Here is a 60,948-nt window from a genome sequence, read left to right on the forward strand (position 1 = left end):
TTCTCAGCAGGCAGCACACTCTCCGGCCTCTCTTTCTCTGCCTCCTCTTCATGCAGATCACGGTGCTTCGAGGCCTGTTCCTGAGGGAGCTGTACATCAGCTAGCTAACATAGCATCCCTCTCTGTTTGAGCCAGGTGTTAAACTAGGCTAAACTAGCAAGCTGCATTCGATGCTAGCTAAGTAAGTGAAAGTGTAAAAATACTACAAAATATAGCTAGCTCTTGCTTCTCCTTCATTTTGAAAATTAATTTGTTCAAATTTGTTCAAAACTGTCCAACTATTGTCTTTCTCTCTCTCTGAGTCAAATACTCACACCATTTTATGCACAGCCATGCTAGCTAGCTGTAGCTTATGCTTTCAGTACTAGATTAATTCTCTGATCCTTTGATTGGGTGGATAACATGTCAGTTCATGCTGCAAGAGCTCTGATAAGTTCTGGAGGAGATCCTCCATCCTGTCATAATTACTCTGCAAGTCTATGGAATGGGGTGAGAACCATGAGCCTCCTAGATTTTATATTGAAGTCTATGTACCCAGAGGAGGACAGAAGCTATCTGTCCTCTGGCTACACCATGGTGCTACCCTACAGAGTGCTGCTGAGGCTACTGTAGACCTTCATTGGATAACTTTTTAAATGTTTCACTATTTTTATTTTTATGAAATTCACTGAGGATGGTCCTTCCTTTTGTCCTCTGAAGAGTCTCCACTGATATCAACCACCCGTAGATTAGCATTGAGTCTCAGCAAGAGCGATAGATTCAACTTATATTAACCTGTCCCTTGGAACATTCGCGATCACCCCTGGCAACAGGAAGTGAGGCATAAATCAAACTGTCATGTCATAATTGAAGCATGAGCCCTCCAATTGGACAGGACCACTTCACACATTAAATAACACATGACCTCAGCTCTGCCAACCTGGGCCCTCACTACGGCGCCATTATGGGCCCCTGTGTATTTGAATGATTGTTTGTCCCCCTGAATGTATCAATAACGCTCCTCGGAGTGAAGAATCATGTTTAGTATTTGACCCTTAGTCTCTGTATCATAGTATGTGCAACGCCAGACGACGATGAAAGAGAGAAGAAGGAGGGGGGTGATGAAGTAGAGAGAACTCCTTTCCTTTGAAAGGCTTCTATTTTACTTACAATGGTGTTCCATTTTAATATAATTTTCCATAAACCTTCTCCTTCCTTTAACTAATTCTAGCCCACGTTTATTGAAATGGTGGTTAATGAAGGTCCTAAGGGAGTAATATGAATGGTTCTAATAGGCTGGAATTATTGCTGGAGAGTAGAATCTTTAAGTGTCCTGACGCTCCTGGGAGCTCTGGAACGACAGCTTTGAAAGCCACTGATTGCATCCCTCCGGGGATTGAGGGCCTTCAATATCCATTAGCCCACAACAGGATTACCACTGGAGTAGGCGCATTACGGAATCATTACGGAGTCACAGCATTCCAACACCAGGGGTGTATTCACTACGCACCAAACGGAAGCCAAAAGAAGCAAACAGAACAAAACCGAGAGGAACCTACCTGAATTGGTCCAATAGATACTCTTGTTTTCATTGCAAAACTGTTTGGAGTAAACGGTTTCTATTGCAAAGCTTTTTGGAACTGTTTGCAACTGTTTGCACAAACAGGCTATTCCAACATGCAAAAGGTATGTTATGTGATGTGTGAAAGTAATGGTAGTAAAAAGGCATATAGTATCTGTTCCCTAGTGATTTTCTGCTCTTATTTCTGTGTACTGGATCGCCCAATAGGACCCACCACAGCAGAATAATACCATGACTGTAGAGTGATGTGATAACCTCTGTGAATCTATTTTTTTTTAACATGAAACTCAATGTAAATGTTTCATCAGGACTGAGTCCAGAGTGTTTAGGGGAAAATGTCCTCAGGTGAAGAGGCTCCTGTCCATCCAGAAAAATCTCTTGCAAACAGTGGTATGGTTATATGAATCTTAAATATTCTGCAAACATCATATAAAAAGGTGTTGACAGGACTGTATGGTAGATCTGAAGTCAAGTAATGATGTAATATGTTATGTGCATAGTGCCTGTCTGTCATAAATCAACGGAACAAAGGTGGGCTTTCGAATGTCTACTGTATACACCCAGTATAGGGAACAGTATTAAACAACTTGAATTGTGGTGTTCTGTCAAATTACCCCTGGTTATGATCACTTGCTCTAGAATACTACACAATGTTAATTTAATACTACACATTATTAAATAGTTTTTCAGTATATGCTTGACCTCTACTGTATTATTGAGGACAAATATACCTCAAATATACCCATAGAAGAAAAACAAAGGCTTCCCCCTTGATACGTGGTGATATTCTACAGTGTAGATATATATCCTCTACAGAGATACAGTTCAGTGTTTTGACCTGACGATGTGAAATCAAGCAGTAACCCAGAAAACAGGAAATTGCTCCATCGCTTAGATCTCATTACCAGAAAACCTTGGCAGTGAGTCCCTCAATTAAACTTGTATAAACTCTACAACTCTGGCAGTAACTCACAGGCCAACGCATCACTTGTTGTTCAGCCTGACTTCTCGCTCAGGGAAAGTTCCCCACTACAGTATGATTTAAAAGCGCCTGCAACATCAACGTTTTCTAAGTACTGGACTTTCCAACAGTCACACATGGGGGTTTACTTTTACATTCCGCTTTGGTCAGATAGCTTACCTACAAACTTGAGCCAGGTTGCTCATACATAGTATGGGCATCTTAGTGATTTCGAAATAATATAAATTCCCCTATGACTGGCTGCCATATGTTACTGTAGCAACTCATTGTAGATTTATGAAATTCGATACAGTTTTAAAACATTTTATTCCCTCCACAGCTGCCTGTCCTTGTCTTGAGTAAATATACGTGTGTGGAAGATAGGGGAACGTGGGTGTGGGAGATTGGAAGTATTGTGGGGCTTAGTAAACTGAGTGTCCTGCCAGTTTGGACTATTTCCAGGTACAGTAACTAATGTGGCCCAGATGAGCTGCTTCTTCCAGGGATGTAGGCCCCATCTGACCTGGTTCAGAGTCTGGAGATTGCTTGGGTGTGGAATGGCTGTGGAGGATTTTTGTGAATCTCATGCATGTGTGTGTGTGTGCGTACAAGCGAGTGGGATTTCGAGTTGGAATTACAAGTCAGAAGTCAGAGAAAGTTTTTTTAGTTCACTGTTGTCGCCTTCCCATATGAACTTGAAATAATTGTCTGTAGCCTTCTCCAGTGACCTTTCATGTTGTTGTTTTGGGCTAACAATGACTAAGTAGCTAGCATTTGGAATGACGTATTTGGAGTAAACTTGACTACCGTAGGCCTACGCTGTCACGTTCTGACCTTAGTTCCTTTGTTTTGTCTTTGTTTTAGTATGGTCAGGGCGTGAGTTGAGGTGGGAAGTCTATGTTTGTTTTTCTGTGTTGTGTTTTGCATTTGGCCCGGTATGGTTCTCAATCAGAGGCAGGTGCCTCTGATTGAGAATCATACTTAAGTAGCCTTTTCCCATCGGTGTTTCGTGGGTGATTGTTTTCTGTTTTCTGTTGTGTGTCTGCACCAGCCAGAACTGTTTTCGGTCGTTCTCTTTGTTAGTTTTGTTATTTCTGTGTTAATTTAATAAATATGGACACATACCACGCTGCACCTTGGTCCTCCTCTTCTTCCACCCACGACGGCCGTTACAGAATCACCCACCACCATAGGACCAAGCAGCGTGGTAACAGGCAGCAGCAGCAGGAGCAGCGCTATAAGGAGGAATGGACGTAGGAGGACATTCTAGACGGCAAGGGTTGCTACACATGGGAGGAGATCCTCCCATGGGAACAGGTGGAGGCAGCCAGGAGAGCGGAGGCAGCAGGTTTTTTAATGTATTTTTATTTCACCTTTATTTAACCAGGTAGGCTATTTGAGAACAAGTTCTCATTTGCAACTGCGACCTGGCCAAGATAAAGTGTAGCAATTCGACACATACAACAACACAGAGTTACACATGGAATAAATAAAACATACAGTCAATAATACAGTAGAACAAAAGAAAACAAAAAGCCTATATACAGTGAGTGCAAATGAGGTAAGTTAAGGAAATAAATAGGCCATGGTGGTGAAGTAATTACAATATAGCAATTAAACACTGAAATGGTAGATCGGCAGAAGATGAATGTACAGGTAGAGATGGGTGCAAAGGAGCAAAATAAATAAATAAATACCAGTATGGGGATGAGGTAGGTAGATAGATGGGCTGTTTACAGATGGGCTATGTACAGGTGCAGTGATCTGTAAGCTGCTCTCACAGCTGGTGCTTAAAGCTAGTGAGGGAGATGTGAGTCTCCAGCTTCAGAGATTTTTGCAATTAGTTCCAGTCATGGGCAGCAGAGAACTGGAAGGAAAGACGACCAAAGGAGGAATTGGCTTTGGGGGTGACCAGTGAGATATACCTGCTGGAGTGCGTGTCCTACGAGTGGGTGCTGCTATGGTGACCAGTGAGCTGAGATAAGGCGGGGCTTTACCTAGCAGAGACTTGTAGATAACCTGTAGCCAGTGGGTTTGGCGATGAGTATGAAGCGAGGGCAAACCAACGAGAGCGTACAGGTCGCAATGGTGGGTAGTGTATGGGGCTTTGGTGACAAAACGGATGGCACTGTGATAGACTGCACCCAGTTTGTTGAGTAGAGTGTTGGAGGCTATTTTATAGATGACATCACCGAAGTAAAGGATCGGTAGAATGGGCAGTTTTACGAGAGTATGTTTGGCAGCATGAGTGAAGGATGCTTTGTTGCGATATAGGTAGCCGATTCTAGATTTAAATTTGGATTGGAGATGCTTAATGTGAGTCTCGAAGGAGAGTTTACAGTCTAACCAGACACCAAGGTATTTGTAGTTGTCCACGTATTCTAAGTCAGAGCCGTCCAGAGTAGTGATGCTGGACGGGCGAGCAGGTGCGGGCAGTGATCAATTGAATAGCATGCATTTAGTTTTACTTGCATTTAAGAGCAGTTGGAGGCCACAGAAGGAGAGTTGTATGGCATTGAAGCTCGTCTGGAGGTTAATTAACACAGTGTCCAAGGAGGGGCCAGAAGTATACAGAATGGTGTCGTCTGCGTAGAGGTGGATCAGAGAATCACCAGCAGCAAGAGCAACATCATTGATGTATAGAGAAAAGAGAGTCGGCCCGAGAATTTAACCCTGTGGCACCCCCATAGAGACTGCCAGAGGTCCGGAAAACAGGCCCTCCGATTTGACACACTGATCTATATCAGAGAAGTAGTTGGTAAACCAGGCGAGGCAATCATTTGAGAAACCAAGGCTGTCGAGTCTGCCAATAAGAATGTTGTGATTGACAGAGTCGAAAGCCTTGGCCAGGTCGATGAATACGGCTGCACAGTGTCTCTTATCGATGGCGGTTATGATGTTGTTTAGAACCTTGAGGGTGGCTGAGGTGCACCCATGACCAGCTCTGAAACCAGATTGCATAGCGGAGAAGGTATGGTGGGATTCGAAATGGTCAGTAATCTCTTTGTTAACTTGGCTTTCAAAGACCTTAGAAAGACAGGGTAGGATAGATATAGGTCTGTAGCAGTTTGGGTCTAGAGAGTCACCCCCTTCGAAGAGGGGGTTGACCGCGGCAGCTTTCCAACCTTTGGGAATCTCAGACGATACGAAAGAGAGGTTGAACAGGCTAGTAATAGGGGCTGCAACAATTTTGGCAGATAATTTTAGAAAGAGAGGGTCCAGATTGTCTAGCCCGGCTGATTTGTAGGGGTCCAGATGTTGCAGCTCTTTCAGAACATCAGCTATCTGGATATGCGTAAAGGAGAAATGGTGGGGGCTTTGGCGGGTTGCTGTGGAGGGTGCCGGGCAGTTGACCGGGGTAGGGGTATACATGTGGAAAGCATGGCCAGCCGTAGAGAAATGCTTATTGAAAATCTCAATTATAGTGGATTTATTGGTGGTGACAGTGTTTCCTAGCCTCAGAGCAGTGGGCAGCTGGGAGGAGGTGCTCTTATTCTCCATGGACTTTACAGGTAAAGGGAGCCAGCGCTTTGGGGGAACACGGCTGGCAAGGAAGCCCGAGAGGCAGCCCCAAAAATGTATTGGGGGGGGGGGCACACGGGGAGTGTGGCTAAGTCAGGTAGGAGACCTGAGCCAACTCTCCGTGCTTACCGTGGAGAGAGGGACCGGGCAGGCACCGTGTTATGCCATGAGGCGCACGGTGTCCCCGGTGCGCAGGCATAGCCCGGTGCGATACATAGCAGCGCCTCGTATCGGCCGGGCTAGAGTGGGCATCGAGCCAGGTGCCATGAAGCTGGCTCAACGCATCTGGTCTCCAGTGCGTCTCCTCGGGCCGGGGTACATGGCACCGGCCCTACGTATGGTGTCCCCGGTTCGCCAGCACAGCCCACTGTGGGCTAATCCACCTCGCCGCACTGGCCTGGCTACGGGGAGCATTCAGCCAGGTAGGGTTGGACAGGCTCGGTGCTCGAGACCTGCAGTGTGCCTCCACGGTCCAGTCTATCCGGTGCCGCCTCTACGCACCAGCCCTCCGGTGGCAGCCCCCCGCACCAGGCTGTCTCTCCGTCTCCTTCCTACAGGTGGTTCCGCCTGTCCAGCACTGCCAGAGCCTTCCTCCTGCCCAGCGCTGCCGTCTGTCCTGAGCTGCCAGAGCCGTCAGTCAGCCAAGAGCTGCCAGAGCCGTCAGTCAGCCAGGAGCTGCCAGAGCCGTCCGTCACGCCGGCGCTGCCAGAATCGCCCTTCACTCGGGAGCTGCCGGAGTCTCCCGTCCGTCCGGTGCTGCCGGAATCTCCCGTCCATTCGGGACCCGGGGCTAGGGTCCCCAGCCCAAGGTCGGCGGCAAGGGTCGCCGTTTTTAAGAGGCCACGGAGGCAGATAAAGAGGCGGAGAAAAACTATGGGGAAGTGGGGTCCACGTCCCCCACCAGAGCCGCCACCGTGGACAGACGCCCACCCAGACCCTCCCCTATAGGTTCAGGTTTTGCGGCCGGAGTCCGCACCTTTGGGGGGGAGGGGGTACTGTCACGTTCTGACCTTAGTTCCTTTGTTTTGTCTTTGTTTTAGTATGGTCAGGGCGTGAGTTGGGGTGGGCAGTCTATGTTCGTTTTTCTGTGCTGTGTTTTGCGTTTGGCATGGTATGGTTCTCAATCAGAGGCAGGTGTCGTTAGTTGTCTCTGATTGAGAATCATACATAGGTAGCCTTTTCCCACCGGTGTTTCGTGGGTGATTGTTTTCTGTGTCTGTGTGTTCCACAAGGAACTGTTTCGGTTTTCGTTTCTGTCTTTCTATTTGTTATTTTGTATTTTCGTGTTCAGTGATTTTGTTCATTAAAATATGACGAACATGTACCACGTTGCATATTGGTCCGATCTCTCATACTTCTCGTCAGAGGAGGACGAATCCCGTTACATACGCATGTATCAATTGAAGAGTCACCTGAAGCTTGAGACAAACGGGAGATGCAATAGAGTTGCTGAGGCAGAGGGCTCGTAGTGAGAATGAATGGCTACTATTCTGAACCATGTGTGGTGAGCTTTCTGTCGCCCAGAGCTGCTGAAGCATCACCCAAGTGGGTTCCATACATAACTCAGGCTGGTTCCCAGAGTAGACCTCTACAAGAGCGTCACCAGACTCTATCTTTATCAACCATATCCCTCACGAGCTTCCTCAAATCAAATGTATATTGTCACATGCTTCGTAAAGAACCAGCGTAGACTAGCAGTGAAATTCTGACTTATGGGCCCTTCACAACAGAGATAGAAAATAAAGTGGTCCCAGTGTTGAGGGTCAGTGTGCCAGATGTGTTGTTGCCTACCCTCACCCCTAGGGGCGTCTCATCAGGAAGTCCAGGATCCAGTTACAGAGGAAGGTGTTCAGTCCCAGGCTCTTTAGCTTACTGATGAATTTGGATGGCACCACGGTGTTGAACACTGAGTTGTAGTCAATGAACAGCATTCTCACATACAGTAAGTGTTCCTCTTGCGCAGGTGAGAGAGGGCAGTGTGGAGCGCAATACAGATTGCGTCATCGGTGGATCTGTTGGAGCGGTATGCAAATTGGAGTGGGTCCAGGGTATCTGGGATGATGGTGTTTATGTGAGTCATGACCAGCCTTTCAAAGAATTTCATGGCTACAGATGTGAGAACTACAGGGCAATAGCAATTTAGACAGGTTACCCCGGCGTTCTTGGGCACAGGGACTATGGTGGTCTGCTTGAAAGATGTAGGTATTACAGACTGGGTCAGGGAGAGTTTAAAAATGTCAGTGAAGACAGTTGCCATGCTCTGAGTACGTGTCCTGGTAATTGGTCTGGCCCTGAGGCAATGTGAATGTTAACCTATTTAAAGGTTTTACTCACATCGGCTATGAAGAGTGTGATCACACAGTCGTCCGGAACAGCTGGTGCTCTCAATCATGGTTCAATGTTGCTCACCTTGAAGTGAGCATAAAATACATTTAGCTTGTCTGGTAGGCTCACGTCACTGGGCACCTTGTGGCTGGTTTCCCTTTGTAAACCGTGACAGTTTTCAAGTACTGCCACATCCGATAAACGCCACAGCCAGTGTAGTAGGATCTGATCTTAGTCCTATATTGATGCTTTGCCTGTTCCATGGCTTGTCAGAGGTTATAGCGGCAGCTCTAGCCTTTAGCTCAGTGAGGATACTTCCTGTAATTCATGTCTTCTGGTTGGGATATGTATGTACGGTCACAGTGGGGATGACATCGTCGATGCACTTATTAATGAAGCCGGTGACTGATATGGTAAGCTCCTCAATGCCATCATATGAATCACGGAACATATTCCAGTCTGTGTTAGCGAAACAGTCCTCTAGTTTAGCATCCGCTTCATCTGAGCACTTCTGTATTGGGCACATCACTAGTACTTCCTGTTTGAGTTTTTGTTTGTAGATATAGTTTTGGTCAGATTTACCAAATGGCACTTAGGTAGAGCGTTGTATGCGTTTCTGTGTGTGGAGTAACCCCCCAATCACACCTATAGCGTCATAGCGCAAAATGGAACGCAGCATCATCTGGATATGTGTGCAACAAAAGTTCAACATTCACCTTCTGCTACCATTTCTGTCAAGCCGTCTATGCATAAAGTTTGATGCATACGTTCGATAAATCCAACGTATGCACCACACACAACCCATTGCAACTGCCTCTGCAACGTTCCATTGGAAATAAATGTACTTCTGGTGTACCAAAATGCAATGACGTTGTCGGTGTGATCGAGGCGTAAAAGTGATCAAGAGTTTTTTTGCCTCTAGTTGCACAAGCCATGAACTGTCCCTCTCCATCTTTGGAGGATTCTGCACTCAAAGAATTGGCTTCTATTGGTTGACCTAGCCAACTATAGCTAGGCTATTCATGATACACTATATATATATATATATATATATATATATATATATATATATATATATATATATATATATATATATATATATATATATACAGTGTTGAGAAAACAAGTATTTGATACACTGCCGATTTTACAGGTTTTCCTATACTTACAAAGCATGTAGAGCGACACTGGGTTTGGCGGATGACAGGAGAATTCTACCTGCCCCAATGCATAGTAATGTAAATTTTGGCATTGGAGAAATTTAAAATGTTTCATATGAGGCGACAGAACAGAATGTCACCTTTAATTTGAGGTTATTTTCATACCCCAGTCAACTTTAAGTGTTCTTATTGTGAAGTGGAAACACTAACAACTAGAGTGGTCTTATACGTTGTGATGTACTGGAACAAATTCAAAACTACAAAGGGTTGGTTTCTGGACAGTAACTCATTGTCAAGGGCTTGATATCGCAGCAATCAGATGGGGGAATCAAACCGACTACCCTGCACTTCAGGGCACACATAGATTTCTGTAATCTTAGTCTGTAAAAGTTCTTAAATTCAATTATTTATGTGATGTTTTTTCTCTTTTTGTCTGGGGCTGTTTTCATGGTTCGGGCTAGGCCCCTTTGTTCCAGTAAAGGGAAATCTTAATGCTACAGCATACAATGACATTATGATTAAGTGCACAAAGCCCCTATGCACAAAGTGAGGTCCGTACAGAAATGGTTTGTCAAGATTGGTGGGGCAGAACTTGACTGGCCTGCACAGAGCCCTGACCTCAACCCCATCGAACACGTTTGGGATGAATTGGAACACCGACTGCAAGCCATGCCTCATCACCAAACATCAGTGATCGACCTCACTAATGCTCTTTTGGCTGAATGGAAGCAAGTCCCCGCAGCAATGTTCTAACTTCTAATGGAAAGCCTTCCCAGAAGAGTGGAGGCTGTTATAGCAGCAAAGGGGGACCCTAGATCCTGAAAAGCCATAAGATGAAGTACAACATTAAACAAAAAAAATTGCCAAGATGAAACCGTAAGGACTGCAGTTTACCATTACTTTCACTATAACAAGGGTGTATGCTCCAAACAGTTGCAAAACGTTCAATATTGTAATTCACCATATTTGGGGACCCGATTTTTCTGTTTCACTTTTGTCTGTCATAAGAACAGTAGCCCATATCTGCAAAAGTAAGGTGTCTGCGGAAAGCTGAGTATCTTGGCTATTGGTGTGACTTACTACCATATATGGGCATACGAGTGTATAAGGGTAGGCCGATGACCTCTTTCATGATGGCAACTACCTACTTTCCGGTTAGCATTGTGAAACATAAAGTAAATAAACACGGAATATGTTGATTCACACTGGTGTCTTATTTGTCTGTCTGTGACCTACCGTTATTGATCAGCAGCCCTTAGAGTCAAAATGTTAATTTGAAGGTTTTCACCAAACATCTTACAAGGTAAGCTTCCATTTTGTCTGTGTTTGAGCTATAGCTACATGGGGGGTATGAAATTAATCCTTATGTTGGTAGGAACAAATCTAGCCTATTACCAATGTTATCTGATGATGTATGACTTAATGGCAACAGCGAATGTCCACCGAGTGACTATATCTTTGCGAATGAAAAATATGATAAACACTTGGTTATGTTTCACTATATTGGATCACTCTAATAGATTGGTATCACTCCACGGCGGAGGGATACATCCGAGGTGAGGATTTACAGATTCACTCCTGTGTACACCTGTGGCACGGCTGGAGTCCGCCCCTATATAGATGGGTTTTTGAATGTCCGTGACACACGTTATTTCATTTTCTCTGTGGACGTCCGTATGGTTTGAAGTACAAACTTTCTGAAGTTCGCTTGGTAAGTGTAATATCTTGCGTGGAAGTATACTCACTGGCTGTTTGCAGCCTGGAGCAGCTGGCCACATGGCCAGGCCTCCTCTTGAGTGCATCACTCACTGAGCACGGTTGATCTGTATGTTCCACCCGTGGTTTGACGTACTTGTGTTTTGTTAGCGTTACACTGCGACTCCGTGTGCATCCATTAGTATAGTGGCTCTTGCTGCCACAAACTGTAATTTACCTTACACAACTTGCCGACTTGCTTGTTCTATGTGTGTGTGTTGTGAATTTCTTTAACATGCTGCTCTCTGCGACAGGCTCGGGTTCTCTTCTAATTACCCTGCTGGGTTCTTTTCTTGTTCTTTCCCCTGCAGAGTGTATGAGTATGATGGTGGGCTTTCCACTATGTTGAGACATTAACTTTGAAGTTCCTTAAGGGAGTTACTCCATCATATGACTGTTTTTACTGCTTGAATATTAAACCGGCTAGGTAATATTGCAGTTGGCCAAAAACAAATAAATCAAATCTATTACCTAGTTGCTGTTTTTTTGTCTGCCTGTTATTCACACCCGGGTCTTCCCTGGTTTTTTTGCAGAGGTACTGGGTAATTTATTCCTCACCGGGTACCTATTCCTCCAAACAGGTCACGACATAAGCTCTCCCAGGGCATCGGACCCCTGCTCCGTGGCCTTGTTGGCTTGGCTGAGCTTTTGGCTTCCCTTTGTGACAAGTGTGACAGTGGCATCCCCCTGGGGATCCACATACCTCGTGTATGCACTGCCTGGGTTTGAGCCACGTGGAGAGGGCTTTTCAAATACAAGATGAAATAGTTGTGATACTTTCAAGAAGAACAAAAATTAATTTTACATTTGAGCACCACTGCAAAAGCTTTGCTATTCACCATCTTGTTGTTTGTTGTTTACTTGAAAAGATCTAGGGATCAAAACTTGCAGCCCCCCCTCCCCCTTCCAATGCATTGTGGCTGTGAAATTCTAGAAAAGTGGACAGCGAATGGTACTAGAAGAAAGCAGACATGAGTATAACATCCTGGCATTTACTACACTCGATTTTCCAAAATTCACATACTAATAAACTTTATATTTTTGGATACTGAGGATGCATTATGTGGGCTATTGGTTCATTTTGGTAGTGCATCCACATATGTAATAGACAGCTGATTATCAAAGCTGAAATTAGTATGACATCCGGGCATTTAAAGTATACTCGATTTTCAAAATGTCACACTCAAATGACCTGCTATTTCTGATACAAGTATGGGAATTTTGACACAGCCGGTGTGTCTGCACAGTGAGGGAATACACTGGAGCAAACTGCCATTGGAAGGGACTGGAGTAGAATGGATCTGGGGGAATTCATGCAGAGCACAGAGCATGCCACAGCACTCATGTCACAGCTCTTCCACAGAAATAGTGCCTGGTTTTAATTTTGGGTACGGTTACAACCAGAGCGATATACAGTACCAGTCAAAGGTTTGGACACACCTACTCATTCAAGGATTTCTTTATTTTTACTATTTTCTACATTGCAGAATAATGAAGGCATCAAAACTATAAAATATCACATATGGAATCATGTAGTAACCAAAAAAGTGTTAAACAAATCTAAATACATTTGAGATTCTTCAAATAGCCACCCTTTGCCTTTGACAGCTTTGCACACACTTGGCATTCTCTCAACCAGCTTCACGAGGTAGCACCTGGAATGCATTACAATTAACAGGTGTGCCTTGTTAAAAGTTCATTTGTGGAATTTCTTTCCTTCTTAATGTGTTTGAGCCAATCAGTTTTACCTATTTGGTAAAAGACCAAGTCCATATTATGCCAAGAACAGCTCAAATAAGCAAACAGAAATGACAGTCCATCATTACTTTAAGACATGAAGGTCAGTCAATGCGCAACATTTCAAGAACTTTGACATTTTCTTCAAAGTGCAGTCGCAAAAACCATCAAGCGCTATGATGAAACTGGCTTTCATGAGGACTTACCTCTGCATAGGATAAGTTCATTAGTTACCAGCCTCAGAAATAGCAGCCCAAATAAATGCTTCAGAGTTCAAGTAACAGACACATCTCAACATGAACTGTTCAGAGGAGACTGCATGAATCAGGCCTTCATTGTCAAATTGCTGCAAAAGAAACCACTTCTTAAGGACACCAATAATATTAAGAGACTTGCTTGGGCCAAGAAACACAAACAATAGACATTAGCCCCGTGGAAATCTGTACTTTGGTCTGATGAGTCCAAATGAGAGATTTTGGGTTCCAATCGCTGTGTCTTTGTGAGACTCAGAGTAGGTGAATGGAAGATCTCTGCATGTGTGGTTCCCACCGTGAAGCAAGGAGGAGGAGGAGGTGTGATGGTGTGGGGGTGCTTTGTTGGTGACACTGTCTATGATATATTTAGAATTCAAGGAACAGTTAACCCAGCATGGCTACCACAGAATTCTGCAGCGATATGCCATCCTTATAGTTTGTGCTTAGTGGGACTATCATCTGTTTTTCAACAGGACAATGACCCAACACACCTCCAGGCTATGTAGTGGCTATTTGACCAAGAAGGAGAGTGATGGAGTGCTGCATCAGATGACCTGGCCTCCACAATCACCCAACCTCAACCCAATTGAGATGGTTTGGGATGTTGGACCGCAGCCAACAAGTGCTCAGTATATGTGGAAACTCCTTCCAGACCGTTGGAAAAGCATTCCAGGTACTGTATTTAAAACCAAAGCCATTTTACCAAGACTTGCTACTATTAACCCTATCATTTGAAATGCCCCACCATATTAGCCAAGGCTTATGGCAGCTGTATGGCACTAGGACAGCTATGCTAGAGGGGTTTTGGGGGGCACAGTAGACATTAACAAATGCAGTAATGCACCCCTCCTCTCTCCACAACGCTGCATGGCTCCCATAAAAAAAAACAATGTGCAGTGCAGATGCCAACACAACTTTATAATAACTCTGGGAATGTCTTTGATCCAGGAGGGGCAATAAAGTGACAGTTTCGGCTGACATTTAGCTAACCAAAGACACACAAACAAGCCCCTCGCATGGTGCAATTAGTGCTAGTTTTAGGTGCTGGCTTGTGTCATCGCAAACTTGAACCCCCTTCAAAATAATCTGTGTCCGTGTGTGGGCTAGTCCTCTCGACATCTCTTGTGAATATTTTGTTGGGTAGTTTGCCTTGTGAACTATGTTAAAACACTTAATAGGCTGACATTCGTTGCTGACATTCCATTTGCCATCATCACCGCTATGAGCTCAATGTGACACATACGGTATGGGTGTCATCATACAGTAGTGACTAACCAAAAGCCAAGGTAATGAACTGTCACTCGAGTCCAAAGCCTACTGATCCCCTATGTTCCAGTGTTAAGTACACACTGAATATGGCACCCAGCACTGACACTAAACACTCAGAGCAGAAGAATCTGAGGACCACAGCTGAGCTACAGCATACACTTCCCTTCCACAGCAGCACGGATGACTTAAACAATACAAGTCAGATGTTCCTCCACTCAGTCATCTGGACAGCCAGCGCTAAGTGACATGTGACACGTAAGATATGCACCTCACTGAGTAACACATCAGTAAAAGTTATCTAAAGTGTTGTTCTTAAGTTTACAGTATGCTAGCATATACACTGAGTAGAAAAAACATTACGAACACCTTCCTAATATTTAGTTGCACCCATTTTTGCCCTAGAGAACAGCTTCAATTCGTTGGAGCATGGACTCTTCAAGGTGTTGAAAGCGTTCCACAGGGATGCTGGCCCATGTTGACTCAAATGCTTCCCATTGTTGTATCAAGTTGACTGGATGTCTGTTGGGTGGTGGACTATTCTTGATACACACAGGAAACTTTTGAGCATGAAAAACCCAGCAGTGTTGCAGTTCTTGACACACTCAAACCGGTGCGCCTGGTACCTTCTATACAAGTGTCTTACATCATTTAAAAGCTTAACTTATTGTTAATCCAACCTCGTTGTCAGATTTCAAAAAGGCTTTACGGCGATAGCATACCATGCGATTATCTGAGGGCGGCTTCACAAAAATCACAAATATCGATAAAATAAATCACATACCTTTGAAGATCTTCCTCTGTTTGCAATCCCAAGGGTCCCAGCTACACAATGAATGTTCATTTTGTTCGATAACATCCTTCTTTATATCCAAAAAGTTTGTTTAGTTGGTGCCATTGATTTCAGTAATCCAGTCCTTCAACATGCATACAAAGGAATCTAAAAAAGCTACCGGTAAACTTCGTTCAAACAAGTCAAACAATGTTTCTAATAATCCTCAGGTACCCTAATATGTAAATAAATGATAATATTTCAGACGGAAAGAATGGTGTTCAGTAGAAAAGTAAAATAATGAAGAGCGAACCAAAAGTCTACCTGTCCTGATGAGAACAACTACTTGTTAGTTTTTCAAAGAAACAAGCCTGCAACCCTTTCTAAAGACTGTTGACATCTAGTGGAAGCCATAGAAACTGCAATCTGGGGCCTATTTTCTTTGTATATCCCATAGGATAGCATTGAAAAGGCCTGTGACCTCCATTTTTTTCTGGATTTCAGGATACTGCCCCTAGCCCTAAGAGGTTTTTAAGTCTTGCTCATTCACCTTCTGAATGGCACACATACACAATCCATGTCTCAATAGATTGAAGACTTGAAATTCCTTCTTTAACCTGTCTCCTCCCCTTCATCTGCAGTGATTTGAAGTGGATTTAGCAAGCGACATCAATAAGGGATCAGAGTTTTCACCTGGATTCACCTGGTCAGTCTGTCATGGAAAGAGCAGGTGCTGACATGTACTGTAGCCCTATGTGTTTCCTCTATCAGGCACTATGCCAAGTTCTCATCTGGCTCCTCTCACTTCTAGCAGAGTTGATCAATCTTTAATCAACTGGACAAGGCTGTTACCCATTCAGTGGGAGAGAACAGAACAGCCATCATGGGGCTTTTATTAATTGTTGGTTGTAGAGGCTAGTCCTCCTCACCTAAGGAACCATCAATACATCAACAATGTACAGGGAGGGGAGGTAGGGTTGTTGTTTTCATTTAGAGGCATTAAGTGTAAACACGGTAATGGCAGTTGTTTAAGAATGTGGAAGTTAATTAATGCCTTTTTATTGGCCCGTACCATACGCCTGGCCCTGAGCGAAGCTCAGAAACCTCAGAGGCTCCTGGTGCTTGAGAGCGTGCACAGACCTAGCTGGCATAAGTGGTTATTGAGGCCCATCACTAACACACCGCGTCACTATTGGCCTGATGTGGTGGGGAGAAACCCAGAGACTTTTCCACAATAAACTGCTGTGAGTGAAATAGCGCAGTCCATCCTTGCCCAGCGGGCTCAGACAGACACTCCACAGGCCAGCTTCCCATCCCAGTGGAAAACAAAACAGGAATGTGTTATTTAAAGAGGGCTGCTGTGCTGTGAAGAAACCTCTGGTCTCTCACTGGGGTTGGTTTCTATGGAGGAACTCCGGTGAAGTACCTACAAAGTTGCATCAGAAGACATTTAAGAGTCACTCCAACAACCTTGTTGTCCACTGATTCCATTGTTTTTGCTCCATCCTCCTCTTACTGTACTTAACTTGGCCTTTACATTGGAGTATTATCCCATCCTTCCATTTACATTAGTTAGGCTTGATAGTAGATTTGATTATATGAATGAGTATAAACACGTATGTATTCTTCCCTAGCTTGAGCTGAAAGCTTTTGTGTTTGTCTTGTGGTTTTATAAATAAATCAAATCTAGTAAAATTGTGTCTTGCTTCCCACAAGACATTCACCAGACCTCACGCAAGCAAGATCAAAATAAACATACAAGCTCCTTGTGGATGTTGACAGAGTGGCAGTTGAAGAATGCCTGTTCACGCCACATGGCCCCTCATTTCCTGAACAGTCACAGGCCATATTTCCTCACCCTGGCTGTTTACAGCTCAGGCACAACTATTTTAACACCCCGCCATTGATCAACAAGAAATGAATCTCCAAAGACGGTCACAAGCAACTATTCATAGGAACGCTGCCATTCCATTCTAGCCTTTCCTTTCCCAAAATATGTTGTTTTTTTTACTCTCAGGATGATAGGACACTCTCCAGATGACACAAACCCTTAGGCAATTTTTTTTTTTTACATCAGGCCATATTGTGATTCATACCGTTATGAAGTGGTTTGTATTCATTGATGCCATTGTCATTTGAATAAATCTGTCATAATGGTCCTGTGTTAGACCATAGATTGGAGCTGGGCCATAGCTTTGCCTGTAGTTCTTCCATGAAATGAAATGGTGCACCAATATTGCATTTTAAAAGTTTGTTATATTTAATGAAGTGGCATTTAATATAGACCACATGGATAATTCAATAATTCTGATATTAATAAAGACTTGCTTAAGTGCCCAAATTCAGCCTTTTGACATGTCACTCTGTGTCATTTTTTTACCCACTTAACATTTACCAACTTAACAAGTTTTCACCACCATAATAAAGCTCTTGTTATTTTGTTTCTTTGACAGTCATTTCTGAACATTAGTACTTGTGCCATGTTATTAGTGATTCATTTTAAGGTAAAAAACAAACAAAACAAACCTGTCTCATTTTTAAGGTCAACCCTGTTACGTGAACTTGTTTTAACATGGTGAAACTAATTCCTTTTTATTTTTTTCAAACGAATCATTGAACATCTTATAGTCAAATCATAGTGTAAAAGCGGGTGAGCTGTTTCAACTCTTCTTGGCCATGTTCTGTTTTTTTGTGATGTCAAACAGAGTGGGTTGGGCCTGTTACCCACAGATAGACAGGTTAGAAATGTTAAACAAATGTGTGTGAAGCCTGAATTCAATTGCTCCTCCCTGTTGCACACAACCAGCTTCCATTCCCTCTGTCACAAAGGGATTTATGGTGAAATCAGCATCCCTGCTCCTTTATTTTCTTTTGCACTTAATAGGCACTTACTATAGTATTTTTTTTAAATTGAACCTCTTGAGAACATTTTTATTAAGTTGAACATGTGCCCTTCATGACAATGTTACAATTAGGGGAAATCAAGTTTATTTTCACCAAGTTACACCACCCAAAAGGGACTAATTTTGTGGAACAACCCCCCCTCTAATGAAGGAACCAGGATGAGGAGGACACTGATGAAGTAAACATACACCTTTAGTATCCGTGGCAAAATAGTTTCAGGTTGACAGGTCCCATCCGGTGTGTCGTCAGACAGCAGCGAACCCAGACACCTTTCCCATTTGGTAAAGGTCCCTCTCCTCCAGTGCACCAGTTTTGTTGTCAAAAAGTTTCTGCAGATGCCTTTTTAGATACCGCTCAGTGTGATGTCAAAGTCTGCAGCTGACGGTCTGATGAGTTTCCTGGCCCTGCAGGTTGGAGATCAATGTTTTGGCCGTCAACATCCCCAAGTTCAGTGTCCTCCCGTCTCTATGGCATGTGTTTTAATCAAACAGCACCACAGAGCACTAGCCAATAGGTTAGGAGCTACCAACTCCTGCACACATGTAGACACACTATGTTGCACATACTGTGTTTCAAGCATGTTTGACAGCTCAGATAAATCAATGATAGATAAAGCCTTATGTCAGAAATGAGAGTAGTGTACACTGACTACCCACTACTAATACCCCAACAACCAAGTCCACACACTTCTGCACTCACACACACACTATCCTACTGCCTGGGAATGCAGCTACCCCATGAGAATCGTTGAAGTCAGACTCCGGTTTCTGTTGATCGTAAAATCCTCCAGCGTGGAGATTTATGGTGCAGAGGTCCTTTTTATAATGTACGACATGCATGACTTACAGTCCTCTCTCTACCCTGCCTGACGAACAGAAACTCTAAACAGATTATCTGTGTGTGTGTGTGTGTGTGTGTGTGTGTGTGTGTGTGTGTGTGTGTGTGTGTGTGTGTGTGTGTGTGTGTGTGTGTGAAAATGGGAACGTGAAAAGGTAGGTCTGCCAAAAGCACCAGACAACAGTTACTGAGGGAACAGTATATAGTGTTCTGACCTAAGCCCCATCGCTCTGAGGAAATATCCATTTCATTTTCAGCCCTATCCACTAGATGTCAAACATACGAGGTATAACGAGCAGTTCCAATAGCCTGCTATCTATTCACTAATGGATAAGGAAATTATCATTGGACGTTTTGAAGTCTCCTAGGCTGTATTATATGTAATAATTAGACACTCTTAGATTTCTGATTGATAGGGATGTGCATCTTTCCAATTCAAGACTATTCGATACGTATTTAGATACTGTACATGGGCACCGATACGATACAGAAATGATACGTTATAGTTTTAAACGATTTGTTAAGATTCCGTTTGATTAGAGAATAAATTGCTGCGATTCGGTTCGATGCAATACAATTCTATGCACTAAAATCTGTTGCATAAACACATTCAAATCAAATCAAACTTTATTTGTCACACGTGCTGAATACAACAAGTATTTACCATGGAATGCTTACTTACAAGCCCTTAACCAACAGTGCAGTTCAAGAAGAGTTAAGAAAATATTTACCAAGTAGACTAAAATTAAAAGTAATAATAAAAAGTAACACAATAAGAATAACAATAAAGAGGCTATATACTGGGGGCACCAGTACCAAGTCAGTGTGCAGGGGTACAGGTTAGTTGAGGTAATTTGTACATGTATGTGGGGGTAAAGTGATTATGCAAAGATAATAAACAACGAGTAGCAGCAGTGTACAAAAGGGAGGGAGGGCAGGGTGGGTCAATGTAAATTGTCCAGTGGCGATTTTATTAATTGTTCAGCAGTCTTATGGCTTGGGGGTAAAAGCTGTTGAGGAGCCTTTTGGTCCTAGACTTGGCGCTCCGGTACCGCAGTAGCAGAGAAAACAGTCTATAACTTCGGTGACTGGAGTCTCTGACAATTTTATGGGCTTTCCCCTGACACCACCTATTGTATAGGTCCTGAATGGCAGGGAGCTTGGCCACAGTGTGCTGGGCCGTTCGCACTACCCTCTGTAGCGCCTTACAGTCAGATGCCGAGCAGTTTCCATACCAGGCGGTGATTCAACCGGTCAGGAAGCTCTCGATGGTGCAGCTATAGAACCTTTTGAGGACCTGGGGAACCATGCCAAATCTTATTTTCCATTCTAGATTAACATCTGCTGCTGATGAAGCTCATGAGTTGGGTCTTTCTGAGCTGGATCTGTCTTTCAAGGGTTTTTCTTTATTTTTACTATTTTATTTGTCTTGAAATGATCAAAAAATGACAATTTACACTAAAGCAAAACTACCTAAACTATTGCTGCGGATTTGGGCTCCCAAATGGCGCAGCGGTCTGAGGCACTGTATCTCTGTGCTAGAGGCGTCACTACAGACCGTGGTTTGATTCCAGGCTGTATCACAACCGGCTGTAATTGGGAGTCCAGTAGGGCGTCACACAATTAGCCCAGTGTCATCCGGGTTAGGGTTTGGCCGGGGTAGGCCGTCATTGTAAATAAGAATTTGTTCTTAACTGACTTGCCTAGTTAAATAAAGGTTTAATAAAAAATAGAGGTTGAACCTGAACAATCACAATAAAATAAATTGTATTCCCCCGTTAAGCAGGTATAGCCAGATGTAAGTTGTCTCCGGTAACTTACTTTTATTCCAGTAAAACAGTGCATAGATAACAACAGAGCATAGATAACAATAGCCTAACAAATTACATAGTTTGTCACTCAACTAATAAAGCATAATATCATACAGGCTATTTTAGCATTTGAATGCTGACAATGCCGCACAGATGTGCAAGATCAGGAACAGGACGCCTACCTTGCGTTGGTCAGCACGTGAAGCTGGGCACAGTGCGCATTTTGACTAGGCCACTGATATTGCCTGGGGTTGTTCGGCATGCAAAATGACTTGTAGATCAATGACTGTAAACACAGTTGCATGCAGTTCGACACTGAAGGAGAGGATATATCAGTTGTCACAAAAGACGAGCAGTGTTTCTGGAAGATAGAAATAATATGAGCTAAACATTTGACTGAATCTGTGATTCCTAACGTTTGAATCGATTTTCTGACCAAAGCATGCTGCATTTGGATCGGTTTGGGGTCTGTGGACCTATGCACTTGAATCTTAAACATGTTAATCTGGGACTGATGCATATTGGTGAATCGCTGCATCCCTACTGATTGCATATACATTTTCCTCTGAGTATGGGGGACTTGGTAAAAGCTGAGTGTAAATGTGAGGGTTCGGTTGTTAGATCAATCTTTATTCACTTACTGCCCATTTCAGCTTGTACAACCATCATCAGACAAACATGTAGACCGGCTGTATGATATTTCCTAATGCTAGAAGTAAAATAGAAGTTCTCAAACAGGCTTTCCTTTTCCATTCATGCTCAATGTTCCTCACAGACAGTCCCAAAGCTCCTCTCACTGATCGTCTGATTTGGCAGCTGCTGCAGCAGTCTGTGCGAGTTGTGGAATGCATTGGTCCAATCAGCCTATCCTCTTGCCCCAACCCCTGGCCCGGATCTGATGTTAGCTGTTTATACTCAGTGGGTGCCCAGTCAGTCAAGGCTTCTGGGACGGGGGCCACAGGCCACAGAGGAGCTCAGAGAGTGATTTCACAGAGAGACAGAGACAGACAGAGACCCAGGCCAAGACCTCAGCCAACAAACCACCAGACCAGACCTCCTCTAGGAGAGGAGTGCTCCTCATTCTACCTCCTCCTCAGTCTCCTCTCTGTTTCTGACCAACCAGGCACGTGTCAAACAACACTATTTGTTGTTTACAAGTATGATGTTTCACTTCATTCCACTTGAAAAGATCAGAGTCTTACCCTTCAATTAAACGCCTATTACCCATTGGTTACAGAGTAGTTTATCTTCTTAGGCTGACAAGAAAAAAGCAGTGTTGAAGTATTGTGTTCATGCTGTCTGAATGGTCACTTACTGTAAGCAGAGACATTTCACCCTGCAGGCCAATAACAGACAATAACACAGAATGCGTAAGCAAGTGATGACTCGCCAAAGAGTATTGTGCCTAAATCAGAAATATTTCTCAGTCAAACATAATTTGTGTGTTTAAAGGACATCCTTGGCATTATGTCGTCAGCTGTGCATGTGCAACATAAACTTTTTATTGTCCCATTCCACAAGAAAAATTCATGCCAAATTGATACTGCTGGCAAAGACGTCAATATGTAGCCCAAACTCAATCATCAGAGACGGCCACAGACAGACCTTAACCAATCTCATTTCATTCTCTCATTAAGAGAGGGAGTAGCTGACAAAAACATTGTTTTGTAACTGTGCGATGTTGGTGCAATGGGGCGCAAGGAGGCAGCTTCAGGGTGGAAAAAGAAGGAAAGTTGCCAGGTAATGCATTGCACACCTCATTTGCATCTAAATCACTATTTTAAATATTCACGCTGAGGACGGTGATACGGCATTGGCCAGATGAGAGGAGACACTGCTTGCGTCCCAAATGGCAACTTATTCCCTGTATAGAGCCCTGGTCAAAAGTAGTGCACTATATTGGGAATAGGGTACCATTTGGGATGCATCCATACTGTACCACCACTGACTTCATCAGAACCTTGTCCAAATATATTTAGCGAATGCATTGTGTATTTCTTCAGGGTCATGTTTAGGATCATATTTTTGCATTGTGTATATTTAAGTGCCATAGTCAGTTTTTTTCTGTCACAGTAGAGACTCAGACGGATGGAATTTAAAGCACACTACTTATCTTTGAAGAAAAAGGTTTCCAGTGTTTTGGTTTTGTGCGTTGAAATTATAGGGTGTGTGATGGAAATTGCACTATTTCAAAAGATTGTCTGGTCTGCTCAGAAGAATGTGATGGGAAGTTAATCATCCTTCTAGAATAGTCCTGTGGTTTTAACTACTGGCTGAGTCATGTTGCTAAATCCGGTATTCATTTATTTTGAGTATTTCTGGAGGGTTTGGATGGTCGAGAGAACATTAAAATTAGAGTTGGTCCAAATTATACAATGAAATAACTTTAGCAACTATTGTACATACCAGAGACGGCCTTCACAAGCTAGTATATGGAAATGGCTGCAAACCATAACTGTGGAGGTTATCGGCTCCAGGACAAAGCTTGGTAAACCCTGGGCTAGGTCATACTCCTCCCGATCCACTCAGTGCCATAGGGTCAAAACAAAAGGTGAAAGCATACATCAACCTTGCACTTCATGTCAATGGAATGGTTTTGGGGAAGACAAAGCAGTCGACATTGTTTATTCACCAGCACATCTCAAGCTAATCCTCTACCTTCATTGCTTCCTGTCATACAGACAGACCATTATCGATCTACCAATAATATCTATGATCTGATATTTAGGTTTAGCCAGGGGCTAATCGGAGCTGTGACCTTTGCATGTGTGTCAACAGTAGAAATCATCTACTAATGATGGACTGTGTTTTCTTTCTCGCTTTCCTCCATCGGGCACGTCTTGTCTGGGTCTTTAATCTGGATCGTGTTTATTTTTCCTGAGTGTCCAATTATTGCCTTCACCTGAACTGACAGGAAAGGGTCAAAGACCAATCAGGAAGCCCCCCTCCCCTCCTGCGGCCAATCCAAACAAAGTGTCAGCCATGTGAGGGACTGTGTGACCTGCCTCCAAATGTCAACGTGAATGGAATGTAGAAATGAGTCTATCCCCAAAGCCCTCAATTACAACAGATGGATTTACCCCCAACTACATGCAATGTGTATGTACACAACAACGAGTTCAATACATGCTCACAATCATACATGTGAAGAATACATCTCCAGTAGCAGTCTTATGGCATGAGCAGCAATGTGAAAGTGATACATAAAGATTACACTGTGTCACCAAGGTGTGAGACACTGAGGTGTGACAGAATAACAACATCAATCTGTCTGCACCGCTTCCACTGAGCTTCAAGCCCACCCACACAGCCCAATATGTCCTTGCTGACATCCTTACAAGTCATGCCCTGCCCTGTGTCCTTACAATGGTGGAAACGTAGTCCCAACCCTCGTTTGCTATGGTAGTTATAACATCTCAGGGACCAGGCAGTGTGAGCAGGTCCATGGGGTCCATGCATGTGATAAGGTGCCTTGTCAGGAGTCGAAACTAGTGATGGGAAGTTCGGCTCTTTTTTACTGACCCCGATCATTTAGACTCGCTCAATCAAAAGAACAAATCTTTCGACTCATTTTGTGAATTTTTTATTAACTTATATTTATTCAGGGGAACCCAAATTGAGACCAGTGTCTCATTTACAATGGTGTCCTGACGACAATGTGATTCAGTAATGCCCAGAGCATGCACGACCCCCTACCGGTGAACGATGAACTGAAAACTCAAGAGTCATGATTCTACAAGCCTCTCGTTCACCATGGAGTGCTTTATTGGTGCTATAATTTGTGACTGAGACGTGTGCTTTAAACAATGTACATTTGTTGATTGCTTGGCATACAAATAAGAATTTCTTGATACATTTGAAACGAGGTCAAGTTGTGCAGGTTGGAATGTATTGTCATGAATCTTGCACTTGAGGCATCTGCAGTGGTCAATAGCTGGAACAGCCAAAGTCATAAAAACAGATTTTAGAGCTAACCCTAACCTTAACCACACTGTTAACCCTAATGCCTAATCCTAACCTTAAATTAAGGCCAATTAGCATTTTATTTTTTAAATGAATTGTTACAATACAGCCAATTTTGACTTTGCAGCTGGCCCATCTAGCAGAAATAACTCAGTTTTGCCTCCAGAGCAAGATTATTTTAAATTTTGTTGTATTTTTTATAATTTAACCTTCATTTAACTAGGCAAGTCAGTCAAGAACAAATTCTTATTTACAATGACGGCCTACCCTGGCCAAACCCGGACGACACTGGGCCAATTGTGCACCGCCGTATGGGACTCCCAATCACGGATGGCTGTGATACAGCCTAGATCATGACAATAACTGTCAACCTGCTCTAGGCAGTTGTGGCCGCAACCGGACTAGATAGTCATCAATTCTTGGCGAAATGCATTGCTTGGTTCGTGAACTGCAGCCCCCCAAACAATTCGTTCTCGAGTTTGAGTTTGTTGAGCAGAGGCTGTGTATGTTTTAGTTCTATAAAGCTCATCATAACATTCAATAATAATTTAATTGCATGTATCAATCCTGCTGTAGGACTCAATGCGGCCAGCAGGTCGAACCACTAAAAACAAATCCCTAATGAACTGAGAAAAACCAATTATGACTCTGGAGTCGGTAAAAAAAGTTGTTCAAAAAGAACGAATCTGCACATCACTAGTTGATACGCTCACTCATTCTGACAATACCTTGACATTCCCGTTCCACCATCCACCTCAATCCACCTCCATCCACTCTATTACTCAAACCAGGGTGGGGGGGGACATCCATCAAGTTCAGCACAGGTGATAGAGCCCCCAACTTCCCCCAGGACCTTGGACCCCAACCCTACTAACCCCTCCATCACAACCCCCTATTCCCCCCTTTCCTCCGGGGCCTGTTTTAGGGCTGCCATGGGGTCCTGTCTGGCTGGACCGGATATGCATTCCAGGACCCAGGGACGGCCTAGTACCATCTGTCATCCAGCTAACAGGGGGACTGGCTGGGCTGGGCCACCATTGTGTCTGAGGCCTGGAGCTTCCACCCTCCACAGCTAGGCCCAGGTCTGGCTGCGTCCCAAATTGCACCCTATTCCCAATTTAGTGCACTACTTTTGATCAGGACCCATCCATAGGGCTCTGGTCTAAAGGAGTGCACTATATAGAGAATAAGGTGCCATTTGGGACGTAGTACAGATTTGGCATGCCAAGGTCACAGAGCCCTGGCTGCTGGTGACATTGACTGCCATTTGGTGGGTTTTCCAACTGACCTGCAATTTCCTCATGACAAATTAAAGCCCCTGATCACAGGCTGCAAATGCTTTTAATTTCCATTCAGCCAAAAACTATAATGCATGTGAAACAACACAGCATGTGAAAAAATGGTGTGTGCTTACAAAGAAAGTATACAGAGGAAGTATGCCATGTCATTCTAATAATTTCATTGATTTTCTCTATTATTTGCTGGTTAGGCAAAGAGTTCTGGTTAAATGCAGAATCCTTCCATGAGCTTACATGAGCTTACATTTCCAGACAAGGTGTGTTTATAGCGTCAATCTGATTCTAATGTATCAACACATCATTTACTCTGCTCTGCAGATTTATAAAACAGAGGCATGCAATTCACTTTCCTTGAGCTACGTCTGATTTCAGGAAACCAACATAAATGACTGACTTAGCTAGCCCTGAAGGTCAGAGCCAGCCAGACAGACATCTGCAACAGCATCAGAAAACCCATTGGCACATTTGCTCCTTTACTATTTAGTACGGGGGTGTCAAGGGTACCATTTGGTAGCCATTACTGTTGAAGAAGGAAATCAGGGGAGGCGCAATGGTGCAGAGGGGGGAGCGAAACAGGAAGCAGTCCATATGCAAACCATTACCCTGGCTCTTATCAGACAGCCTCAATATCATAACCCTGGCATAAAATACAGGAGAGATTTAATACACACATCTGAAACGCAATGTGGATCTTTGATGCCTGTTGCTTTTTAATGAGCAAAACACCATGCTCAAGGGAACGATGTATCCTTCTACTGCATGTGTCTGTTTTTTTTTTCTCTCTAGGCACCATTGCTTGAAATAGCGTGTGTGTGTGTGTGTGTGTGTGTGTGTGTGTGTGTGTGTGTGTGTGTGTGTGTGTGTGTGTGTGTGTGTGTGTGTGTGTGTGTGTGTGTGTGTGTGTGTGTGTGTGTGTGTGTGCGTGCGTGCGTGCATGCGTGCTAGGATTCAGTTAGATGGTCTGACAATGTTTAATGTAGTGTGAGCGCAATTACCGCAGCAGTTCTGTCTGTGCTAGTGTGCCCTGTTACACCCGTCACTGGCTCCAGGTGTTGCTGTAAACACTACACCCTCTCTAAGTGTTTGGAATACCACAGCCCTCGCCGTCTCCTCCCACTCTCCAGATGTCTATAACTGTGTGCATGTGGGTATGTATTAATTCATAGAACAGAACATGTATGAAATATGAATGAGCTTGTATATGAGATGTAAGTGGTGAAAAATATGCATGTTCATATCTTTATGTATCTAAGTGTGAGGTTTCAGGCATGGGTAAATAGTCATCCATGTTATAGAGCAAGCACAGATCAACCTGTTGGCCTTGTGCTTCAATAACTCATTGCCATTTGCCTAATTAACTTTCACAATAGTTTATCCCCAATTTCTAAGACAGGAGGAGACGTCTGCACTTTGTACAACAGAGGAAGGGACGCTCAGGGCAGATATGCTGCCAAATACAGGGATGACACATGGATGATACAGCACTGACGCTCGGGGTCTCCACAGTGACCTGTCCCTTCCCGCTAGGGACATTTAAACAACGTACCATAGCAGATGAATCCTCTTTATCTCTGAGCAGTCAGCGGTTGAAACGCTTTATTAACATACACTGTGAAACTGCCAGGGCAACCAATGAAACAAGGCATAGAATGGAAACGAAGTGGACAGAAATGAAGATTTCAGATAAAAGAAACAGCAGCGAGAGTCTATTGTTTTCAGACACTTCATACATCTGTACCTCTGCCATTTGTCTCATGAATCAGCTAACCAAGCACTAAGCTTTAGGTTCTATCTGATTATCTGCATAATCATTATTATCATTCTATGCAGCGCACCAAAGGGCCAAAAGTTCCCCACCCTAAAACTTTTGGGTCCCTCATTTTTCAAACCTTGATTGCGTTTGAAAAGTTTCCTCTAACGAGGCCCTCTCCTGTCTCCTGGCTGGTCGGTGGCGGTCCATGCAGTGAAGTCACTGTTATTCCAAAATCAACTCTGGAGCCTCCAGGCCTACCATCCAGACCTGAACTAATGAGATGGAGCAGTCACATACAATGAGTGTCTGATAAGCCAACACATTATTTCTACATCCCAAATTGCACACTTTCCCTATAAAGTGCACTACTTTTGACCAGAGCCCTGGATAGGGTGGCGGCTAGATGGAGCATCAGTGCTAGTAGGTGAAGAGGAGTCAGATTCCATATTAAACTTGAAGGAATGGAGTATATTTATTTTGGAGGAGCCTTAGGAGGGCTATGAAGCTGCAAATACTCATATAACGCCAATGAGGCAATGCTTTTTAGGATTAGATTTTAGCATTAATCTCTTCATTAAAATATAATTTCACCATAGCTGATTTTTAACACGGGATCCAATTTTCTAAATGTCACAAAGCGCTAGTCTTTCTCCACCACATGTCAGCAGTTTGAAATCTTAAAATCTTAATCGTGCATTCAAAAGAATGATCCTATTCTTGGGGAAAACTATAGTATTCAACTGAAAAGTTGTCTAAAAATAGATAGCTTAATCAGTGTGTGTGGCTCAGCGGTTTATCCAAAAGAGATGCTCATTACTTGACACTTTTGATGTTTCAAAGAAATGCTAAGTGTAAAAATAATGAGTCCAATCTCATTCATTTCAGTGTCGCAGTGGTAGACTACCGTCTTTCTACATCTCAATTCACATTGCAAAAAAATAGGGAAACATTTGAAGTGCAGAGTCTGTGTGAAACAAACAGAATGACAGTGTCTGGTCACTCGAGACAATTTTGTAATCCTTTTTTATAATTTCTGTCTATCAATTTATAAATCATTCAAGCCTGTCCAACATAGCCAGTCTCTTCAGTACTAGGACTGTATAATGAAGATCAAAAGGAATGAGGATATTATGTGTGACTCTAGATATTCCCCCAGGGACTGGCATGATGGCATCCACCATCTACAAAACATCATCACCTCAGAGCACAGCAACCTTTACCCCTATCGGACAAATCGTGGCATATCGCCAAAGCATATTTAAACAGGATGGATTTCTAGAAGCCATGTATTACATTTTTACCATTTATTTCGACAGGTAAGTTGACTGGGAACAAATTCTCTTTCACAGCAACAAGCTGGGGAAGAGTTGCAGGGGGGAGGAATGATTCAACTGGAAGCTGTGGATGATTAGGTGGTGGCCAGGACACGGAGATTAGCACACCTACTCTTACGATAAGTGCCATGGGACACCCATTTTTCCGTCCCACCCAAAAGACAACACACTATGCAGGATAATGTCTCCCTAACTACCCTGGGATCTCCTGAGACCAGAGTGCCCCCTACTGGACCTCCAACAGTTTTTCCAGCAGCATCTGGTCTCCCATCCAGTCCATAGCTTCATAGGGAAGCCAGCAGTGGGATGCAGTGTGGTATGCTGCTGGCTAAACATATTGACAGACTTGGCAATTTTCTTTCTCACTGCAATATGCTGTATGTCTACGCACCTAAGAATACTTGAGGAGGGATCGATATCTAATACCTCTCCTCTCTCAAGAGCTCTTTAAAAATATCATTTATTTTTGTTTTTTTAGATTACAGTCATTCCTAAGAGGATAAACTAGAACAGCAGTATGAGAGAGAGAGAGAGAGAGAGAGAGAGAGAGAGAGAGAGAGAGAGAGAGAGAGAGAGAGAGATTGGTTCTATTAGTCTGACTGTAGCCTTGGCCCTGGGATATGGACATAAAACAGAAGGACAGATCGGTGTTAAAAGGCCTTATGAGTAATGAATGGAACTCAGAGAGCAATAAGAGAGAGGGAAAGGAAGGAGAGACCTGGTTAGATCAATTGTCTATGCTCTCCTTAAAACGTATTGAAGTGTAAAGTATTTATGTCTTGCGCAACGCTCTCCCCCATAACATCTGTATGTTTTGTATAGCTTGTTTCAAATCAGAACGGTCAGAATGTGTTCGCATTCTAAAAGAGTCGGGAGGAAAGCAAATTCAGACTCAGCGTGGAGAAGAAACACTAGTGGGTGTGGCTTTTGGCCAGAGCGATGTGGATGGGTATTCAGGCTACAGTGGGTATATCACTAATCAATACTCTGAGTAGTCTGTACACAATGTGACAGCGCCAGACAGAAACGAGACAGAAGATGGATATGGAAGGGATGGATGTGACTGTTCTGTCACAGAGGGATGGATGTCACCTAGATCTCTGAAGGTCGGAGTTGTTCACCCTCTGTCACAATCTGTCATTAAGAGGACCCCTACACCTGTGTCCAGTGTGGTGACTGACTTGTGAGAATAAGTGGGCCTCAAAGAATCATAAATCCATCTGATGTTCAGCCGAATCCCTATCTGTGACCTTAGAGGAATTAGTAGCTGACCCCAGCACATTGGGGTTCTCTACTCATTCAATCACACCCCTCTGTCGTCCTAACAGACTGCACTGCTCAGACAGTGTCTCCCTTCTTGGGCCCTTCGCTCTCCCTTCATTTGTGCATCCATCAGCTCATTTGCTGGGTAAAGAACAACACAGTCTGAGCCGAGGGAGCTAGATTAGATAGCTCCCTATTTTAGGGTGCCCAATATGTTGCCATGACACTGGTGGAGTAATTGATCTGGTTAAGTCCTGTTTTCCAATCCTCATCAGTCCCCGGACTCCAAAGATGTATGCATCAAATGGGCCAGTAAGTGGTTTTGTATCAGCCGGTCGGCCCAGCTAAATTGGCCCTGCAGACCACTTCAGTCATACATTATTCACTATGGGGAGACATTAATCTTATTTGAATGACTGAGTGGAGGCTAAATAATCCACGGCAGGAAATGTATTTGGCTTATTTTGGCTCCATTCAGGGTGCCAGCGGCTTGTCTTGGCAAAATGAGATAACAAACGTTTTAATGAGGAATATCCTTTACAACCTAAACAAGGGGAATCTAATCAGGGTTGGTGATGTGCTGTTTGGAAGAACTTCAATTGTCACACTGTCTTTCAATTTCTCTCCCTGTTTCACACTTTTCAGCATCTTACCCTGTCACAGTGCAAATCTCTCTTAAATTCAACTAGAGGGCATCAATCACATCACCACCTAAAATGTTTGTTAAAGGGGTAAAAAAGAGTAATTTTTACATTTTTATTAAACTAGGCAAATCAGCTAAGAACAAATTCAATTTTACAATGAGGGCTTTCCCCGGACAAACCCGGATGACGCTGGGCCAATTGTGTGCCACCCTATGGGACTCCCAATCACGGCCAGATGTGATACCGCCTGTAGAACCAATGACTGTAGTGACGCCTCTTGCACTCTAGCACTGAGATGCAGTGTCTTAGACTGCTGCGCCACTCGGGAGCCCCCAAAGGGAAGAATAAAAATGTCACACTCTGGGCTATGAAGGTCCGGCTTCATCCTTCCTATCCCCCAAAATATCCCCTGTAGAGATTTGGACAAATGCATCTATTCTGACATTCTTAACTCACACTGGCATGCGACATGGATCATACTATATAGAATCCAGGGGTGTAGGAACAAGCAGTCACCATTCAACCAATTAGGCGCTGTAGTAGAGGAGAGGCTGGGGGAGGCAGAAGGAGGCACTGAGGCAGGCAGGGGGGTCGGGGGGAGGAAGGAGAGGGGAGGCAGGCGGAGGTGAGCAAGAGGGAGGAGTCTCTCTCTCTCTCTCTCTCTCTCTCTCTCTCTCTCTGAGGCACCTGCCTGCCTGCAGTGACAGACGGGTTAAATCATTAAGGGATCTTTCCTCCCCATTTCACTTTCCAATTATGGTACAAGACAGTCTCCCTAGCATGACTTACTACCGTCTCACAGTACATACACAGCCTCAATGTCTCGTACTGTAGATTTTCATTACTGTACCTCCCTCAGAGTCAGCCAGGGCTGGAAGATAGATTTAAAGTGACTAATGATCTTTCCAGGGTGTAAGGTTATACTGGGCATTGTTTTGGGTCCTCAATGGTGTTCAATTCAATGGAACAGCACACACGAAAGCTTAGACTGCCATAACAGTGTTTCCCCTAGGATTTTTTTCAGCAGTGACAAAGTTGGGTGGGGGAGAAGTTTCAGAGGCCTTCTTGGCCACAGAGGTAAAATGTTGCTGTTTTAAAGCTAATTTCCTCCAATTCTACACGTTGCCATGGGGCGGAGAAAACATTTTCAGTTGTAAAGCAGATTTTCTGCAATTCTACACATTTGGTCATGGGTCTAAGAGAAAAATATAAGTTTCAAAGCTGTTCCTGCAATTCAACACAACTAGCCATGACTTATGCTATCTGAGTGACTCAAACATAACAAAATGAATGTGGTCCCCATGTCCTTTTTTAACATTTGGATTCTCCCTGACCGTCTAGTTTTTATATTTTGGTGAATTGTTGTTTTGTCGCAGTGGCGGCCACGATTTAGCAGCGGCGGTGCTTTAATACCTCCATATTCACATCAGCGATTGATTTACAGTCAGGGTTAAGTCAGGGAAAATCTAAAAATATTACGAATAGCCATACTTCTTGACTTATGACATGGCATGCTGTGATTGGAGGCAATAACTGCAGTTGCAGGGCTTTCAATTATGAAAAAAACATTGAATGGCCACTGTGAGATGTATGAGTGTCCATAACAGAGAATAAATAGCACCCTATTCATTTTAAATAGTGGTCTCCTTTAGACCAGAGCACTGTAAGAGGGGCACTATATATGGAATAGAGTGCCATTTGAGATGTGTTCAATGTCTCCTACATGTTTCCTAGATGCTTTGCATTTCTGATGATGCCATATCTAATCAAATTATCAGCATTATGGGATGTTTGTAGCCCTCCTATGCTGACGTTATAAATAGCTTATTGCCTGAAATAGCCCATTCAAGGTCAGTTTATGATGCATGGCTAAATTGGTAAAGATTTGTAATCTCGTGTTTGATGAAGGTTGGAATAATGACAAGGCACTCCCATCTAGTGGCCTTCAGCAGTCATTATGAGCTGAGCGGTACAGTACCTTAGACCAGGTATTCCCAAACTGGGGTACACACAATGCCATCTGGAGTACGCCAAATAAAAATGTGATTCACGTTTTTTTATATATAAATAATCACATTTTCACTTCACATTTTCAAACAGGCCATTTACATTTTCCAAAGGGCCTATACATTTGGGTGAGGTTTTTCTCTCTCCTGAGTAGCCTCGTTTCACTGCCAAAAATAAAATTAAACCATAGTGTTCAGCGAAATAACAACACAATGTCAAATACAGGTATCCTAGTCAAATAATTAACATCCAATCACATTAACCGTTACTCTCTCACGGGAATTCCACTTAAAGTCCGTATGTAGCCAAACGTAGCTGCTGCTCATGTTGGTATCTGTACTGATGACACAAAAGCCATGACAGGGAGACATAGTGGAGTGGTAACGTGCGTGCAAGCAGTTGCTCCGACGCCACTTGGGTACACTGCAGCATCCACGAGAGGCTCTTGCTGCCAAGGGAATGCCTGACAGCTTGAAAGATGTTTTGGACACTACAGTGAAAATGGTTAACTTTGTTAAAGCAAGGCCCCTGAACTCTCGTGTATTTTCTGCACCATGCAATGATATGGGCAGCGACCATGTAAAGCTCATTTAACATAATTATCAAGGGGCAAAGTATTGACATGTTTTTTTTTATTGAGAGACGAGCTTAAAGTTTTCACTTGTCTGTCCGCTTTCATGATGACGAGTTTCTCACACGACTGACCCATATGGGTGATGTTTTTTCTCGCCTGAATGATCTGAATCTAGGATTAGAGGGACTTTCCACAACTATATTCAGTGTGCGGGACAAAACTGAGGCTATGATTAAGAAGTTGGAGCTCTTCTCTGTCTGCATTAACAAGGACAACACACAGGTCTGTCCATCATTGTACGATTTTTTTGTGTGCAAATTAACTCAAGCTTAAGGACAATATCAAATGTGATATAGCGAAGCACCTGAGTGAGTTGGGTGCGCAATTACGCAGGTACTTTCCCGAAATGGATGACACAAACAACTGGATTCGTTATCCCTTTCATGCCCTGTCTCCAGTCCACTTACTAATATCTGAACAAGAGAGCCTCATCGAAAGCCACTGCCAGATTTCTGGATAGGGCTGCGCTCAGTATATCCTGCCTTGGCAAATCGAGCTGTTAAGACACGGATGCCCTTTGCAACCACGTACCTACAGTATGTGAGTGTGGATTCTGAGCCCTCACTAGCATGATAACGAAATGCATGCAGAGACAATGTGGAAAATGACTTAATACTGAGACTCTCTCCAATACAACCCAACATTGCAGAGTTATGTGCATCCTTTCAAGCACACCCTTCTCATTAACCTGTGGAGATTTTTGCACAATTTTCGATGAACAAATCAAGTTTTATATGTAAGATGGCTAAATAAAGAGCAAAATTATTGATTATAATTATTTTATTATTTGTGCCCTGGTCCTAATTAGAGCTCTTTGTCACTTCCCACGAGCCAGGTTGTGACAAAATCACACTCATTCTTATGTTTAATAAATGTATTGCATAGTGTGTGTGTGGCAGGCTTACAATGATGGCAAAAAACAACATTTGAGAGTGCACTGACCCTGATGCTAGAGGGGGTACGCAGCTGGAGGATGAATGTTTGAAGGGGTACCGGACTATAAAAAATTTGGGAACCACTGCCTTAGACAATACAATTCTCAATTGTATCACGGTTTTAATACTGATCAATAAGGTTACCCATCAAATATATTGATGACTAATTTCATGATGACAGATTAAAATCCTTGGTTTGAAGTTGAGCATAAAAAAATGTGTCCTTGATTCATACCAAAGATGCTTGGCACAAAAAAAAAGAGGCATAGTGTCCTTAGATGTAAACAACAGTATTGTGCATTTTTATATGCATCAGGCTTAGTTATTCACCAGTTATAAAGTGTGTTTAAGTTGTCTACCTTTTGTGTTTCTAAGACTGCAGGGAGGGAGATGCAACAAAGGACAGCAGACAACGGACAGGTGAGTTCAGATCAAATAGTATTTGTTTTCTATCAGATTATCTACATTATATTACTGTTATTGTTTTACTTTAATCGTCTTATCAAGGTAAAAATAGCTTTAGCTTGTTAAGAAAAAAACAAGAAAAAAAGTAATTATCAGTCAATAAAGGATATTTAGGCTTGCTTCCTTTTTGCAGCTTGATAATTGTCACGGTTCATGAATCCACTGCCTCCCTCTCTCTCTCTCTTTCTCTTTCTCTTTCTCTCTCTCTCTCTCTCTCTCTCTCTCTCTCTCTCTCTCTCTCTCTCTCTCTCTCTCTCTCTCTCTCTCTCTCTCTCTCTCTCTCCCGTGTTTGTGTGGGCGTGGTTCCCAATCTCGGCCTGATTGTTTGTGCCAGCTGGAATCACTTATCTTCCCTTTATATGTTCTGTAACCAGTGTTTCTTGTTGTCAGATCGTTGTTACTTCTCTGAGGTTGTGTCGTGTGTCCGTGCTCATCTCTCACCGCCCTTGTGTGAATTATCTGCTGTGCTTCCTCCTACCCATCCGGACACCCTCCCCTGGATTTCTCAGCACGCTATCATCGGAAGATGCGCCCTAGTCCCTGGGTCGGATTCCGTCTGAGTACAGTCTGTCTGTCCTGTTGCTGCTGTAAACTGTATTCATTAAACCATCGTTGCTTGCATCTTGCATCCGCCTCTGTATTGTCACAGAACGATCTGACCAGACCATGGATGCAGCGAGTTCAACGAGTCTGACCGAATTCATTTCCCGCAGTATCACGAGAATGGATCAACAAGAGGAGAACATCTCCAGCACAGGTCGGGCAGTACAAGCCCTTGCGACGCAGGTATCCCAGCTGACCCAACAATTACAACATCTGAGGGGTCTCGATGCGCCACCTACACCGGCAGTTCAACCCGCCCCGCCAGAGCCGGATTCCCAGCTAGAGCCACGGCTACCGACACCAGAGGGTTATTCAGGTGATCCTGACTATTGCAGAGCTTTTCTTACGAGATGTTCCATGCAATTCTCGTTGCAGCCACGGACCTTCAACCGTGAACAGTCTAAGGTAGCATTCGTACTCACACTGCTATCAGGCAAAGCGGCTCTTTGGGGAACGGCGGTGTGGGCGAACCAGGACCCATGCTGCACCTCTTTCCAGACACTCTCCGAGGAGATGAGAAGGGTCTTTGATCGGGCCGTGGCGGGTAGGGAGGCGGCCAGACTACTCGCTGACCTTCGCCAAGGAGACCGTTCAGTATCGGAATACTCCATCCAATTCCGCACTCTGGCCGCAGAGTGTCAGTGGAACGAGAAGGCGCAGTGGGACATGTTCCTGCATGGGCTGGAGGACCGGATCCAGAAGGAGATTTATGTTCTGGACCTTCCCAGGAATTTAAATGGACTAGTGGAACTAGCCTTGAGGGTCGACGCTCGTCTGAGTCGTATTGGCCGCCGAGCATGCCCTAACAGACCGTATAACGACACGGAGGGCTGGCATGCCAGCGGCGGGAACACGGCCAGTTCAGCCTCCGCTCACGAACCCATGCAGCTGGGGAGAGCTCGCCTCTCCCGGGAAGAGAGGGAGAGGCGGAGATCCCAAGGACTCTGTCTCTACTGTGGTAGAGCGGGCCACTTTATCCACTCCTGCCCGGTAAAAGATCAGGCCCGGTAGTAAGCATGAGGCTACTATCGGGTGGTGTCACCACAGAGAAGACCTCATCATCTACTCTCCTCCCGGTAAGACTAAGATGGGCCACCCACACGCACGACACCCAAGCCTTACTGGACTCAGGAGCAGAGGGTAATTTCATGGACTTCAAGCTTGCTCACAAACTCCAGATTCCTATCACCTCCTATCACCTCTCGCACAAGATATCCGTCAACGCTCTCAATGGTCAAGAACTCCCCAACATTTCTCACACCACTGAACCTATCACACTCATCACTTCTGGCAATCACACTGAGACACTATCATTTCTACTCATGGACTCACCCCTTGCACCATTAGTTCTCGGCCACCCTTGGCTCACCCAACACAACCCCAGAGTTGACTGGGGTCATAACTCTATATCCATGTGGAGTAACAAGTGCCTTGAGTCCTGTTTGGTGTCTGCTTGTTCGTCTGTGTCTGATTCTGTGTTTCTAGAGGAGGCAGTGGAGTTGTCTAACGTGCCCGTTGAATACCTCGACCTGAAGGAGGTGTTCAGTAAGTCCCGTGCTGCTTCTCTTCCTCCGCATCGTCCCTATGACTGTGCAATAGAATTATTGCCAGGTGAGTCTCCGCCTAAAGGCAAGTTATATTCACTCTCTGTTCCTGAGAGGGAGGCTATGGAGAGATACATCTCTGATTCTCTGGCATCTGGATTCATTCGTCCTTCCTCTTCTCCAGCGGGGGCGGGGTTCTTCTTTGTGGGGAAGAAGGACGGTTCTCTACGTCCTTGCATTGATTACCATGGGTTGAATAACATCACAGTGAAGAATACCTATCCCTTACCGTTGATGTCCTCAGCCTTTGAAAGGTTACAGGGAGCATCCGTGTTCACTAAGTTGGATTTACGGAATGCATATCATTTGGTTCGCATAAGGGGGGGGGACGAATGGAAGACCGCGTTTAACACCCCCAGAGGGCACTTCGAATATTTGGTCATGCCTTTTGGGCTATCCAACTCCCCAGCGGTTTTCCAGGCACTCGTCAATGACGTGCTGAGAGATATGATTGATCAGTTCATATATGTTTACCTGGATGACATACTGATTTTTTCTTCTTCTCTCCAGGAACACGTTCAGCACGTCAGACGAGTACTTCAGAGGTTGTTGGAGAATGGACTTTTTGTCAAGGCGGAGAAATGCATTTTTCATGCACAATCCGTTCCATTTCTAGGTTACATCGTCTCGACTGAAGGTATTAGCATGGATCCTGACAAGGTTAAGGCTGTGGTGGATTGGCCAAGCCCAGATTCCCGTAAGGCCCTACAGAGGTTTCTGGGATTCGCCAATTTCTACCGGCGTTTCGTTCGCAACTTTAGCCAGATAGTCGCTCCTCTTACCGCCTTAACCTCCCCCAGAGTGACGTTCAGGTGGTCCGATACAGCCGAGGCTGCATTCGCCAAACTCAAGAGCCGCTTTGTTTCGGCTCCCATCCTCATAGCTCCCGATCCCTCGCGTCAGTTCGTGGTGGAGGTGGACGCTTCAGAGGTGGGGGTAGGTGCGGTACTTTCCCAACGTTCCTCTTCTGACGACAAGATGCACCCTTGCGCGTTCCTTTCCCATCGGTTATCACCTGCGGAACGCAACTACGACATTGGCAACAGAGAGTTGTTGGCAGTGAAGTTAGCACTGGAGGAGTGGCGCCATTGGTTAGAGGGTTCGGGGGTACCTTTTATAGTTTGGACCGATCACAAGAATTTAGAATATATCAGAACCGCCAAGCGACTCAACTCCAGGCAGGCGCGGTGGGCACTCTTTTTCGGACGTTTTGACTTCTCTCTCTCGTATCGCCCGGGTTCCAAGAATGTCAAACCCGATTCCCTTTCTCGCATTTTTGACCATTCCGAACGCCCATCCACTCCCGAGTGCATCCTACCCGGGACCCTAGTGGTCTCCACACTCACATGGGAGGTTGAATCGAGGGTCAAAACGGCCTTAGAAGGGGTAACGCCTCCGCCCGGTTGCCCGCCTAATCGGTTGTTTGTGCCGGAGGGGTGTCGGTCCGATGTTATTCGGTGGGGGCATTGCTCCAACGTAGCGTGTCATCCAGGAGTCAGCCGCACTAGCTTTTGGTTAAGCAACGCTTTTGGTGGCCACTGATGGCTCGTGACATTCACAGTTTTGTCTTGGCTTGCTCGGTTTGTGCCACTGGGAAGACTTCTAATCGACCCCCAGATGGGTTACTCCAACCGCTGTCGGTCCCTTCGAGACCCTGGTCCCACATCGCGCTAGATTTTGTTACCGCCCTCCCGCCCTCCCAGGGCAAGACGGTTGTTTTGACCGTGGTGGACCGGTTCTCGAAGGCGGCTCATTTTATTCCCTTGCCTAAATTACCATCTGCCAAGGAGACAGCGGTAACTGTCGTGGATCACGTCTTTCGCTTACATGGCCTGCCGATGGACGTAGTTTCTGACAGGGGGCCCCAATTTGTGTCCAAGTTTTGGCAAGAGTTTTGTAGGTTACTGGGAGCGAGTGTCAGCCTGTCTTCAGGGTTTCATCCCCAGAGCAACGGTCAAACGGAGAGGGCCAACCAAGATTTGGAGAGAGTGTTGCGATGTTTGGTTTCTAAGAATCCCTCTTCCTGGAGTCAACAACTCTCTATGGTTGAGTACGCTCACAATTCGTTGCCAGTGGCAGCCACGGGTCTCTCTCCGTTTGAGTGTAGTTTAGGTTACCAGCCACCTATCTTTCCCAGTACGGAGTCCGAGGTCACTGTTCCCTCCGCTCACGCTTTCATCCAGAGGTGCCGTCACGCATGGAGCAGAGCCCGTGAGACTCTTCTCCGGGTGGGGGCGCACCAAGGCTAAGGCCGATCGCCACCGGTCGAAGCCTCCGGTATACGTCGTTGGCCAAAGAGTGTGGCTTTCTACTAAGAACATTCCACTCCGATCCGTTTCGAACAAGCTTGCCCCCAAATTTATCGGCCCGTTCAAAGTCACCAGGATCATTAGTCCGGTGGCGGTCCGGCTCAAGCTTCCTCCGGCGTATAGGAGAATTCATCCTACCTTTCATGTGTCTAAAATAAAACCTGTGTTTCAGGCACGCATTAACCCGCCGGTCCCGGTTCCCCCGCCGCCACGACTTGTTGATGGGGAACCCACCTTTTCTGTCAATCGTATTTTGGACTCTAGAAGGAGGGGACGCGGATTCCAGTACCTGGTGGACTGGGAGGGTTACGGCCCGGAGGAGAGAAGTTGGGTACCTGCTAGGGACATTCTGGATCACTCCCTTATCGATGATTTCAATCGACAGGTAATTCGCCTGGGAACGCCAAGAGGCGTTCCTAGGGGGGTATTGTCACGGTTCATGAATCCACTGCCTCCCTCTCTCTTTCTCTTTCTCTCTCTCTCTCTCTCTCTCTCTCTCTCTCTCTCTCTCTCTCTCTCTCTCTCTCTCTCTCTCTCTCTCTCTCTCTCTCTCTCTCTCGTGTTTGTGTGGGCGTGGTTCCCAATCTCGGCCTGATTGTTTGTGCCAGCTGGAATCACTTATCTTCCCTTTATATGTTCTGTAACCAGTGTTTCTTGTTGTCAGATCGTTGTTACTTCTCTGAGGTTGTGTCGTGTGTCCGTGCTCATCTCTCACCGCCCTTGTGTGAATTATCTGCTGTGCTTCCTCCTACCCATCCGGACACCCTCCCCTGGATTTCTCAGCACGCTATCATCGGAAGATGCGCCCTAGTCCCTGGGTCGGATTCCGTCTGAGTACAGTCTGTCTGTCCTGTTGCTGCTGTAAACTGTATTCATTAAACCATCGTTGCTTGCATATTGCATCCGCCTCTGTATTGTCACAATAATAGCTTGTTCCATGTGATTGTACTGCATTTGATGATTTGTTCTGCATATGAATCTCATTGTAAAACATTTTGTTTTGCATTACTGTTTCCATATGTGTTATGTACTAGCATGTAATACAACATTAGTCTCATTGCCTGATACCTCCTAATTGCAGTGTCAGGTGTAATCTATTCTTCATCATAGTAACCATATTTCTTCCATCATGTTCTATTCAATCTGCTCTGTTAACAGATCTGTAGGCCTAGGTGACATCATCAGTTGTTCTGCTTCTAGCGTCTCTGGGTCTTTGAAAAGTGCCACATAAGTCTGTTGTGGTGTTCTGATTATTATAATGATCATAATGAGGATGATTGTAATTATCATTATTAGGTAGAATGCATCTGTCACATCTGCTCCTGCTACGCCCTCTGGTGGTTGTCCGGTGTCTTCTTTACCTACAGTTCTTTCCTTGTGTTCTCTCTCTCCCTCTCCCTCTCTGTTTAATTGTGTGATTGGAGACAGGTGTGCTGGAGTCAGAGCAGATCCCTACCAGCTGCAACTCATCCATAAATTAAGATCTCTACATATACCCATTCCTGCCACTTCCACTCTGCCAGAATGTAATCTCTGCTCAATCAGTTATTTATCTAGCCTTTTGTCTTTTCACAAGATCCTGTTGCTCTGCTGTGCTTGTTTCCCTGCCTTAAACCATTGTTTGTTCTCTCCTTACAGTACCGCTCTGGCTCCTGTCTCCTGTTCCACATCTCACCACCTTGCTCTGGATTTCACTCCCCACCATTACCTTGGATTCCCTTCAGGACCTGTTTCCCTGTCCTGCTCAGGCAACTCCAACCTCATTCTACACTCCTGTTTTTTTGCACTCATCTGAGCTACCCCGGTTCTGCACTTCATATTTCTCTGTGTTCAATAAACACATTCATCCCGACTTCCTCTTCTGAGTCCGCTCTTGGGTCCCCCCCCTTCGCTCCTCGTAACAGCATCGTCTATGTTAATGTCTAAAGTGGAAGGACGGCTCTGTATCAGCAACTTTCAATATGTGCCAACCACACTGTTAGTTCCTGTTTCCACACACTGCTAGTCAGTTGATTTACTGTACAAGTCCTTTCCACTTCACTCTGTAAGTACGTGTGACAATATCTAATAACATTGTGTTTAATTTGATGTTTTTAGTAATAAACCATATATTGTGATAAAGATAGCGTTAAGGCCAACGATCCTATGGTCAGAATTAGAGGGGGAAATGTATTTAGAGCTATATATATAGATATGTATATATAATACCATTGTGTGCTAAGTATCAAGTGCAGTTATTCACCAGTTATAAAGTGTGTTTTAGTTGTCTACCGTTCTGTTTGTAAGACTGCATGGAGATGCAACAATGGCATTGAGAACAGCAGGAAGTGTGTTGATGGTCTTTATCTGGTCTGAGACAGGTATGGTCTCATTCCTAACCTTTCAGTAACCATCCTTTTCCTATCCTTTGCTATTCAATCTATAGACATTTCTAAACAATTCTAACAATTAACAATAAGTTGCTTCTCAATGTTCATTTGTTGTAAATTATTAATTTCCTTGTTAATATTTAGATTTGCTCCTCACACCTCACATATAGTATATGCTTGTGGTTTCCATTTGCTTATCTCTCCTCAACTGGTGAAAAAAAATTGGGTGTGGGCCAGGGGTTTCTTTAATGGTTCTTTAGTTGCCCTGTGATGTGTGACTGTGTTGCAGTGGTACTGGGTCAGAATGGCTGGAGGGTGACTTACAACCCTCAGATTATCTGTGCCTTGAAGAGGTCAACAGTGGATCTGTCCTGCTCTTATACATATCCCAGAGGTCATACAGTCACAGGGACATCATGGTTCTATAGATGGTCTGTTGTGAAACCTCAGAATGATGATCGTGTGGAGTACTATGGGGACAGAGTGAATGACTGCACCCTGAGAATCACAGACCTGAGAGAGAGTGACTCAGCTGAGTACGGGTTTACATTTAGGACTCAGATCATACAAGGTCATGTCTTTCAAAGTGTGAGAAGTGAGAGCTATTCTGGCAGTCCTGGAGTCAGGCTGTCCGTCACAGGTACACTATTTTGTAATACTTTATCAGTTACATTCAAGTCTTTGGAAATCTGTTTTAATTTGATATTATACAGTACATTAGGAATGACAGTCTGTATATAATATGGACGTCTTGTGTCATTTGCTTACAATGGTTGTTGGGTAAGTTGATAAGGTTATGTTTGTTTTTAATCACAGGCCTGGAGGCAAAATGTCAAACTATAGTGACAGAGGGACAGCCTGTGACACTGACCTGTAGCACCACCTGTACTCTGACTGACAACCCCAATCCCACCTACATCTGGAAGAAGAACAGACAACATCTCACAAACCCAAAGACCAAAAGTAACTACCTGTACCTAGACCCAGTCAGCAGTGAGGATACAGGCAGATACTCCTGTGCTGTAAACGGCCATGAGAATCTCCCCTCTGCTGAAGAGACTCTCACTGTCAGATGTGAGTACAATAAATATATATAATCTAACCAATTTAATTCTAGTATTATACTTTGGTTACACTGTGTGTTCATTTGTATGTCATTCCCAACACTAGATGGCCCAAAGAGAGTGTCAGTATCAGTCAGTCCTTCTGGTAAAATAGTGGAGGGCAGTTCAGTGACTCTGACCTGCAGCAGTGATGCCAACCCACCTGTGGACAAATACACCTGGTACAAGAAGAACGTAACCTCACCAAAAGCATCAGGACAGAGTTACAGCATCACTAACATCAGCTCTGAGGACAGTGGAGAATACTACTGTGAGGCTGAGAATACAATTGGAGCCCAGATATCTACACCTCAATTGATCATTGTAGCCGGTAAGATTGTGTTTTTATTTTAAATTTGAAGTTACACTATCAGATAACATTCATATAATTCTTTATGCTTCAGAGAAACAAGCTTCTGTGAAGAATGCATCGATAGGAATCATAGTGGTTGTTCTGGTTCTCATCCTCTTTCTCTCTGTCCTTATGTGGTTCAGGTGAGTGAATAATTTACCTCTTTTTTTACATTGTGTTTTTTATAATTGATCTTGATTGATTTGAATTGATTCATCCATTCATATGTTCATTCATTCTTTAATTTACAAAACAGGAAGAAGGCCTCCAAATCCACCTCCGACACAAGAGACAGAAGAGACACAGTAGACAATGGACAGGTGAGTGTTGGAATCAGTTGACTGAGAACTAAAGTGTCTTTGAAGAGATGGACTCAATGACTGTGGTATTACTTTGTTTTTCAACCCTCATGTTGTCTGTCCTCTCTCCTCATCAGCAAGACTCTAGTCCCGTGTATGACAACATCTCAGGCATGGCCATAACCCATACTGCAGCACCGACAGTGGACACAGACAACCAGGATAACGTTCAATACGCCAGCATTCAACACAGAAACCAGGAAGTGCCTGAATACTCCACTGCCCAACCGTCTCAACCCCAGAAACAGGAGGAGGAATACTCCACTGCCCAACCGTCTCAACCCCAGAAACAGGAGGAGGATGTCCAGTACGCTGCTGTGAAATTTAACCACACCAGTGCTGTTGACATGCCAGTAGAGACCACTGTGGTACAGTACACTGGAAACACCAGGTTTAGAGTGTAGCTGGTGAGACATACAAAAGTAAAGAGAAATAAGCCAATTGTTATGGACGAATTGTAGGGATATTTTCCAACTATCCTTCTTGTATAATATGTTTGCTCCAAAAATGCATTTCTTGTAGAACTTCACTGACATTTTGGTAGTTAGAAAGAGGCCTCATGAAGACAGGACGTCAGCTCTGCATCCCAATTTTAGTCCCTCAGTACTTCTAGTTGGTGTCAACCACAGACATCACATTATTATTATTTTGCACTGTCAGTAGGTCCCCTTCCACACCTGGTGACATTAATTTGCTACATCACTACACCCTAGTTACACCTCCACACCTGGTGACATTAACCAGGGTGTAGTGCTGTAGTAAATGAATGTCACCAGGTGTTGAGATGAGGTGTAACCAGGGTGTAGTGCTGTAGTAAATGAATGTCACCAGGTGTGAAGGTGGAGGTGTAACCATAATGTAGTAATGTAGTAAATGAATGTCACCAGGTGTGGAGGTGTAACCAGGGTGTAGTGATGTAGTAAACACTGTCTGTGTGGGTGGACCATTTCAGTTTGTCCGTGATGTGCACGGCGAGGAACTTAAAACTTTCTACCTTCTCCACTACTGTCCCGTCGATGTGGATAGGGGGCTGCTCCCTCGGCTGTTTCCTGAAATCCACGATCATCTCCTTTGTTTTGTTGACATTGAGTGTGAGGTTATTTTACTGACACCACACTCCGAGGGCCCTCACCTCCTCTCTGTAGGCAGTCTTGTCGTTGTTGGTAATCAAGCCTACCACTGTAGTGTCGTCTGCAAATTTGATGATTGAGTTGGATGCGTGCATGTCCATGCAGTCATGGGTGAACAGGGAGTACAGGAGAGGGCTGAGAACGCACCCTTGTGAGGCCCCAGTGTTGAGGATCAGTGGGGTGGAGATGTTGTTTTCTACAGGAAAACAACAACTTCTACAGGAAGTCCAGGACCCAGTTGCACAGGGCGGGGTCGAGACCCAGGGTCTCGAGCTTAATGACAAGTTTGGAGGGTACTATGGTGTTAAATGCTGAGCTTTAGTCGATGAACAGCATTCTTACATAGGTATTCCTCTTGTCCAGATGGGTTAGGACAGTGTGCAGTGTGAGTGAACATGCACACACACACACTAATGATTAATAGAATAGATCTACTGTACCTCCAGTGTTGAGGAAGGTGATTTTTCATTTCCCAGAGTACATGTCATAGTCCAACCTCTCCACCTCTCCTCCCCCTCAACTGGGCTTGGAGAAGCTAATCTCCAGACAATCTCTCATTTGCTTCTCAGGCATTGGGGGCTGGGCATTGGAGAAGTTGACTGTCTTTGTGGAGACATCAAGGTACACCTGCACAGCGACAGCCACAAACCTTGTTCACAATGTGTCACCTTGTCAACAGTACAGCACTAAATCAGCCATAAAATAAGTAATGGTGGACAAGTGCCAGGCGAATGGCATCATTTTCTTGAACGTACCCCAACTCCTAACTCAAAATAGATTGGAACATGCCTTTACACTTTGTAGTAAAGACGGTTATTCCCTAGCCTAGCACACACACAGACTCCATGGTAAATGAAATCATTATCAGGTGTAGGAGATTGTCTTTTAAGGGCCACTAAACACACCGATTGGCACGTGTGTTTTTCTGTTGCTCATTAGAAAAACAAGATTTCAGTCTTGGAGGTGTGTTTCATCCCTGTTTGGTTTTTGACGTTTGTCCCCCATGAGACACTGTAGGCACAGAATAAAATAACCATGATGATGTTTTTGCCAAGGATGTTTTAGTTTTACATCTAACTAAGGTGTTTGGTGCATTATTTCTCAAGTAAGAAAATGTGCAATGTTTTGTCTTATAAAAACAAAGTTGGAGGTGCTGGTCAGGTGTGTCTCACTGTCTATGCTATTGGATAAAGAGCCATCACTGCAGCTGTTCACCCCATGTTAGTGTGCAAATGGACATCATCAAATCAAAACCCAACCTTAATTTACCCGTTGTGATGCACAGATGTTCCAAACTCCGTTTTAGAAGAGACTGACTTTACGACCAAAATTAACCTATTTACACTTTGTAGTCAATTTTGACAGTAGAATAACTGTTTCTGACTTGAATCGATGCCACATAGTCCATTTTCAAAGGGATTTGTTGCTTTTTAAAGGCAGTCACTCTTTAATGTCTTCAAGGTACTTAATTATAACATTAATTGTGTGAACTACAGTACCTCAAACTTCACAGAGGGGTCAAGTGTAAGGCTTTTAGGCTTCATATACACCTTGTCTTTGTCACAGGACACAGTGCACTTGGCCATCTTCAGGATCTGTGCTGCCACTTGGGAAAAAAGGGGAATCCCAGTATTACACATACAATGAACATAGATAACTCTGGAATAGGATCAAATCTGATTTGTACGTACATTACTATACATTCATTTGTCCTTTATCAAGCCACAAAAGTAAGTGATCTATCCTATTATATATCAAAGGCTAATCCAAAATGAGAAGACATGGTCCCTTTGTCTGTTCATATGTGGCCGCCCTGATTCCTGTACCTTTTTCCTTGATGCACTGACCGCTGTCATCACTGCCCTCGTTCTCCTTACTGGAAAAACGTCACATTCTTCTCAGGGATCTGGGCATAGATCTGAAGCTAGCAGAGTCAATACTGTGAGTGTTTGTTTATTTTTAGTTCCCTCATATTAAGTTCATATCAAAGCAATCTGTTGTTACAGCCTGCCGGTCAAATTGACAGAGGGGTGGACATTCTGAACCTTGTTTGAGGTCAGTAGGTCACATGACCAAGGAGCTATTGAAATTAGAAACATTGAAAAACATTGAAAAATTGCATGAGATGAAAATAGACAAACTAAAGGGTCTGCAATGTGTAGGGCCGCTGAGTGTACATTCTTTAAAGTCAGTATGACCAAGGAGCTATTGAAATTATGAATTTTAAAACATTTATGTAAAACCGTGTGAGATGAAAATGGACAAACTAAAGGGTGTGCAATGTGTAGGCCCACTGAGTGGACATTCTGAACCTTGTTTGAGTCAAATAGGTCACATGACCAAGGAGCTATTGAAATTCGAATGTAGAAAAAGTTCAAACATTGTTTACGCTCCCTAACTAATTAATCTAGGAATACAAAATTCTGCTTGCTCACATTTCCACATGTTTATTAGCTTTGGAAAGCGAATGAATGTCCAAATCGTGAAAATAAGACCTGTGCAATGTTGTGCGCAATTTGTCCAAAATCATGACACTTATTTGGAGTCTGTGGCTCAAGTGGTTTGAAAGCGCGAATATCCGTCGAATATCCAATTTAAAACTGGCTTTACCTCGGTGGAGAACCGATTAACTTTCTTGTTCACTAATACTTCAAGTTACTTGAAGTCACGAGGTTAAAATCAAAATTGAAAGTTATTTTATGCACTATACAGGGCGCAACCATCTGGGCTCAACATAACATATTAGCACGGATTTTCCATAATAACCGAAATAAAAAAAGACACTGTAGCACGATTTCAGAGTGTGGAATCTCAGAATCCTCGTTCCCCTGAGTCACGAACTGTCACTTCAACAGGACAGGTGAGCAATCAAAGTTTCTGAAATAAGAGTCATACAAGTATGATCACGCTTCAATCAATATAGGTCGACCTAATTTTCTGAATAATGACGGAAAAAACACTGATTTTGGAGGGTCTGCCAGACGACCTAGACAAAATTAGATCCAAGTTGGATTTGTACTTCAAAAACAAAAGGAGGTCTGGAGGAGAGGTATTACAAATTCAAGACTATCCTGGGGACAAGAAGAAGGCTCTGCTCGTTTACCTCGAAGATGCATGTAATTATAAAAATATTTTGAAATCAAAATATTTACATACTGTCAATTTAGACACATAATCTGATTGTGAATAAATTAGCTTAATTATACAGTTTATCTATTGTGCTCAGGCCTATACCTGAAGTATTGTGATAAACAGTTAATGTAAAGTATTTTGACAAACATCTGAGGCACCAAGATTGTGTTCAGTAATGTAATGTCTTAGGAGCCAAAACAGCAGAATCTGGTTTTGTACAATGGGTTAATTAGGCAGAGACTACATATACTGTACCTAATGATGGTATTTTATCATTTCCCCAGCTCTGCAGAAAGTGTTGGCTAAAAGAGATCATAAGATAGATTTAAAAAACCCCATTGGGGTGGTTGAGCTTCAAGTGAAACTGAAAGAGAATGGCGGTGAAACAAAAGTGAAGAATGTTAAACCACCTCTCTTACCAAAAAGAGACAATCTGACTCTTGTGGGAAAATCTGCACTCAACACCGAAGAGAAGGTGATTCTTTGTTTATTTGTTATATTGCATCAAGTTTGCCATATTACAATATTTTGACATGTGTTTTTCTGTTCCTGTCCTTATCTGTGATGTAGCAGCCAGTGTCAGACAGTCAAGCAGGTAAGACTGATATTCATAAAGACACTTATTCATCAATGTATAACATCAGTAAGGGAATCATATTCATGTTAATGCTCTCTCTCTCTGTGTGTGTGTGTGTGTGTGTGTGTGTGTGTGTGTGTGTGTGTGTGTGTGTGTGTGTGTGTGTGTGTGTGTTTCTGTTTATTTTTCAGATTCAGTGGAGGATAAGGATATTAAAGCAAACACACATACACTGCTTGTTAGAACCACAAAGGAACTTGAAAAGGAGCTCCTTAAATTGTATTTTGACCAGTTTGCATCGGAAGAAGAAGGGGCCAGCATTACAAGACATGGCAAGAATAGCTGGATCCTCAAACTGTCCTTTCAGTCAGGTAAGGAGTTTTTTTTTACATAGATTTATATAATTTAAATATTCTTTCCTCAAATTAATATTATATGATGTACTGTATATGATTTACTGTATTATTAACCACACACTTGGATTTATTTTACTGTAATCAGTGTACATTTCCACTTTGTACCTGTTGGAATAAACACTGTAATTAGATCTGCCATACTTGTTTATCATTCAGAAGTTACTTTGCTATGACTGTAAAATGGAATGTCTCATCACAGCTGGGAATAGGGGTCATGAGGAAATGCTTCCTTCCCAGTCACAAGAACACAATGGCTGCTATTTGAGTCTTTGCATTTGAGAGAATTTACATTGTTACATTACATGTCATCTACTTATATCCACAGGTGAACATCATATGAGTTTATTTCTTGAGTCTGTTTGGACAATCATGCCCACCAATAAATAATTTACCTCCTGTCAGATGCAGAGAAAGTCTTTGCCAAGAAGGAGCATCAGTATGGCATTTCTGTGGAGATGTACAATGAGACTGCTGTGGAAGGGAAACTGGACAACAGGCGCTTCGTCCTGACTGGGTTTAATGAGAGCTGCAAGTGCGACATCATCTCTCTGTTCATCGGCAGCTGCAGCCAAGGGGCTGAGCATACCTGGGAGACCCTGGACGATGGAGACAGAGTAGTGGTCAGTTTCAAACAGAACATTGGTGGGTCCACAGATACATCAAAAACATGTATACACAATATCTCTAATATTATGCCATTAAGTGACCAAAAAACAGCATACGATACTAATCTAACTATTAACATTTTATGTTATGCAGACATAAAGTCCTTCCTTAGGAAATGTTCATCAAAAAAGTACCAGGGCATGGAGATCGGGGTGTGTTGTTTAGAGCTGACAGACTCTGTGCTTGTCCAGGGGGACATGAGCCAAATCAAAGGAGGAGTGGAGGAGGCCCTCAATCTCTACTTCTCCAGCAAAAGGAGCAAAGGAGGAGATATCAAGTCCCAGATCTGGGTTACCAAGGGCAAGAGCATGGTCATCACCTTTGAAGACTGTCATGGTAGGCCCCTTTTCAATTACATTATCCTCTAGAAATAGCATGACGTTTTAAGCTAACCTGTTCAGTAAATAATTCTGCCCTCTGTTCACCTTATTTCAGTTGCCTATCAGGTTGCGGAACACAAGCATCATTTCGGTGGGGTGGACCTCATAGCTCAGCTATTCTACTCCAGTCTGCAGAAGGCGTTAACAGGGCAAACAGCCCTCCAATCAGACATCCCTTCTAACATAGCCCTTTGTCTCAGTTCAGCACTTTTCGACTTCATTAAATGTGATGAAGCCCGCAAGCAGGATTTAACAACTGGACTACGTAAGGTCAATGCTAGCGTCTCCTTCAATATGATCACAGAACCCCCACAGATGGAGCTGGATATGACCATGGAGAAGGAGTCCTTGGGCATGCTCAGACTGGGCCCTAAATGGGGAAGAATTGCCCAGAGAGAGGCTCTGGCCTTGCTAGAGAAATACAAAGAGGTTCAGCTGCCCACAACGGTGGAGGTCTGGGAAAGGGTTGAGAATAGTTGTCTTGGTCTCAAATCCTCTGATGCCAGCATCTCTTACAAGAAGAGCAATGGTGAGATTGTTGTGGTAGGAGTGCAGAATGAGGTGAAGACCCTTGTGGAGAAGATTGAGCACATGGTGAAGAAGGTCAGTGATGAGCTTCAGATGGAGAGGAACACAATAGTAAGAAAAATCTCACTGGACTCCAAAGAAAAGTTTGAGATCATCTGGGATCTTGTCTCTGGCAAACTAGTGGACGTGGAGTTTTCCAAAGATGAAGAAAGCTTCATCATATGTCTAAAGGGTTTGGAGAACAAGGTGAGTACCGCAGAAGGTGTTGTCCATGAGGCAATGGGGAATGTTGAAACCAGACTTCTTAATAATGTATCAGTGCCTTTGATGGAGTTCTTGAAATCTCTGGACCTGAAAAAGTTTGAGAGGAAGCATTTTGCCCAGAACCACATATCGTCTGTATTCCTCCTTAGTGATGGTTCCATCCAGATCCTTGCAGAAAGAGCTGACATCCAGAGAGCTGAAGACACATTACATGAGGTCATCAAAGAGGAAGTCATCAAACTCACACCAGACCAAGCCCATGTGACCAATGGCAAACAATGGGCACAGTTCTTTGCCATACTTAATGGAGAACTCAAATTCACCAAGAACAACCACAATGTCAGCATCTCCGTAACACAGGAGAAGATTGGAGTCTGTGGATTCTCCAGTGTGGTGGCAGATGTGGCAGGGAAGTTGAGGGGATACCTGGACAACAAGAAGCCGGAAACAGTGGATGTCTCTCTCAAATCAGTCCAGGAAGTAGAGTTTGTGGCCTCTTGCATGAACCTCTCAGAGGTCCCTGAAATCAAGGCTCTGGGCGTGACTATACTGCCATGCAAAACACTAGGATCTCCTTGTCTGAAGATCACGGCAGCGAGTGATAAAATCAAAGAGGCCGTAGATGTAGTGAAACAGCAGGTCAGTACAATTACAATGGAGAGGTACACATACTCCAAGGCCGGGGAGTCCAAAGTCCTAGAGAAAAACCAAGCGGATCTGCAGGCCAAGTTCAAGGATTTAGGGTGCAAACTCTACCTATCACCAGTGATTACCCACTGTCAGAAATACAGATACAACATTGAAGGTTGCGTCACTTTAACTGTTGGTCACGGTAACATCTCCCAACATGCTGCAGATGCTTTGATCTGCCCTCTGAGCAGCAGTCTGTCCTTTGATACTCCGATCGCTAAGCAGTTCCTTCAGATTGGTGGGCCTGATATCAGGAAGGTGTTTGACAAGTTCCTGAAGGAGAGGCAGACTCTACAGCCAGGAGATGTGGTCTTGTCCAACCCAGGCACCCTTGGAGCTCAGCACCTCATCTATGCAGTGCTTCCAGTATGGGGGAAGGACACCTCAACTCTTAGAAATATCAGTCTACAGTCGACGGTCCAGGACAGTTTACTGAAAGCAGACATTAAGAAGTGCGTCTCCATATGGATGCCAGCGATGGGGTGCGGTACCTTTGGTTTTCCCGTCACAGAGAGCTGTGCAGCAGTTATCAAGGGCGTCCTCGGTTTCATTAAACAGAAACCCCAACACCTAAGGAACATATTTGTGATAGACTCTGATGCCAAGATAGTGGGGGAGTTCCAGTCAGCCATTGAAGGAGAGGTAAGTCCGCTTCTCAACATTCCATTCGATGTTTAGTGTTCGTTTATAATGCCACCTGGCTATATCTGTGATTAACATACCATGTCAAACCTTGGTACATGCTTAGGTTTGATTAAGGAGGAAATGTGCAGTGTTATTGTAAATGGGGTCAAGTATTCCCGTTGAAAGTCAAACCTCTTGTCCTACTTCATTCAACAGGGTTATCGTCGACAACAAATAAACTGGATAATGTTGTGTGTTTTAATTCTGTAATGTATTGATTGTTGCTGCGTACTTTTTGAAGAATGTCTTCGGTGGGGTAATTGTTCCATTTGAATTAGATCTGCTTTCTTAATTTTTCTTCTTTTAACAGTGATTATTAGTGGAGTGTCAGTGTTCCTGAAGAAGGGAGACATCACCAAAAAGACAGTGGATGTCATAGTGAATTCCAACAACCATCATCTGAATCTTAATTCTGGCAAGTGTGTTTAATTGTTTTTAATGACATGTTTCACAGTTTGTTTTCAGTTTGGTTTCATTTGACGGTGTACAGGAAGTCTCTAACTTACTGTATGTCTTATCTCAACAGGTGTGTCTGGAGCCATCCTAAAGGAAGCTGGGAAATCAGTAGTGGATGAATGCAGAAGAATGGTACAATCACTTGGTAAGGCATACTTTTTTATTCAACCTTAATTTATCCAGGAAGTCCCATTTACAAGAGGACTAAGTCAAGCGATAATACTTGATATGATAAGATTAGGTTATAAAATCAATATTTCCAGAAATAATATAGTATTCAGCTTGCTACCAGACCATTAGAGTTGAACCTTAATCACAGAATACTGATTTGTTTTGTCCCATTTTCCCCAAGGGGTCCTGAAGGACAATGATGTTGTGTTCTCATGTGGTGGGAAACTGAACTGTAAGAACATAGCTCAGACAGTTGGGCCCAAGAATGCTGCAAATATCACTACCACCATAGAGAATGTCCTTAATCTGTGTGAGCACAGGAAGGCAGTCACAATGTCCATTCCTACTATTGGCACAGGTGATTCAACTGAAATATATTATAAAACTAAATGTTCCATTCCAGTGTCACTTGTACTGATTAATCAATCAATTTATTTGTTTCAATTGATCTATTTCTCACTTTGGATGCTGATGCCTTGTGCTTCAGGGAAAGGTGGCATTGAGCCCAAAGATTCCATCAAGGCCATACTAAAAGGACTGGAGAGTCACATATCACAGATGCCTTCATCCAGCATCAAAATCATCTTCATAGTGGCCTTTGAGCAAAAGATCTTTGACCTCTTGAGAGATTACTTTAACGAAAGGAACCTGGGCCCACACAAAATCGAGCAGGTAGATTTAATTCACCTAAGGCTCATTTGAAAATGTTTTGTTGATGAGTGTGATGACTAGAGGTTATGGGTTTTATTTAGGCAAAGGCTGCATCACCATCTACACCTTCTCAGTCCAGTCTTCCCCCAAATCAAGGTGTGACTTTGATACTTTGTTTGAATTTGAAATTAATTCATATTTGTTTACATTTGAAATTAATTCATGGTGTCCTATTTTAAAATGTGCATTGGTATCATTATCACAATGTGTGTGGGTGAAATGTTGACCTTTCCCTCCCCTAGTTAAAATCCATGGTGTCAGAATTGAAGTGAGGAGAGGCGACATCACTCAAGAAACTGTCAGAGGGATCGTGAATACCACCAACTCAAGAATCAGCTTAACAAAAGGTCTGTATACTGAAAAAAAACGGCATAAAATGTTACATTGTTAGCGCACTCCGGAAAATATGATTTATTCTGTTAATATAACTTTCTTCCTACCTACTGGATACAACCTCATTTTAAACATGTTCTCTTCAGGAGTTAGTGCTGCGATTCTCAAAGCAGCTGGGAGCGCAGTTGAACAGGAGTGCAAAACCATCTGTGAGTGTCTCCCATCTAAGGAAAAATGTAACCTGTGGTGTATCACAGCCATTCAGTCTGACTCTTTTCTCTCTCTCTGTCTCTCTGCCGTGTGTCATCTGCTTTATTTCTCCAGGCCCTCTGAGGGCTGATGCAGCAGGGGTGACCAGTGGAGGGGCCCTGCAGTGTGACTTCATCCTCCACATGCTGGGGCCCCACTCTGTGGCTGACACTACACTACGAGTCACCAAGGTGCTGAAGTGCTGTGAGGACAAACAGATCACAACCGTGTCCTTCCCTGCTGTGGGCACTGGTAGGCAATGGTTTATTAGTGGTTCAGTGTTATTACAGGTTATTATAAACAGTTGTAGGCTCCAAACATGCAGGCATTTTAATTTGTTGAGTTATCCACAGCTATTGTCCTATTTTTCAGCTACAGCTAATGCAGTGATTAAAAACAAAACAAAAAAACGTTCTCATTGTAGGAGGTGGCGGCCTTAATGGTGCCGACTCCATTGGTGCCATCCTCCAGGGCATCCAGGATCATCTATCACAGTGCCTCGTTCCTACCATCATCAAACTGATCTATATTGTCATCTACGAGGACAAGGTCCTGCAGGAGTGTCAGCTGGGGCTCAACCAGTGGAAGACTAGACAGATGGTATGTTAAAGCTAGAATCCTTAATTGAAACAATAACAAAGCCCCGGTTTCGCTAAAAAGCTAAGGGGTAGGGCTGGAGAACCACTCTCAGATCTATAGACAGAGCTATGGATGCAAGGACTGGCCATCCATGATTCAAATTATAGTTTTAAACATGTTTTGAGGATAGTCTTTGTTTATGTTGTTTCTAAACATTGGAGTAAAACATGCTTATAATTTGGGTTCTGGTGGGGTACAACATTTCAACTAAGCTCATGAGGCATTTCTAAGTTATATTCTTCAAGAATCAATGGGTACATATCATTAATTTTATAAGTCCAAAAATGTATGTAGCTAAGGATTCTAGCTTTAAAGAAACATTGAACATGTACTAACTTTGTAATAATAATGTCATAACTGCCATTGTTAATATAACTTAACTTCAGACATACTGTGGATGTATAGTATACTTACACTTAGTGTACAAAACATTAGGAACACCTGCTCTTTCCATGACAGACTGACCAGGTGAATCCAGGTGAAAGCAATGAACCCTTACTGATGTCACATGTTAAATCCACTTCCATCAGTGTAGATGAAGGGGAGAAGACAGGTTAAAGAAGGATTTTTAAGCCTTGAGACAATTGTGACATGGATTGTGTATGTGTGCCATTCAGAGGGTGAATGGGCAAGACAAAGATTTGAAGTGTCTTTTAATAGGGTATGGTAGTAGGTGCCAGGCGCACCAGTTTGAGTGTGTCGAGAACTGCAACACTGCAGAGTTTTTCGTGCTCAACAGTTTCCTGTGTGTGTATTAAGAATGGTCCACCACCCAAAGGACATCCAACCAATTTGACACAACTGGGGGAAGCATTGCAGTCAACATGGGCCAGCATCCCTGTGGAACGCTTTCCACGGGGATGGGGGGTGCAACTAAATATTAGGAATGGGTTCCTAATGTTTTGTACACTCAGTGTACATTACTGTGTATAGTTATTGTTTTTAAACCCATTCTTTGGATTCTCAACCAGGATAAAGATGATCTTTGTAGTGATGATGATGATGAAGACAGTGACTCTGAGGATGGTATTTATGATGATGACACCAGCTCCGGGGAAGGAGAGGGCAGCAGTGGCCAGACAGGTTTGTACAGTTCCAATGTATTACGGCATGTGATGTTATGCGACAGTTGATGTCTGCTACTTATTCTTCCTCTGTAACCTTTTCCCTTTATCCAGGAAACACCATTGAAGCAGTAATTGGGCCAGTGAAGGTCAAGGTGATATGTGGGGACATCACTAAGGAGAAAACCGACGCCATCGTCAGCAGTACAAACTCAAGCCTCGATCTGAACTCAGGCAAGATCCCTATTCCAACTTTCAGATCAGCTGAACATATCTGTTATTCTTTCATCAGTAAGGTCTTCGAGTGAAGATATTTACACTCATGTTGTTCCTCACTGTGTAGGTGTTTCAGGAGCCATTCTAAAAGCTGCTGGACAGTCGGTTGTGGACGAGTGCAAAGCTTTAGGCATGAGTCTTCCATTTCTTCCATAAATACAAACAAAGTAAACGAGAATTGAAATATGGGTAGCTGGGATAAAAAAAAGTGGTGTTTGTGTAAGAAGTTAGACATGCTAATGCCTTTTCTGACCCCAGGGACCCAACCCAATGATGGTGTTGTCATGACCAAACCTGGAAACATCCAGGCCAAGCACATCATTCACATGGTGGGGCAGACCAAAGAGAAGGAGATCACCAGCTCCATGCTCAAGGTGTTGAAGATGTGTGAAGACAAAAAAATCCAGTCGGTCTCCATCCCAGCACTTGGAACAGGTAGGCGTAATAACATTGTAGTATCATTGTTAAAAACCTAAAAGTGGCATTTATTATTTGCTTTGCATGTACTGTAATGATAAAGAAATACAGGCACCAAAAACACAAATGTTTATTCTCCTGTACAGGTGCTGGTAACTTGGGAGCAGTGGAGGTTGGGAATGCAATGTTGCACGCAATAACTGAGCTACAGAAAACCATCGGAAACCCATCAGTTAAAACGATTCACATTGTTATATTCCAAACCAAGATGATGAAGGACTTTGATGAGGTTATGAAAAAGTTCAAAAAGGTGACACCCAAGACTGCTGGTTAGTAGTAACCTAATCGTAACCCAAGTGTTTAATCTTTTCCACAAGTATTACTATGCATGTTTCTCATATTATTTCTGTATTTATTTACTTCTACAACAGCCAAAAAGTTATCAAAAACGGTCCAACAAACCACACCAGCCCAGCCTGCTCCTACCAAACCAGCCTTGTGTTTGGCCAGCGCCACAGCAGCGGTGGTCTTCCCCAGTATGGAGGCTGAGGTGTACGGGTCCTCCCCTGCCAGCCTGGCTCAGGTGAAGAAACTTCTGGACGAGCTGGTCTCTGAGGAGTGCATTAGCCAGGACCTGCCCTCCAGCCACTTGCCCCTGCTGCTGGAGCCGCAGAAACAGGCCATCGTGGCCCTGAGCTAGAATAACCAGGTCCGTGTCCTGGTAGCATCCCCAAACAAAGTCACTGTCTCTGGGAAGAAAGACAACGTTTTTTCCGCTGTCTTCCAGATTAGGGACTATCTGCTGGGGGCAAGGGACAGGGATAACCGGGAGGGAGAGGAGAAGAGGATGAGGGAGACGGTGCGCTGGGAGGCCGGGGAGGGAGAGGTCTGGGGAGAGCTGGATCAGAGTCTCAGCTATGACCTGGAGCTGGCCTGCCACAGGAAAGACAAGAGTTTTAAATATAACCACCAGGGGGAGACATTCACTGTTGATCTGAGCCGAATGCAGCAGACTGACAGCAAAGGGACCATCACCAGGGTCAAAAGGAGCCTTGTGGCAGATTCTGACACAGGTAATACCTTGGTTATATGTTTAGGAAAAAGCTTTATAGTCAAGCATAATTTATAGTCCATACAAATGTATAGTTTATCAAAAGTGTATAATAGAGAACATCAAAAGAATATGACTTGAAATAATAAAAATGTATTTGATGATAACTAATTGATCCTGAGTTTTTACATTGATGATCTGTTCAATGGTTTCCTCTGTGCTTCTGTTTTTCAGCTGTCATTCAGTTCCCACGTAGCTGGACCAGAATGGACGGCAAGGTTCTGGAGATAGTCACACTGGCTCCTAACTCAGGGGAGTACCAGAGCATAGAGAAGGAATTTGTTGCAACCTCCAAGAAACCAAATACTAAAACACAATCAACCGTTCAGATTGTCCAAGTAAATGAACTATTACTGATATGATATACACTGAACAAAAGTATAAACGCAACATGCAACAATTTCAAAGATTTTGCTGAGTTACAGTTCATATAAGGTTCAGTCAATTGAAATAAATAAATTAGGCCCTAATCTATGGATTAGGGAATACAGATACCTTGTTGGTCACAGATACCTTTTTAAAAAGGTAGGGGGGTGGATCAAACAAAGCAGTCAGTATCTGGTGTGACCACCATTTGCCTAAAGCAGTATGACACATCTTCACATACAGTTGATCAGGCTGTTGATTGTGGCCTGTGGAATGTTGTCCTAATCCTCTTCAATGGCTGTGCGAAGAAGCTGGATATTGGCAGGAACTGGAACACGCTGTCGTACATGTCAATCCGGAGCATCCAAAACATGCTCAATGGGTGACATGTCTGGGAGGTATGCAGGCCATTGAAGAACTAGGACATTTTTAGCTTCCTGGAATTGTGTACAGATCCTTGCGACATGGGACCGTGCATTATCATGCTGAAACATGAGGTGATGGCAGCGGATGAATGGCACAACAATGGGCCTCAGGATCTCGTCACGGAATCTCTGCATTCAAAATGCCATGGATAAAATGTAATAGTGTTTGTTTTCACAACGTTGACATCAGCAAACCGCTCACCCACACCACACCATACACGCTATCTGCCCGGTATAGTTGAAATCTGGATTAATCAGTGAAGAGCACACTTCTCCAGCGTGCCAGTGGCCATCGAAGGTGAGCATTTGCTCAATGAAGTCGGTTACGACGCCGAACTGCAGTCCGATCAAGACCCTGTTGAGGACTACAAGCACGCAGATGAGCTTCCCTGAGAGGATTTTTGACCGTTTGCAAAACCCACAGTTTCATCAGCTGTCCGGGTGGCTGTTCTCAGACGATCCCGCAGGTGAAGAAGCCAGATGTGGAGGTCCTGGCTGGGGTGGCGTAGTTACACATGGTCTGCAGTTGTGAGGCCGGTTGGACTTACTGCCAAATTCTCTAAAATAGTGTTGGAGGCGGCTTATGATAGAGAAATTAACATTCAATTATTAGGCAACGGCTCTGGTGGATGTTCCTGCAGTCAGCATGCCAATTGTACGCTCCCTCAAAACTTGAGATATCGGTGACATTGTGTTGTGTGACAAAACTGCACATTTTAGAGTGGCCTTTTATTGTTCCCAGCACAAGATGCACCTTTGTAATGATCATGTTGTTTAATCCGCTTCTTGATATGCCACACATGTCAGATTCATGGATAATCTTGGCAATGGAGAAATGCTCACTAACAGGTGTAATCCAATTTGTGCACAACATTTTAGAGGAATAAGCTTTTTGTGTGTATGGAACATTTCTGGGATCTTATATTTCACCTCATGAAACGTGACCAACACTATACATATTGCTTTTATATTTGTGTTCAGTGTAGATTATATACAACCAGGAGAGGAATGTAGTGCTTGTATCACTGACAATATCTATAATGCTTTATCTACAGATCCAGAGGATTCAGAGCAAGGACCAGTGGCAGCGGTATGCAGTGAAGAAACAGGCATTGGATAAGAAGTATCCTAAAAACAAGAATGAGCTGAACCTTTACCATGGCACCACCAAAGACATCTGTCAGAAAATCAATGCCTGTGGTTTCAATAGGAGCTTCTGTGGGAGAAACGGTAAAGAACATTCTTTATCAACTCATACACTGTCCTTTCCATTATCATAACAGTAATGCTCTGTAGAGCTTAATCAAACAAAGATTCAAACAAATTATCACTTAAACTGTCTCGTCATTATAGATTCCTGTAGTGAACCCCTCCATTTCATTTTTAACTTCTTGAAACTTTCTTGAATTATTCGGTTTCTCGAATCTTTTGGATTTTCTTTGGTTTCAGCTACTGTTTACGGGGATGGGACCTACTTTGCCAAAGAGACGTGGTACTCGTGCCAGGATGCCTACTCCAACCCAGACGCCAGTGGGCTAAAGTACATGTACCGTGCCAGGGTGCTAGTGGGTAATCCCTGCCTAGGGGTGGGGGGCATGAAGGAGCCGAACCCTCTGAACCCTACTGATCTCCATCAGGGCCTGCATGACTGTGCTGTCAATGACCTGCAGAATCCCTTTATCTATGTGGTGTTCTGTGACGCAGGGGCCTACCCCGACTACATCATCAGCTTCAAGACTGTCTGAGAGAGACAGTGAGGCGCCTGTTGGCCTTTTTAAAAAAAAATTATACAGAACTGAAACGCCAATACTGCAAAATGTAACATTTGCACTCTATAAACTGTAGAAACTACACTATATATACAAAAGTATGTGGACACCCCTTGAAATTAGTAGATTTGCGCTTTCAGCCACACCCATTGCTGACAGGTGTATAAAATCGAGAACACCGCCATGCAAGCTCCATAGACAAACATTGGCAGTAGAATGGCTTTATTCAAGAGCTCAGTGACTTTCAATGTGGCACCGTCATAGGATGCCATCTTTCCAACAAGTCAGTTAGTCACATTGCTGCCCTGCTAGAGCTGTTCCGGTCAACTGTTAGTGCTGCTTATTGTGAAGTGAAAACATCTAGGAGTAACAACGGCTCAGCCGCCAAACAATCAAGGCCAAACGAGTTGGCAATGGGACCACTGAGCGCTGAAGCGCGTAGCACGCAAAAATAGTCTGTCCTTGGTAGCAACACTCACTACCGAGTTCCAAACTGCATTTGGAAGCAATGTCAGCACAATAACTGTTTGTCGGGAGCTTCATGAAATGGGTTTCCATGGCCGCACACAAGCCTAAGATCACCATGCTCAATGCCAAGCATCAGCTGGAGTGGTGTAAAGCTCGCCGCCATTGG

At 43.7% G+C, this 60,948-nt stretch overlaps 3 protein-coding genes across 6 annotated transcripts; all 3 read left to right on the forward strand.

Annotated features, from left to right (window-relative positions):
- The first annotated feature begins 41,634 nt into the window (after nt 1-41,634).
- Nucleotides 41,635-44,748, forward strand: LOC112246712 (B-cell receptor CD22). 3 transcript variants are annotated; one of them, XM_024415212.2, is made up of 8 exons: nt 41,635-41,725; nt 41,964-42,037; nt 42,336-42,686; nt 42,863-43,120; nt 43,217-43,480; nt 43,554-43,644; nt 43,758-43,821; nt 43,938-44,748. In XM_024415212.2, the coding sequence occupies exons 2-8, from the start codon at nt 41,983-41,985 to the stop codon at nt 44,262-44,264; spliced, it is 1,410 nt and encodes a 469-aa protein (XP_024270980.1). In that variant the 5' UTR covers nt 41,635-41,725; nt 41,964-41,982; the 3' UTR covers nt 44,265-44,748. The 3 variants fall into 3 exon arrangements, with proteins under 3 accessions (XP_024270980.1, XP_024270977.1, XP_024270978.1); XM_024415209.2 differs by having other exon boundaries at nt 41,636-41,721; XM_024415210.2 differs by lacking the exon at nt 41,635-41,725 and having other exon boundaries at nt 41,728-42,037.
- Nucleotides 44,749-47,370: 2,622 nt separating this feature from the next.
- Nucleotides 47,371-52,758, forward strand: LOC112246717. Of its 2 annotated transcripts, XM_024415218.2 has the most exons (8): nt 47,371-48,106; nt 48,407-48,597; nt 48,693-48,717; nt 48,891-49,070; nt 49,518-49,757; nt 49,875-50,117; nt 50,217-52,285; nt 52,638-52,758. In XM_024415218.2, exons 1-8 carry the CDS (start codon nt 47,935-47,937, stop codon nt 52,638-52,640), a joined length of 3,123 nt encoding a protein of 1,040 aa, XP_024270986.2. In that variant the 5' UTR covers nt 47,371-47,934; the 3' UTR covers nt 52,641-52,758. The 2 variants fall into 2 exon arrangements, with proteins under 2 accessions (XP_024270986.2, XP_024270985.2); XM_024415217.2 differs by having other exon boundaries at nt 50,217-52,750.
- Nucleotides 52,759-52,784: 26 nt separating this feature from the next.
- On the forward strand, nt 52,785-60,516 carry LOC112246681 (protein mono-ADP-ribosyltransferase PARP14-like). The gene is made up of 17 exons (XM_042318486.1): nt 52,785-52,928; nt 53,136-53,312; nt 53,442-53,626; nt 53,707-53,761; nt 53,908-54,012; nt 54,145-54,207; nt 54,323-54,499; nt 54,672-54,847; nt 55,858-55,969; nt 56,065-56,184; nt 56,294-56,356; nt 56,485-56,661; nt 56,790-56,972; nt 57,075-57,716; nt 57,929-58,092; nt 59,601-59,775; nt 59,995-60,516. Exons 1-14 carry the CDS (start codon nt 52,913-52,915, stop codon nt 57,341-57,343), a joined length of 1,878 nt encoding a protein of 625 aa, XP_042174420.1. The 5' UTR covers nt 52,785-52,912; the 3' UTR covers nt 57,344-57,716; nt 57,929-58,092; nt 59,601-59,775; nt 59,995-60,516.
- The last annotated feature ends 432 nt before the right edge of the window (nt 60,517-60,948 follow it).

This window comes from Oncorhynchus tshawytscha, linkage group LG03, assembly GCF_018296145.1.
Source record: "Oncorhynchus tshawytscha isolate Ot180627B linkage group LG03, Otsh_v2.0, whole genome shotgun sequence".
Classification (NCBI taxonomy): Eukaryota; Metazoa; Chordata; class Actinopteri; order Salmoniformes; family Salmonidae; genus Oncorhynchus; species Oncorhynchus tshawytscha.

Coding starts and splice junctions, on each gene's coding strand:
- LOC112246712 (XM_024415212.2), top strand. CDS start 41,983: ATGGCATTGAGAACAGCAGGAAGTGTGTTGATGGTCTTTATCTGGTCT. Junction 42,687..42,862: donor AGTCAGGCTGTCCGTCACAG/GTACACTATTTT, acceptor TTTTAATCACAG/GCCTGGAGGCAAAATGTCAA. Junction 43,121..43,216: donor AGAGACTCTCACTGTCAGAT/GTGAGTACAATA, acceptor TCCCAACACTAG/ATGGCCCAAAGAGAGTGTCA.
- LOC112246717 (XM_024415217.2), top strand. CDS start 47,935: ATGACGGAAAAAACACTGATTTTGGAGGGTCTGCCAGACGACCTAGAC. Junction 48,598..48,692: donor CACTCAACACCGAAGAGAAG/GTGATTCTTTGT, acceptor TCTGTGATGTAG/CAGCCAGTGTCAGACAGTCA. Junction 50,118..50,216: donor CACCTTTGAAGACTGTCATG/GTAGGCCCCTTT, acceptor ACCTTATTTCAG/TTGCCTATCAGGTTGCGGAA.
- LOC112246681 (XM_042318486.1), top strand. Junction 54,208..54,322: donor ACAGGAGTGCAAAACCATCT/GTGAGTGTCTCC, acceptor TTATTTCTCCAG/GCCCTCTGAGGGCTGATGCA. Junction 55,970..56,064: donor GGGCAGCAGTGGCCAGACAG/GTTTGTACAGTT, acceptor CCCTTTATCCAG/GAAACACCATTGAAGCAGTA.